The sequence below is a fragment of the Mauremys reevesii genome, unplaced genomic scaffold (genome assembly GCF_016161935.1).
Source record: "Mauremys reevesii isolate NIE-2019 unplaced genomic scaffold, ASM1616193v1 Contig57, whole genome shotgun sequence".
Lineage (NCBI taxonomy): Eukaryota > Metazoa > Chordata > Testudines > Geoemydidae > Mauremys > Mauremys reevesii.
In genome coordinates, this window is record NW_024100870.1 from 240,618 (window position 1) to 312,706 (window position 72,089).

At 45.1% G+C, this 72,089-nt stretch overlaps 3 long non-coding RNA genes across 3 annotated transcripts; 2 read left to right on the top strand and 1 right to left on the bottom strand.

Moving 5' to 3' along the window:
- Positions 1–10,827: 10,827 nt before the first annotated feature.
- LOC120394418 lies at positions 10,828–14,722 on the top strand. Its single transcript, XR_005592282.1, has 3 exons — positions 10,828–10,886; positions 13,538–13,672; positions 14,676–14,722. It is a non-coding gene; the product is annotated as an uncharacterized LOC120394418 (long non-coding RNA).
- A 909-nt stretch (positions 14,723–15,631) lies between these two features.
- Positions 15,632–17,197, top strand: LOC120394416. Its single transcript, XR_005592279.1, has 3 exons — positions 15,632–15,693; positions 16,570–16,608; positions 17,057–17,197. It is a non-coding gene; the product is annotated as an uncharacterized LOC120394416 (long non-coding RNA).
- Positions 17,198–61,649: 44,452 nt separating this feature from the next.
- Positions 61,650–64,769, bottom strand: LOC120394419. Its single transcript, XR_005592283.1, has 3 exons — positions 64,670–64,769; positions 62,222–62,280; positions 61,650–61,785 (listed from the first exon to the last, which is right to left on the bottom strand). It is a non-coding gene; the product is annotated as an uncharacterized LOC120394419 (long non-coding RNA).
- Positions 64,770–72,089: the final 7,320 nt, after the last annotated feature.

Below are 72,089 nucleotides of genomic sequence, written 5' to 3' on the forward strand. Positions count from 1 at the left end.
CCTCGGCCAGACAAAGACACCGCCCCAGGCATGCATTCTTATACACAGATACAAACAAGTTACACATCACACCTGACGTATGAGGTACAACCCCTCCATGTAGCAAGGTACAACCCCTCTACGTATTAAGGTGCTTCCTTTCACCTTGTACATGTTGGTTCGATCAAAACAACTCTATCCATCATATTACCCTTTTGCCCCCGTCCTTGGGATGGGCCAGCCTGTTCTTTGTTATCTGTGTGGAATGTGCAAGTATGTGAATGTTCTGATATCTAGTGTTCAGTACCTTTTAGGTACGTATCTTCTTGCAGCATCAGCCCTTTCCTTGCCAGCTTCTGTGAGCAGGGCCTGCCTCTGGCTCACAGCTTAACTTTGCTTTATGTTAGCAAAGTCTTGACCATTACTTTAGTTTAGGCCTCAGGCCTCATACCAGGCCTCTGATACCAAGGTTTATATCTCAGGGCCTCCTCTTACTACATGGGGAAGAGGGGAACATGACAGATGGCTTTGATTAAGTATTTTTCTTTTTATTTCATTACCTTTATTTAGCATTGAGTGAAGACACTATTGCATGTCTTGTCTCGGCGGCAGAAGAGAGATACTGACGTGGTTAAACCACAAAATTCTGTAACTGCTGCTCACACCCCGAGAAGGGAGTGCACGAGCCACCCAAATAAATATTGCTACTAAAATATTCTGATTACAATGCAGGGACACAGCTCTGTCGACTGCGTTAATTATTATTGTTAATTATTATTTATTATTAGGATAGAAATATAGAAAGCCTGGTCTATTTGGAGCAATTTTCAAATTTGTCAGGATACTATTGATTTTAAAATCCTATTTTATTCTCTAAATTTTTAAGCATTTAAATGAAGTATAAATCAGCTGAATTCATTTTGGGACAATGGTGCAACAGGACTGGGGCTCCCCTACTACATTCTGAAATTGCTAAAAGAGCTAAAATTACTGAGCTGAGATCACTGAGTGCTCTGTTAACTAGTGGAGGAGCCTGAAGATATATTGCTAAGTGGCTGGCAGAGCGGAGCAGTTTGCAGGAGGGTTGGAGCAGCCCACGGAACAGTGAGCAGAGCGGAGCAGTTTGCGAGGACGACTGGAGCTGGAGGAGCGGATCGGCTGGTGGAGCGGAGCCATTCATGGTGAAGGCTGCAGCAGATCTCCATGGAGAGGCGGGGCAGACGGCCTCGGACCACGTAAGGTGCCTCTTAACACCTCGTGTGCCCCACCCTTCCTTTTCACCCAGGCTGGGGGGGTAAAACTCTGCAGATGAACTTTTGAACTCTGGGGCGGCACTGACCAGGGACAAAGACTTTTGGCTTGTTGGACATTGGGGTGATTGGACTTAAGACCCTGAGGGGAAAAGGAATGTAGGTAAAGGAATGTAGGAATGTAGCCGCTGAATGTAGGTAAAAGGGTCATAATGTACGTGAATGTAGGTAAAAGGGTCATAACTGAATGAATGTAGGCTAAAGGTTAGGAAAGTTTTAAACAATGATTGACAGATAATGGCCCACATGGGCTGACAGGCAGCTAGCCAACAGAATGTAAACAAGTAGGATGATATAACAGATAACCAATGAAATGCTGAGTCTAAAAATAGATAGAGTTCCCAGGATAAAATAAATGTTTACTTTTTTTGTGGAAAACAGAGGTAGACCCGCCTGAGAAGCGATATCTGTATAACACATGGCAGATTCCCTAACGGGACAGATAACAGTTTGAGTGTTTTTGTGGAAAACATAATTGTGGTCACGACGAGAACCAAAAAACACAATCCTGTAAGTGAGAGGATAGGAACTAGAGTTATAATCTGCATTCCCGCCATAGTCTCCGAGTTAGCCAGGGAATTTAGCACTCAGGTATTATTATCTGGCTAAGTGTGCAAAATAACATAAAAAAATGTCAGCAAAGAAAGGAAAATTGAATGGTAATAAATTTAGGTTAGGAAAAATGGGGTTAGAGGATTTTGTTTTAAAATATCAGAATGGCCCTTGGAAGCCTGGTGCTTTTATTGGACCTGATGCATATCGCCAATTATATGAGCAATGGGATAAGCCTAATTAAAAAGGGAATCTGTACAGGAGGCCCAAACAAAAAGGAAAATAAAAGGCTGCCCTACAGGGTTAACAAAAATGCTTTAACACATGAAGCCCAGGCTATAGCCACGCAGAAAGAGGCAAGTGAGGCACACATAGACCAGGACAAGATAAGGTAGAGTGACGGAGTGAAAACAAAAAGTGTTAGATGGGCAAGCTGCAGTGAGAGCTGTGCTTACAGATGTCGAGGAGGAAAATAAGCTTAGCCACGAGGCCTGTCAGTGCCAAAATTATGCTCTGAAAAGTGAGTTGCAAGTGAGAAAGGAGCGAGAGTGGCAGCAAAGGGGCCACAAGGAGAAATTGGGATGGTGATTTCCCGGCTTGCACAATAAAGAGGAAGGGACCAATCCTTGGGTTAGGGATTCCTCCAATTTGTACAATGAGGGTGTAGCGCTCCTCTCCACCTGGTTACCTCCTTTAATGCCAATCCGCTTACAGGTTTCGATGAACAGGGCTGGGTTCTTTTGGATCCCGCCACCCATTCAGCAGGGTGTATCTTTTCTCTTTTTTTTTCCCCTATGAAATTATATGGTGGTGCCTCCACCTCCCTCGCTTCTTCCTGGCAGGGTCACCAGGGCAGCTTGGGCAGAAAACTCCACCTACAGAGTAATCTCCACTTACTTGCCAGATAGTTGGAGACTTCCAAGAAATAACACAAACGCATAAGAATATGTTCCACACAATAATTATCTTAAACAGGAGACAAATACAACATAACAGGGTGAAACACTATTTTTAGGGTCACCCGTGCCCACACTGAAAATACCCGTGACTCGATGGAACAAGTGTAAAATTAGTGTCCTGTTGGTACGCGTACTTTGCTGGGGCCCTTGATGACCTATACAATTCTTCTCTGCAGTGGTTAACCAGTGTGGCTGACTGGGTTCAGTACAGTCCAAAATACAAAAGAAAGAGCGGCCATCCCCGAAAAGGAAGATTGAGAAGGTATCAGTTTCCGACAATGGTCCTCAGCAAAGAGGGGGCCAACAAAATAAAGGGAAGGTCAAAGTTCTAATAGGGGAAAATGGAGAGCCCTTGATTCATTCAGGAGTTTGGTTTGGAAGCGACTATTGTGATATGAGAGAAGGGACCAAACTGACAGGTTATCTATCCACTGCCGAGCTGCTCGAAGCTGAGCAGATCAGAAGGGAGCTGAACCCCACCATCAGAGAAGTAGCCTACGGAAGCCAGATGACCCCAAGCTCTCCAGGGTCAACACAAGATCATGCCGATGGCATATTTTCATCAGGATACCTGGGGAGCCCTACAAAAGATGTGAAGCTTACTAATGGAAAATATTACAAGGATTCAATAAAGCAGAGAGTAAAATTCCATTTAAAAATAGTGGAGTGTATAGTTGTTTAAAAAGAATAATCAAATTATCTAGTTATCATTAGAAGTCTTGCAGTTAGACTAGTAAGTAATCCCAATTCTCTGTCTTTACTTAGGATAGAGGAATTACCAGAAGAGAAAAGAATTCAGAGGAATGGACCAGGAGTTCCAGGAGCAGGCAAGGATTGGTACAGTTTACAGATTCTGTTTATTTCAAGAGCACCCCCTCTTTAAAACTATGTCCAGGAATAGTAGCACAGCTCATGGTGGATTAGTGGGGAAGGCCAATGACTCAAGTAGTCATTGAGGAAGGTGTTTATAGCCAGTGGTGCTATCTGAATAGGGAGGCCACTTGCTCTCATCGAAGTGTCCCGGATAATAACCAATGAATGTTTAGAAATGATTCCCCAGTATCCTGGAAGACAATATTTGGGATCAATGGATATAGAAGTTTAGTCCCCTTAAGTTCTTTTATGAGATTCCAGATAGGGACAAAAGATTTACAAGGATGATTTTTGTTAAAGAGCATAGGAAACTATGGTGTTATCGGTATTGATATTAAACAAAACCTCAATGTTACAATTGATTTAGTAAATAAAGGTTCTCTGGAAAGTTACACATTGTTACTAGTTGTGTATATTGTTACAATTGTTCTTTCATTATTTGTTTAAATAACAAACTATATTTAATAAAAGAAAGCTTTGGAAAAGAAGATGCGTAGTGTTGTTTTAAAATGAGGAATGGGATACCAAAAATCCAATGTGTATTGATGAATAAGAGGAATGTAATTTACTTTTTACACTAGGAGGGGATAAAACCTTTGTTTATTTGGAAGACGGAAGTGTGTTTTCATGTTAGAAAACCTAGTGACATAAGAATTAAAACAGAAAATGTCATGTATAGGTACAGGTATGTACCTTGTATACTAACCAAAGCATTCAGAGAATAAAAGCGGGACAACAAGAATAAACCGAGCCCCTATTTTAAAAAAAAAATAACCAAACAAAAAAAACCCAACCAACAAACACAAAGAGCACAACCATTACAGCTCCAGAAGCATCTTGAGAAAAAATATTTGGGATTGTTAAGAGATACTAGTTTAGTTAAGAAATATTACCCCAAATTAACAATCAATTGAAAGTGAAAGATATCCAATTAAAAATGAAAATGTATTCATTAGGCTAGACTAGGTAAAAAGAAAGAAGAAACTAATAAAATAGCCCTGAGAAATGTGATCAATATTAAAAAAGAGAATAAAACTAAAATGGATCTTGCACCCACAAGAGTGACAGATAAAATAAAGCCAGTCCCACTATCTATCTATCGATAGATAGGGGGGCATCAAAATGGTTTCACGTCTCTCAACTAAAGTAATAGGAGGAAGATTCTGAAAAGAATTGCAAATATAACTGTGTACCTAGTTGTTAATCGAATGTTTGGACTCCCGAGAGAAGTGAGAAGATTTTTCTATTATTACTTTTATAGGTAAAAGAAGAACACGTCCGGACCCAGATGATACCAGATAAACCGCTGGGACTAGGTGATCCTAGTGTGCTGTTAAGGGGAAATTCGTATCCTAACTCAAAAAAAATTAAATCGTGATTAATCGCAGTTTTAATCGCACTCGTAACAATAGAATACCAACTGAAATTTATTAAATATTTTGGATGTTTTCTACATTTTCAAATAGATTGATTTTGATTACAGCACGCGTTCTATTATTATTTTTATTACAAATATGTACCCTGTAAAACGATAAGCAAAAGAAATGGCATTTCTCAATTCAACTCATACAAGTATTCTAGTGCAATCTCTGTCATGAAAGTGCACCTTACAGGTGTAGAGGCATGTTCCAAAAAATAACTGCACTCAAAAGTAAAACAATGTAAAACTTTAGAGCCGACACGTCCACACGGTGCTACTTCTTGTTCAGCCAATCCCTAAGACTAAGAAGTATTTTTACATTGAAAGGAGATAATGCTGCCCACTTCTTATTTACAGTGTCACCTGAAAGGGAGAACGGGCATTTGCATGGCACCGTTGTAGCCGGCGTTGCAAGATAGTCACGTGCCAGATGTCCGAAATATTTGTATGCCCCTTCATGTTTCAGCCACCATTCCAGAGGACATGGTTTCATTCTGATGACACTCCTTAAAAAGATGTCTTAATTAAATTCGTGACTGAACTCCTTGGGGGAGAATGGTATGTCTCCTTCTCTGTTTTACCCACATTCTGCCCTATGTTTCATGTTCTAGCAGTCTCGGATGGTGACCTAGCATGTTGTTCGTTGTAAGAACACTTTTACTGCAGATTTGACAAAATGCAAAGAAGGTACCAATGTGAGATTTCTAAAGATAGCTACAGACCTCAAGCCCAAGGTTGAAGAATCTGAAGTGCCTTCCAAAACCTGAGAGGGACAAGGCGTGGAGCATGCTTTCAGAAGTCTTACAAGAGCAACACTCCGATGCAAAAACTACAGAACCCAAACCACCAAAAAAGAAAATCAAACTTCTCCTGGTGGTATCGACTCAGGAGGTGAAAAAGAGCATGCGCCAGTCCTCACTGCTTTGGATCATTATGGAGCAGAACCCGTCATCAGTATGGATGTACGTCCTCTGGAATGGTGATCAAAGCATGAAGGCACATATGAATCTTTAGCACATCTGGCATGTAACTATCTTGCGACGCCAGCTGCAACGGTGCCATTGCACGTTTAACTTTCATGATAAAGAGATTGTACTACAGTACTTGTAGGAGTACTTCTATGAGGTATTGAAAATTACTATTTCTTTTGGGGTTTACCGTGCAAATATTTGTTAGAAAAATATGAAAAATATCAACTGAGCACTGCACACTTTGTATTCTACATTGTAACTGAAATCAATATATTTGAAAATGTAGAAAACATCCAACAATATTTCAATGAATGGTATTCTATTATTGTTCAACACCGCAATTAATCGCAACTAATTTTTAAAATTTCTTGACAGCCCTACTTCCTAAACAAACGAAGGATCCCCAAACTTTTTGGTTTGCATTAGCCCCAAAGGACATAAAAACGTGCTTATTGTAGAGGCTTTGATTATAGAGGCTTTATTATCGAAGCTTTTCATGTGTGTTTCTCTTGGGGCTAATGCAAAACAACATGTCCTAACAATTAAACCCATTTCAGCTCCCAGCCCTACACTCTGGAGTAACAAAAGACAATGCCATTGCCTCTCCTAGCAACCACACCCAAATCATCACCCAAACAGACAAAACTAATTCAACTTCCCCTCCCACCAAAAAAAAAAAATTACTCCTAAAAAAAGCAACTCCTCCAACTCCCCCAAACTCACCCCAATCACAAAAAGGAAATTCACTCTCCCTCTTGTAGCCCATAGAACCAGCTTTAGCATTTATTTTAATTGGCAGTAACAAAAGGAACCTACAGGCTTCTAGCCTACAAGACACTGGCTGCAGCAGTTAGCGTAAGGCTTGAAGCCTTCCAAGTCTGGCTCAGAGAAATGGCTGAACGGTTGCCCTTAAGTTTGGGGGAACTGGGAACAGAGTTTGAAGGGAGAAGTCGGTCCATAACAACACCAGCGACCCACACGAACATGAGCTAACACCAGCTTTTGGATATCTTAGGATAGAACATCTGCAGAAGTCTGACCAAAACAGTGCCATGGCAACGAATTGATGTCTCTTACAAAAAGCTGAGATCGTTAATAAACTAACCTAGAGGAGAAGGGCAACCCAACGTGAGCAGAGCGAGGACATTCAAATAAGGAAGAGGCACGAAACTCCCACTGAATATACATCGGACATAGTGGCATCAGCATAACATATGATCAAAGTTGTTACCCAGCCTGCCTGCAGGAGGAAAGAGAAATGTAGCCCTTGGGAGATACTAGGATGATAGCCACTGGTGATGATAAGGAAGGTGATGGCTAGCATATCAGGTTGTTCTCCAAGGATGGTGTGAGTATATGGATGTTCAGATGTACATTCTGTATCACCTCTATCTACCTTGCTGGGTTAGAGTGTTTGTGAGTTTGCTAAATGTATTAACTACTGTAAATGCGGACGGGTTCCTAAAATGTAAGTGTTGCAACTGTGCACATCAGGGTTCCCAACTAAATAGGAATTTTAATCATACTAGGCCTGATCTTGGGACAAGAACCTGTCAAACTTCAGAGAGAGAACTGGGAATTCTGAAGTAATCAATAGAATTAAGAGAAGATTCATAGATTGGGCCAAACCCCTCTCCCTACTTCTCACCAGTGATCCAAATCAATTGAACTCTGCTCTCAATGCACCCCTAGAGCACAAAATAATTATTTGGCCCTCCCCCAAAGCATCCTAGGAATGAAAAACACACTGCTTTACCTAAAAAGAAGAGTCTAGGTGCTTTTATCCCCATTCCATCCCTGGGGCAGGGTTGTTCAGTAACTTTGGCAAGTCACAGACAACCAGGAGCATAACTACAATGGGAAACCAGCTCTCCTGATTCTCAAGCTCCTCTTCCAAACTCCGCTAGAATTAACTACGGTCCCAGATGTTACTAAATCGGAGGCTGAATGCAGACAGACACAACAGAAGCCAGGTACTTTATGCTCCCTGTGCTAAGCTCTCAGGATCATAAATTCAAAAAAAGGGCGTCGGTCACTTGAACGAAAGAAGCATCACTCTCAGATCTCCTTAACATTTGGGCTTTTATCCTCTTTCTGGGCTAGAGAGGGCAAGATAATCACAAAAACTTGGGCAGACCAAGCAGGGATGCACACATACATAAGACCCAACATATTCCCCTGGTAGGAGTTAGCACCTAGTTGTCATGGCGATTGTGGTACAGCTTTCATTATGGCATCACCGGACTCACACATAGCTACTGGGGCACTAAGCTCAAGTCAGTGCTCAACTTGGCCTCTGGGAGAACTGGTTGGCGCTGAGGGATATTTCAATCAGTGTGAGACTTGGCAGACAGGCCTGTGATAGAAGTAAGTGAATTTTTTCAGATGGCCAATGTAACACAGCAGTGTAAGCTATATACTAACTGAGTTGTGGTTTCACAGGGGTCTCAGACTAGTTAGGGAGTTCTTAAAACATTTCTTCTGTCCTTGTCAAGCTACACTATGCCCATGTAACACACAAGGAATAAATACAAGCTTGTAACTCAGCATGTGAGCAATTTTAGCAGAATGTCCACTGGCATGGTGAGTCCAACTATAGTATAGTCAGTCAGAGTTCTCTGCTCACTGATACATTTGGACAATAAAATCCAAAATCCCATTGACTTTAATCAGATTGTGGCTTTCAGAAAATGTCCACATGGTGGGTCTGTGGGCGGGGGGGTGTGGGGGGGGGCTGTACTACATCTGGAGATTCAGCAGGAATTCTCACTCATTTGGGCTCTGGTGGGTAGATTCGGGATTAAGCAAAACTCCTCACTCACTTCAGGCATTGATTAACATTAATTTTGGCAATCCTCGACCTTTGAGGTGTCTCACTTTATTCATCCTGAAAACAGGGATAATGGTAAGTATTTAAAAAGTTATGAATTAATTATTCTTTGGCATTTTGAGGTCCTTGAAAGCACAATGTTTTGTTATCTAAGGGGCTAATTCCAAACCAATTGCATTCATTCAGTGGTGATCCTATGGACTCCAGTGAACTTTCAATCACACCCTTAGTGTAGAAAATGTTATTAATATCATCTATATTTATTCACAGAAACAGAAAGTGATTTCTTTCATAGCTGATAAATATCCTAATATCATCACTGAGTCTCTGTTTATCCATCTTTAAAACAGAGATAATAGTTACCTACTCCACAGTGTACATTCTGGCTTAATAATTGTTGCCACTTTTAAGAATCTTTGAAGCAAGTTAGTTGCTAGCTGAGTGCAGGCACTTTGACTAGTATCAAAAAAGTCATTCTTGAAAAGTTCGGTCTTTAAGGACATTTATCAGTATTTCCTTAAAGACACCAACCCTTTTGTAAGTTCCTATTGGGCTTTGACTGGACTAGTCTCTAGAGAGGGCACTATGATCACAAAGGCTTGTGTAGGCAGGGCAAGGCTGTATGTCCATTGCCCTTTTATGGAGATCAGACCTGGTTGGCATGGCACACCCCTCATTATGAAGTCCCCTGGCCCAAGACCAGCCATCAGTGCATTCAGCTCAGGTCAGTGCTCAGCTTTGTATCAGGAAGAGCTGATTAGTGGGTTGCTGAATTGTAGCTATTTTAGAAGTTCTGCCCGCTTCCTGGGTTAGGGATTTCAGACATACTCATGAGATACCTAAGGCAGCTCCTAGATGATCTGAGGGCAGCACCCTGTGTATTATCCAGTTCTGTGGTGCATGATGGGTACATCTGGGAAAGGACTGGTCAAAGAGCACATGCTGGAATGCAGCCCCTAGGGCTGCATATGATGACGTTTCTTTACATAAGGGCTCTGGGAGAGTTCAGCGAGGCAGAGGAGTTATTTCACTCTTGGTTGAAAATGCTGGTTTGTCATTTATTTTGTGGGACATTAACTGAATTGAAAAAGCAGCTGGTGTGTGGGGTAAAGAAGCTACATGCCTTTCCAAGGGCTACCAGCCTAATTGTGGACTTCTCCTGAAGGAACTAGCAGAGCAGTCCATTGTCACACTTGCTCACTGGGGGCTTCTGAAGAGAAGGATTTCCATATTTTTGTTGTATGAGAGATATGGAAACAGTTTGACTACCAGGCCCAGCTGCACAAATCACATCATTGCTGGATAAATTCCTGTCCTGTGTCATTTATGAGGCAATAATCACCTGGGGGAAAGTCCTTCGAATGTCGATTCTAATCCCTTCCCTAGCTAGTGATCAAAGGTTTGTATGTATTACCAATCACCAGAGCATCTATGGATTTTGCTCCTGCAGAGTACAGTGATAATAAAACAAGATGACAGTCATGATGAGAAACATACCCTTTCCTGAGTAGCTTCCTTGCTGATCAGGTTTGGGTGGAATTTGTCTGATCATCGACTCTACCCCTCCTACCCCCACCCACATCATTTCAGATTCTCCACTATATGAATCTCCCATCAATTCAACTAACTCCGTTCTTCTTTATCTATTCTCCATGGACCATCAGAAGTAAACACAGCCCTTTCTGATGGTTTGAAGAAATAAACTCAGTACAAAGCAAAGCAGTATCAAGAAAGTACATGAAAGGGAACTCTCTTACAAGATCATCTACAGTGTGGAAAATAGAGAATACACTAATTTAAGTCATTTCTCAAGATCTCCAGTGATGGAACCTCAATTCCTATTCTAGGCAATTTACTCCTTTTGTCAGAGATTGCCGTTTAACTCCCTAGAAAATTTGATTAATGTCTAGTGTGAATGTCTCTTTTTATCCAGTTACAATCGGAGTACCATCAGAGGAGGATGGATTACGTGAAATCAACGCTGGATTCTTGGTAAGAAAAGAGTTTTGCATTACACACATTATATCGTGTGGGCGGTCGGGAAAGATGAGCGTCAAAGTCGCATAGTTAAGCCAACAGTCTCCGAATGGCACAGAGGCTGACAGCTTCCCAGATAACACTGCAGGCAGCTCTTAGTATAGAACGAATCATGTCTCCTTCTTAATCTGTCTCCTTCTGAAGCCTGGTCTACACTAGGCGTTTAAATCGGTTTTAGGAGCGTAAAACCGATTTAACGCCAAAACCGTCCACACTAGGAGGCACCTTATATCGATTTTAATGGCTCTTTAAACCGGTTTCTGTACTCCTCCCTAATAAGAGGAGTAACGCTAGTATCGGTATTAACATATCGGATTAGGGTTAGTGTGGACGCTGATCGATGGTATTGGCCTCCGGGAGCTATCCCACAGTGCACCAGTGACCGCTCTGGACCGCAATCTGAACTCGGATGCAGTGGTCAGGTAAACAGGAAAAGCCCCGCGAACTTTTGAATATTTCCTGTTTGCCCAGCGTGGAGCTCCGATCAGCACGGGTGGTGATGCAGTCCGAAATCAAAATAAAAAAAGAGCTCCCGCATGGACCATGCGGATGTGATCGCTGTAAGGGCAGGCAAATCCGTTCTATCAGCGCTCCATTACAGAAGATGAAATTCAGAATCCTTTTTAAAAAATCTCCAGACAGACGCCATAGCAGGGACTCAGCGCTCTGCAGCGTGACAAGCGTAACGGAAAGCCAAAGAATCAAATGGATGCTCATGGACTGGAGGACTGAAGCTATCCCACACTTCCTGCAGCCTCCGAAAAGTATTTGCATTCTTGGCTGAGCTCCAAATGCTTCTAGGGTCAAACACAGCGTCAGCGGGTCAGGGCATAGCTTGGCAATCTACTCACCCACTCCCCACCCACCCCCAGAAGCGAAAGGTAAAACAATCCTCTGACTCTTTTACATGTCACCCTATCTTTACTGAATGCTGCAGATAGACGCGATAGTGCAGCACTCAACACCAACATCCTTGCTCCCCCCCCGCCATGGGCGGCTGATGGTACAATATGATGGAAATCCATCCTCATCATCAGCCTCAGCTGATGGTACAATAAGCTGGAAATCCATCCTCATCATCAGCCTATTGGCCCTAATTTTTTCTGGTGGATGGATGGTGCAATATGGCTGGTAACCATCCTCATCATAGCAACAGGGGGCTGAGCTCCATCAGCCCCCACCCTTCATGTGTAAAGAAAAGATTCAGTTGCCCCTGGACTAGCAGTGGGATGCTGGGCTTCTCTCCTACACACTGCTTAATGTCCTGTCTGGACTATCATAGCAGCTGGAGGCTGCCTTCCACTCATTTCTCACTAACAAGTCAGTGTATCTTATTCCTGCATTCTTTATTAATTCATCACACAAGTGGGGGGACAATGCTACGGTAGCCAAGAAAGGCTGGGGGAAGAACGGAATCAACAGGTGGGGTTGTTACAGGAGCACCCCCTGTGAATAGCATACAGATCATAATTTCTGCAGGCTCTGACACAGAGCAGCTGTGCTCTCTGGTTCTATGATACGGTGCTTCTCTAGTACACTTGCCTATATTAGGCAGCACTGATTCTATTTTTAGATACCAAAAAGGAGGGATTGACTCAGGGAGTCATTCCCAATTTTTGCTTTTGCGCCCCTGGCTGATCGGCCAGGGGCACTTATGACAGCAGCTAATGGTACAAAATGATGGAAGGTGCAATATGGCTAGTAACCAATCTTGGCTTTTGCGCCCCTGGCTGATCGGCCAGGGGCACTAGCAGCAAATGGTACAAAAGGACTGGTAGCCATGATCATCCTCAGTTCCAATTTATGGAAGGGTTTGGATGGTGCAATATGGCTAGTAACCATCTCTGCTGTCATGCAAAAGCAAAAGCATGCTTCTGTGTAGCGCTGCTGAATCGCCTCTGTGAGCGGCATCTAGTACACATACGGTGAGAGTCACAAACGGCAAAACAAGCTCCATGATTGCCATGCTATGGCATCTGCCAGGGCAATCCAGGGGAAAAAGGCACAAAATGCTTGTCTGCCGTTGCTTTCCCAGACGAAGGAGTGACTGACGACATTTACCCAGAACCACCCGCGACAATGATTTTTGCCCCATCAGGCACTGGGATCTCAACCCGGAAGTTCCAAGGGGCGGGGGAGGCTGCGGGAACTATGGGATAGCTAGGGAATAGCTACCCACAGTGCAACGCTCCAGAAATCGACGCTAGCCACGGACCATGGACGCACACCACCGATTTAATGTGCTTAGTATGGCCGCGCTCCACCCGATTTTATAAATTCTGTTTTACAAAACCGGTTTATGCAAATTCGGAATAATCCCGTAGTGTAGACGTACCCTTAATCTCTTGACTGTTGTGTTGCTGAATGTCTGGGTTCCTCTCAGAGATCCCGTTCCTCAAGATCCTTTTTCTAGGTACCTGAAAGGTGCATTAAGCCACTATTTTCAATGGGGTTTCCCGTTCAATATTAGAGTCAGCAATGATTTAGCTCCTCTACTCTTCACTGTTTTCCTTCTAGCACTGTCCCTAAATTGCTGTGCTTATTGATACTTTATTATTATTATCGGGAACTCACTACCAATATTTTGTTGTTTCCATTTTATTTAGGATGAAGGCGCCATCGAGGGCCAGACCCCATCTCCGCAGTAAATTTGCTGCATCCCTCTGGCCCCTCACTGCCTTCTTTATGCCCAGTGAAGGCTCCTTATATGCCACAAAGGCATATCAAGCCTCATTCAGCAGGTAATTCTGGGATCAGCTTCCTCCTCCCCTGAGTATCCAGCACTTCGGGGAGCCGAACTCCCACCATTCGGAAAGTGTGGATGCAGCAGTCATTGAAAAACACTTCCCACAGGCAGAGATCTCTATCCTGCCTAGACCCCAGTCAAGTCTGGGTTTAAAATACTCTGGGAGGGCTCAGGCCCTCAGCATTGGACTCGCTTTTCAAGTGATGAGGCTCCTCTTCAAAGAGGAGAAAGAAGGGAGTCAGGGACAGAAAATGAAGTACTCGCATCTCTAGGTTGATGACAGTTTCACTGTTTGTGTTTCACTGTAGACTGTAGGGCAGGCTCAAGGTGAGGAAGACAACTACTATGTTGTCAGGGTCTTTATCAAGCCATTTCTACTGTCCAGTCTGGGGAAGGAGCAACAGACAGTTCCTTTAAAGAGCCCAATAATCACTTGTAAGGAGAATATTTCTTAAGATTCAATGCCTCTGAGTAACGTCCTACCTCCTCCCTGATGAGATGGAGTTTTCTCCCTTTGTGACCAAGAGCAACAACAATAGCTCACAGATGTTAAGGTCAGAAGGGATCATCGTGATCTGACCTCATGCACATTGCAGGCCACAGAACCGCAGCAACCCACTCCTGTAATAGGCCCCTAATCTCTGACTGAGTTACTAAGGTGTGATGGAACAAAGCACCTGCTGTGATGGCTGAAGGCCATGGAGGGGTTAGGCAGCCATTGGAGAGGAACACCAGTGAGTCTCTCGCCCAATGACGTGATATGAGACTTTTGAGATACTTAGGAGATGGGTTTCCAAAATAGGCTTTGATATTTCTGCTAGTTAATAAAATACAGCTTTCATTGGAAAACGGAAGGAAATTGGATTAACAGGGATCTTACTGGGAGGTGGGATCATGTGGTGTTGTTAACATGGATCATATCATATGGGGAAGCAGGAGATAGAGAAGGGAATTGCTCCCCTGATGCTAATATTTCCTTGTCGTTCATTTTATTTTAGGATGAGTGCTCCCTCCTGGGCCTCTTTAAGAAATGACCTTCCTTTTCCTGCCCCCGGTCTGTCAGAGGCACAGATCTACAGCCAGTACAGAGCTTTGCTGGAAGAGAGTGGACCCTCTGCCAGAGAGTGAGCATTAGGATTCTTTGTCTGTGTGCACATGGAGAGGGAGGGCAAGTGGGTAGATGTACATATACATACAAGGTTTTGAGTGCAGCCATGGAATACGGTTGCCACCCTTCTAAAAAATGCACTCACAAGACAAATTCTCTGCAGTTGTTTTAGGAAAGATGGGGTTTTGTCTGACCACCAACAGGCCCCAACCATTCTTCCTCCTCTTAACATCTTCTTGCAATGCAAACAGTCCTTTTCCTCCCTCCCAACCTCATCCTGCTACTATCTGTGTAGTGATAGTCCTATTCTCTCCTATCCCTTTCCTTTGCTGAGTGGGAAATGTCTTTTTTTTATTATATCATTTGTGCAATGCTTCGATGGCTCAGTCATTGCTATGGCAAACAAGTTAACTGCCAATGTCTGCAGTTGGATCTGCCCTGTTCCTTACTATCCTGAATAACTAAGAACTGAAAAGGAGAGTTAGGTGGAGGAGTTTGAACAAAAATGGTAGCATCCAAGAAACAACTATGGAATCTTTCAATTAATATCCGCTGGGGAAGATTACAGGATTGTCTGTGAGCTTGTAGCTACAGGCCAGGGAGGGTGGAGGGGAGCTGTGAACACCCTGAATTTGCACAGAGTCAGAGGGTGCCCCTAAAGGGACAATGTGGCAAGTGAGCTCTAGATGACGAGGAGCAGAAATAAAAACATGTCAACTCTTAAATGTGGTGTGGACTTTCCATGACTCACACCCTCTCATGCCTCACTTTAGCCCATTGAATGGTGGGGTTCGGAAAGAAGAATGGAGAGGGCTGGGAACTGGCCAGCAGCACCATGGGAGAATGCAATAACTCTGCGCAGCCAAAGAGCAGCCATATTACTTCCTCTCCTTTCAGAGGGTCAGGAGGTAAGTGATTTCTACAGTTCTCTAGGGGAGGATTGAACTGGATGACTGAATGTGCTGTTTGCTGCACCTTCTTGCATTTTTCAGAGGATGTCTTTTTTTTAGCAGCAGCAGCATTCAGTTTGCTGAACGATTATGAAACATTTAGTGCTTCTTAAAATCTCCTTGTGCCTCTTTGGAGGCCACATCCTGCATTTCCAGCCACAACAAACTAGAACTATATTTCAGAGAAGACAAAGAGGATGAAATGTTGACTGTGTGACCCACTGCCATTATACTATAGGGGGAGGTGGAAGAGAACTTGCAAACATCCAACCCCACAGCTTGACATGCCCTCCACAGCAGTTCTCTATTCCCATGCTAGGCAGCTACCACCAGTGGCCATTTGGAGACAGACAAGGGAGATCTGTCTGCTTGCAGGAGATGCAACATAATTAGTATCAAACCAGCCTCACTTTTCTCAGCATTGTTTCCTTCCTTACACTGCCAGGATTGGTTTTTGCTCTAAAGAGAAGTGATGCTTTACAACCAAATCACTAAGGGTGTTTGGTACACATGAGATGTAAATAGTATAAGAAAGAGCAAACCATCTTTTGCTGAGTTATTATGGGCAGGGATAACTGAGAAATATGTACAGTCATTAATGAAGATGAGAATGAGGAATTCAGCACTTCAGTCACTAAGGTGATTTCTTTTTCTAACACCACTTTAGAATCAAGGTAGCTGCGTGAGCGCCTGTAGGTCTTCTAGGCGGAGAATTATACCAAGTGAATGTGTCAACATTTGAGAAGAAACCCCTCTCCCAAAACACTTGATGTTTAGCAGACTAATATACTTCTAGGCTGTGTGACATTAACTCTGCTTTCCCTTCTCTTTCAGGCTCCTCATGGAAATCCATGGGTCCAGCCCGCCTTTAAAGTAAGTAGCAATGACTGGTGCCCAAGGAGGAGAGAGAGGATGTAAAAGATCAAGCAGGATCCTATTTCTTCCTGGGTCCCACAGCCAAGGGACATTCCAACTCTCTCTCAGATCATCTCTTTCCCAGTTTCCAGCAGGTCATCTTCATGGAATGCTCTCCCAGTTCATTGAAACACAGTAGAGAGGCTTCCATCAGGGTTTTTATTCCTATCCTTTTCTAAATATTGTCTCAGAGGAGGCTGTTGTACCATAGCTGGTTATAGTTCTATGGGTATCTATACACCACACAGTGCTAATACCATGGGGAATGGCCTTTGTACAAAGAAATCCATTTAAAAGAGAAGGAAAAAGCCATTTGTCCCTGATGTCTCATCATAGCAAAGACTCTGAAACTTCCTTCTTTTTAAAGCTATTACTAAGTTCCTGTTTGTTGCTTTTGTCTTCCCAGCAGTCACCAGATGAGAGACTACACACCACCAGGGATGGTCCCCGTGGCCATGCCGTTTCAAATTCCACCACATGATGTCTGGCAGGTAAACTATACTGCAGTTCTGAGCCTTCCTGCAAACTTTATACTATACCAGCACAAAGAAACAGCTGCTATCCGGGATCAAAATCCATCTGCATTCTCTCCGTTCAAAACCAGTGCTACTGGACGGCATCAGTCGTGTTAGTCTGTAGCCGCAAAAAGAACAGGAGTACTTGTGGCACCTTAGAGACTAACACATTTACTTGAGCATAACCTTTTGTGGGTTACAGCCCACTTCATCGGATTCATGAGGTGGAAAATACAGTAGGAAGATAGATATAGATATATATTCAAAGAGAAGAAAAAACTTTTTGTAGTGGTAATCAAAATGGTCTATTTGCAGCAGTGGACAAGAAGTTGTGAAGACCAGTGTTTGTGTGGGTGGTGTGGGGGGGGGGAGAGAATAAACATGGGGAAATTGTTTTACCTTGTGTAATGACCCATCCACTCCCAGTCTTTATTTAAGCCTTATTTAATGATTTGTGTCCATTTCTTCTTTTCCGTAGAGACTGTCCGGTTTGGCCAATGTACATGGCAGAGGGACACTGCTGGCACATGATGGCATATATCATATTGGTAGATGTGCAGGTGAACGAGCCTCTGATAGCGTGGCTGATGTGATTAGGTCCTATGATGTTTCCCCTGAGTAGATATGTGGACAGAGAGTTGGTAAGAGGCTTTGTTGCAAGGATAGGTTCCTGGCTTAGTGGTTTTGTCGTGTGGTCTGCGGTTGCTGGTGAGAATTTGCTTCAGGTTCGGGAGCTGACTGCAAGCAAAGACTGGCCTGTCTCCCAAGATCTGTGAGAGTGATGGATCATCCTTCAGGATAGCTTGTAGATCCTTGATGATGTGCTGGAGAGGTTTTAGTTGAGGGATAATGGGGCGGCTACTGGTGTTCTGTTACTTCCTTTGTTGGGTCTGTCCTGTAGTAGGTGACTTCTGGGTACTCTTCTGGCTCTGTTTATCTGTTTCTTCACTTCAGCAGGTGGGTATTGTAGTTATAAGAACACTTGATAGAGATCTTGTAGGTTTTTGTCTCTGTCTGATGGGTTAGAGCAAATGCGATTGTATCGTAGAGCTTGGCTGTAGACAATGGATCGTGTGGTGTGGTCTGGATAAAAGCTGGAGGCATGTAGGTAAGTAGAGCGCTCCGTAGGTTTCCGGTATAGGGCGGTGTTTATGTGACCATCGCTTATTAACCCTGTAGCGTCCAGGAAGTGGATCTCTTGTGTGGACTGGTACAGGCTGAGATTGATGATGGGGTGGAAATTGCTGAAATCCTGGTGGAATTCCTCAAGGGCTTCTTTTCCATGGGTCCAGATGCTGAAGATGTCATCAACGTAGCGCAAGTAGAGCAGGGGCGTTAGGGGACGAGAGCTGAGGAAGCGTTGTTCTAAGTCAGCCATAAAAATGTTGGCATACTGTGGGGCCATGCGGGTCCCCATAGCAGTGCCGCTGATTGGAAGGTATATGTTGTCCCCAAATGTGAACTAGTTATGGGTGAGGACAAAGTCACAAAGTTCGGCCACCAGGTTTGCCGTGACTTAGAACAAGCGCAAGGAAAGCAGGGGCGTTAGGAGACAAGAGCTGAGGAAGCATTGTTCTAAGTCACGGCAAACATGGGGGCCGAACTTTGTGGCTTTTTCCTCACCCATAACTATTTCACATTTTGGGACAACATATCCCTTCCAATCAGCGGCACTGCTCTGGGGATCTACAACCTCTCCTGAAGGACGATCCATCACTCTCACAGATCTTGGGAGACAGGACAGTCCTGGCTTACAGACAGCCCCTCAACCTGAAGCAAATTCTCACCAGCAACCACAGACCACACAACAAAAACACTAACCCGGGAACCTATCCCTGCAACAAAGCCCTTTGCCATCTCTGTCCACATATCTATTCAGGGGACATCATCATTGGACCTAATCACATCAGCCACACTGTCAGAGGCTCATTCACCTGCACATCTACCAATGTGATAAATGTCATCATGGGCCAGCAACGTCCCTCTGCCATGTACATTGGCCAACCCGGACAGCCTCTACGGAAAAGAAGAAATGAACACATATCAGACGTCAAGCATTATAACATTCAGAAACCAGTCGGAGAACACCTCAGTCTCCCTGGTCACTCGATTACAGACCTAAAAGTCGCAAAATTACAACAATAAAACTTAAAAACAGACTCCAGCCAGAGACTGCTGAATTGGAATTAATTTGCCAAATGGAAACCATTACATTAGGCTTAAATAAAAACGGGGAGTGTATGAGTCATTACATAAAGTTTTGATTACCACTACAAAAAGTTCTTCTCTCTCCTGCTGGTAATAGCTCATCTTAAGTGATCACTCTTATTACAGTGTGTATGGTAACACCCATTGTTTCAGGTTCTCTGTGTTTATATATCTATATCTATCTTCCTACTGTATTTCCACTACATGCATGCGATGAAGTGGACTGTAGTCCACGAAAGCTTATGTTCAAATAAATTTATTAGTCTCTAAGGTACCACCAGTACTCCTGTACTTTTTGCAAATATAGACTAATATGGCTGCTACTCTGAAACCTGTCATTATGCAAGGCACTGAATTCAGCCGTATGGAGTGGAAATTCATCATTTTCATAAAATCTCGCACAGATACAGACAGACATCATCTTTCTTTCCAAATGCAAACGGATGGACATCATATCAAAAGGACTGAGGGTAAAAAATCCATTACAATCGACGTATCACACAGACTATGCTGACAGATTGTGCCACACACTCTCAAAGAAACTGCGGAACCACCTGACCATCATCCTATACAGCAAACAGGGAAAGATTAAGAATGAACTCTCCAAACTGGATACTCTCATCAAAAACCAACCTTCCACACAAACTTCCTCTTGGCTGGACTTTACAAAAACTAGAGAAGCCATTTACAACACACACTTTGCTTCTCTACAGAGGAAAAGGATACTCAACTAGCTAAACTAACTACAAGGGGCCACAACAGTGGATCCTTAACCCACCCAGCAATATTGTTAATCTTTCCAGCTATTCTCTTAGCCCAGCAGAAGAGTCTGTCCTATCTCGGGGCCTCTCCTTCCACGCATTGTTTCATGTTCTCTGTGTATATATAGATAGATAGATAGATAGATAGATAGATAGATAGATAGATAGATTAGATAGATATCTTCCTCCTGTATTTTCCCCTGCATGCATCCCATGAAGTAGCATGTAAAAGCTTATGCTCAAATAAATTTGTTACTCTAAGGTGCCGCAAGTTCTCCTGTTCTTTTTGAGGATAACTAATCAATCTCTGCACTAGGAATGCTGTAAGATGCTTCTCTCTGCTAGGACAGAAAACTCGGCTTTGCTAAAACTGTTCTCAGTAACCACACTGCAGTGAGTAGCCTGTCCTCACGGAGCCAACAGTTCACTTCCTTGAGCACCCCCAACTTAGGTCATAACCACACTGCACATACTCCTCTCCTCCTTCCCCAGCCACCTGTACAGTTTGCCCTCTGTCTATTCCAAGTTCTGGAACGGAAGTAAGTTATCTTGTCAGCAAACCCCCCCCACACCATCTTAACAGGGTGGCATTGTCTGATGCTCAAACTCATGCTGCAGCATTTTCAGTGCAGGGTGTCCTATCTGATCGAGATATCCGCTGTCAGGCTCAGGGTATAAGTACTTCTTGTCAGAAGCCTTCCAATGCTCCCTGAAACAGCAGGTGGCTATGAGGAGGGTTTTCCTCACTCTGTTCTCCTGTTTTAAAATGTGAAGGAAACATTCAAGAACAGCAGTGCTGTTACAAGACTCGCTCTTCCAGAGACACCTCCTCATGACAGGGCCCAGCACTGCAGCAACTTCAGCCCATCTCCTCCTTCACACTCTGGTTGTCTAGGATGGGGACTCGGCCCTCCAGCCAGGTCACATTCAATTCCATCCCCGTTCTGAGGTAACCAAAGTCCAAACCAAATGATATAGCCCACAAATCAAAAGAAATAAGCAAGATCTTCTACCCCACCTGGGCCCATCATTAGTTCCACTAGCCACATTAACAGAACATAAGCTCTACCATTCTTGAGCTCAAGTCTCTACAAACGTTTCACCGCCAGCTACCCTCCCATGTTCCACAGTTTTTCCGCTGGGGCTGGCTGGGGCAGGGGTGGCAGGGGCTGCCTGAGGGTAGCTGTGGGCAGGGGCGGCTGTGGGCAGGGTGTGGGGCAGGGGTGGCTGGGGCTGGCTGGGGCAGGGGCTGGCTGGGGCAGGAGCTGGCTGGGGGCTGGCTGGGGCAGGGGTGGCAGGGGCTGGCTGGGGGTGGCTGGGGGCAGGGGCGGCTGTGGGCAGGGGCTGGCTGGGGGAGCTGGGGCAGGGGTGGGGCAGGTGCTGGCTGGGGCTGGCTTGGGGCAGGGGCTGGCTGCGGGTAGCTGGGGCAGGGGCAGGGGTGGCCGGGGCTGGATGGGGGGAGCTGCGGGCAGGGGCTGGCTGGGGGTAGCTGCGGGCAGGGGCGGCTGGGGCAGGGGTGCGGGCAGGGGCTGGCTGTGGGTAGCTGCGGGTGGCTCGGGGCAGGGGGCTGGCTGGGGGCAGGGGGTGGCAGGGGCTGGCTCAGAGCAGGGGGGTGGCTGTGGCAGGGAAGGCGGGGGAGGGGCGCAGATTCTCACATGGGGGGGGGGCTGGGAGCAGCAGGACGCAGCCGGGGACTCACCAGGCAGCAGCAGGAGTCCCAGGGCCAGAGGTCCAAAGAGCAGGAGCAGCAACAGGGCCAGGAGGCAGCTCACATGGCTCTTGCAGCACAGCGCAGCGCCCCCCGGCGGCCGGGAGGAGGAATTACAGGCTTCCCAGGCAGAGCCCATCAAAGCTTCCCTTGCAGGGAAGCTAGTTAACAAGTGGTTCTAAAACCGCTTCTAAATTTAACAACGGGTTCGCGTGAACCGGTGTGAACCGGCTCCAGCTCACCCCTGCTTGTTGGCCAACTCAGCAGTTCCCAATACTGTTATAAACTAACCTTGTTGGGGCCTTTCCCCAATACCACTCTGCATCTGATCTTGCTGCACAGTCAATAAGTTCAAGTGGCGTGAGCCCAACAGAGACAGACGTCCTCACGGACAGTCCTCCTCCGATACCCCAATAGAGATTTCAAAAGGTCTCATACCTCTCATGTGGCGCCATGGGGTTCGAAGGGGAATGATCCGTAGCAGCCGTCTGTGGGTCCGTGGGTGTTGCCATCCCGGACGAGCCCCCAAATTGTCGGAGAAAAACTCAGTTCTCGCTTTTTTTTTGGGTGCAGCAAAATCAAATACTTTATTATTTCTCCAGTAATTACAATGGAGGGAGAGAGTGCCATAGGACACAGAGTCGCCCCAGTCCCGGACAGGTCTCTCAACTGGTAAACATTTACAGCAAGCCTTTATACTTTTGTTACAGAGAATAACTAGCAATAATACAGACAATAAAGAGCAACAACTTCATTTTGTTTATACATAAGCGATTCTGCTATCTTGTTTTCTCACTCCTAGAAGACACCAGGCTGCATATTTGGTTATCAGTTACAAGGTCGTAATAACTTTTTACACAGTTCTTTCCCTCTGCCTCACACTATCCTTCCTTCTAGAAGTCTCACGTCATTAGGGTTACAGCTGGGCTAACTCTTGCTAACTGACTGACATGCATTAAGATCCCCATCAAATCCTTATTAATTCTTTCCCTGCTTCCACACCCTTTACTGGCAATCCAGCAGGTCCAGGAGTTAGCAAACTCCGTGGGGAAAAAAAGGGAGGGGATCAGGGGGTTCCCTAGCTCGATTTTTGCTGCCATGTCGGATTGCGATTCTTACCACGGCAGGTTCGCTTACTCACCAGATCAGCGGTCGGGGTCACCAGTGTTGTCAGAAGTGTTGTCAGAGTGCTACCAGTGTGGTGCTCTGCTTTCTCCAATGTTGATATCACTCGGCTGTGTGCGTGTGTTCCCTCTGTGTGCTGCCCCAGCTCTGCGCAGATAGCTGACACAGCAGACCCGACGAGAACCCCCAATAACCACAGAGTCCAGTAAGATGTAAAGTCACGTCGACTAGGTTTATTGCAACCTCGGACACAATTGCAGTTCCCTGTAGGTTTCTTAGCCTAACTCAAGGCATACTACGAGAAAGTGCCTCTTGGCAATGGACCCGGCTCAGTCAGTGGCGGGACTTTCCACTGCCCCCTCGGCCAGACAAAGACACCGCCCCAGGGATGCATTCTTATACACAGATACAAACAAGTTACTCATCACACCTGACGTATGAGGTACAATCCTCCACGTAGCAAGGTACAACCTCTACGTATTAAGGTGCTGCCTTTCACCTTGTACATGTTGGTTCGATCAAAACAACTCTATCCATCATATTACCCTTTTGCCCCTGTCCTTGGGATGGGCCTGCCTGTTCTTTGTTATCTGTGTGGAATGTGCAAGTATGTGAATGTTCTGATATCTAGTGTTCAGTACCTTTTAGGTACGTATCTTCTTGCAGCATCAGCCCTTTCCTTGCCAGCTTCTGTGAGCAGGGCCTGCTTCTGGCTCACAGCTTAACTTTGCTTTATGTTAGCAAAGTCTTGACCATTACTTTAGTTTAGGCCTCAGGCCTCATACCAGGCCTCTGATACCAAGGTTTATATCTCAGGGCCTCCCCTTACTACATGGGGAAGAGGGGAACATGACAGATGGCTTTGATTAAGTATTTTTCTTTTTATTTCATTACCTTTATTTAGCATTGAGTGAAGACACTATTGCATGTCTTGTCTCGGCGGCAGAAGAGAGATACTGACGTGGTTAAACCACAAAATTCTGTAACTGCTGCTCACAGCCCGAGTTGGGTGTGCACGTGCCACCCAAATAAATATTGCTACTAAAATGTTCTGATTACAATGCAGGGACACAGCTCTGTCGACTGCGTTAATTATTATTGTTAATTATTATTTATTATTAGGATAGAAATGTAGAAAGCCTGGTCTATTTGGAGCAATTTTCAAATTTGTCAGGATACTATAGATTTTAAAATCCTATTTTATTCTCTAAATTTTTAAGCATTTAAATGAAGTATAAATCAGCTGAATTCATTTTGGGACAATGGTGCAACAGGACTGGGGCTCCCCTACTACATTCTGAAATTGCTAAAAGAGCTAAAATTACTGAGCTGAGATCACTGAGTGCTCTGTTAACTAGTGGAGGAGCCTGAAGATATATTGCTAAGTGGCTGGCAGAGCGGAGCAGTTTGCAGGAGGGTTGGAGCAGCCCACGGAACAGTGAGCAGAGCGGAGCAGTTTGCGGGGACGACTGGAGCTGGAGGAGCGAATCGGCTAGTGGAGCGGAGCCATTCATGGTGAAGGCTGCAGGAGATCTCCATGGAGAGGCGGGGCAGTCGGCCTCGGACCACGTAAGGTGCCTCTTAACACCTCGTGTGCCCCACCCTTCCTTTTCACCCAGGCTGGGGGGGTAAAACTCTGCAGATGAACTTTTGAACTCTGGGGCGGCACTGACCAGGGACAAAGACTTTTGGCTTGTTGGACATTGGGGTCATTGGACTTAAGACCCTGAGGGGAAAAGGAATGTAGGTAAAGGAATGTAGGAATGTAGCCGCTGAATGCAGGTAAAAGGGTCATAATGTATGTGAATGTAGGTAAAAGGGTCATAACTGAATGAATGTAGGCTAAAGGTTAGGAAAGTTTTAAACAATGATTGACAGATAATGGCCCACATGGGCTGACAGGCAGCTAGCCAACAGAATGTAAACAAGTAGGATGATATAACAGATAACCAATGAAATGCTGAGTCTAAAAATAGATAGAGTTCCCAGGATAAAAGAAATGTTTACTTTTTTTGTGGAAAACAGAGGTAGACTCGCCTGAGAAGCGATATCTGTATAACACATGGCAGATTCCCTAACGGGACAGATAACAGTTTGAGTGTTTTTGTGGAAAACATAATTGTGGTCACGACGAGAACCAAAAATCACAGTCGTGTAAGTGAGAGGATAGGAACTAGAGTTATAATCTGCATTCCCGCCATAGTCTCCGAGTTAGCCAGGGAATTTAGCACTCAGGTATTATTATCTGGCTAAGTGTGCAAAATAACATAAAAAAATGTCAGCAAAGAAAGGAAAATTGAATGGTAATAAATTTAGGTTAGGAAAAATGGGGTTAGAGGATTTTGTTTTAAAATATCAGAATGGCCCTTGGAAGCCTGGTGCTTTTATTGGACCTGATACATATCACCAATTATATGAGCAATGGGATAAGCCTAATTAAAAAAGGAATCTGTACAGGAGACCCAAACAAAAAGGAAAATAAAAGGCTGCCCTACAGGGTTAACAAAAATGCTTTAACACATCAAGCCCAGGCTATAGCCACGCAGAAAGAGGCAAGTGAGGCACACATAGACCAGGACAAGATAAGGTAGGAAGTGACGGAGTGAAAACAAAAAGTGTTAGATGGGCAAGCTGCAGTGAGAGCTGTGCTTACAGATGTCGAGGAGGAAAATAAGCTTAGCCACGAGGCTTGTCAGTGCCAAAATTATGCTCTGAAAAGTGAGTTGCAAGTGAGAAAAGGAGCGAGAGTGGCAGCAAAGGGGCCACAAGGGAGAAATTGGGATGGTGATTTCCCCGGCTTGCACAATAAAGAGGAAGGGACCAATCCTTGGGTTAGGGATTCCTCCAATTTGTACAATGAGGGTGTAGCGCTCCTCTCCACCTGGTTACCTCCTTTAATGCCAATCCGCTTACAGGTTTCGATGAACAGGGTGGGTTCTTTTGGATCCCGCCACCCATTCAGCAGGGTGTATCTTTTCTCTTTTTTTTCCCCTATGAAATTATATGGTGGTGCCTCCACCTCCCTCGCTTCTTCCTGGCAGGGTCACCAGGGCAGCTTGGGCAGAAAACTCCACCTACAGAGTAATCTCCACTTACTTGCCAGATAGTTGGAGACTTCCAAGAAATAACACAAACGCATAAGAATATGTTCCACACAATAATTATCTTAAACAGGAGACAAATACAACATAACAGGGTGAAACACTATTTTTAGGGTCACCCGTGCCCACACTGAAAATACCTGTGACTCGATAGAACAAGTGTAAAATTAGTGTCCTGTTGGTGCAGCGTGCTTTGCTGGGGCCCTTGATGACCTATACAATTCTTCTCTGCAGTGGTTAACCAGTGTGGCTGACTGGGTTCAGTACAGTCCAAAATACAAAAGAAAGAGCGGCCATCCCCGAAAAGGAAGATTGAGAAGGTATCAGTTTCCGACAATGGTCCTCAGCAAAGAGGGGGCCAACAAAATAAAGGGAAGGTCAAAGTTCTAATAGGGGAAAATGGAGAGCCCTTGATTCATTCAGGAGTTTGGTTTGGAAGCGACTATTGTGATATGAGAGAAGGGACCAAACTGACAGGTTATCTATCCACTGCCGAACTGCTCGAAGCTGAGCAGATCAGAAGGGAGCTGAACCCCACCATCAGAGAAGTAGCCTACGGAGGCCAGATGCCCCCAAGCTCTCCAGGGTCAACACAAGATCATGCCGATGGCATATTTTCATCAGGATACCTGGGGAGCCCTACAAAAGATGTGAAGCTTACTAATGGAAAATATTACAAGGATTCAATAAAGCAGAGAGTAAAATTCCATTTAAAAATAGTGGAGTGTATAGTTGTTTAAAAAGAATAATCAAATTATCTAGTTATCATTAGAAGTCTTGCAGTTAGACTAGTAAGTAATCCCAATTCTCTGTCTTTACTTAGGATAGAGGAATTACCAGAAAAGAAAAGAATTCAGAGGAATGGACCAGGAGTTCCAGGAGCAGGCAAGGATTGGTACAGTTTACAGATTCTGTTTATTTCAAGAGCACCCCCTCTTTAAAACTATGTCCAGGAATAGTAGCACAGCTCATGGTGGATTAGTGGGGAAGGCCAATGACTCAAGTAGTCATTGAGGAAGGTGTTTCTAGCCAGTGGTGCTATCTGAATAGGGAGGCCACTTGCTCTCATCGAAGTGTCCCAGATAGTAACCAATGAATGTTTAGAAATGATTCCCCAGTATCCTGGAAGACAATATTTGGGATCAATGGATATAGAAGTTTAGTCCCCTTAAGTTCTTTTATGAGATTCCAGATAGGGACAAAAGATTTACAAGGATGATTTTTGTTAGGCTAGACTAGGTAAAAAGAAAGAAGAAACTAATAAAATAGCCCTGAGAAATGTGATCAATATTAAAAAAGAGAATAAATCTAAAATGGATCTTGCACCCACAAGAGTGACAGATAAAATAAAGCCAGTCCCACTATCTATCTATCGATCGATAGATCGATAGATAGATAGATCGATAGATAGATAGAAAAGGGGGGCATCAAAATGGTTTCACGTCTCTCAACTAAAGTAATAGGAGGAAGATTCTGAAAAGAATTGCAAATATAACTGTGTACCTAGTTGTTAATCGAATGTTTGGACTCCCGAGAGAAGTGAGAAGATTTTTCTATTATTTCTTTTATAGGTAAAAGAAGAACACGTCCGGACCCAGATGATACCAGATAAACCGCTTGATTTTGATTACAGCACGTGTTCTATTATTATTTTTATTACAAATATGTACCCTGTAAAACGATAAGCAAAAGAAATGGCATTTCTCAATTCACCTTATACAAGTATTCTAGTGCAATCTCTGTCATGAAAGTGCACCTTACAGGTGTAGAGGCATGTTCCAAAAAATAACTGCACTCAAAAGTAAAACAATGTAAAACTTTAGAGCCGACACGTCCACACGGTGCTACTTCTTGTTCAGCCAATCCCTAAGACTAAGAAGTATTTTTACATTGAAAGGAGATAATGCTGTCCACTTCTTATTTACAATGTCACCTGAAAGGGAGAACGCGCATTTGCATGGCACCGTTGTAGCCGGCGTTGCAAGATAGTCACGTGCCAGATGTCCGAAATATTTGTATGCCCCTTCATGTTTCAGCCACCATTCCAGAGGACATGGTTTCATTCTGATGACACTCCTTAAAAAGATGTCTTAATTAAATTCGTGACTGAACTCCTTGGGGGAGAATGGTATGTCTCCTTCTCTCTTTTACCCACATTCTGCCCTATGTTTCATGTTCTAGCAGTCTCGGATGGTGACCTAGAATGTTGTTCGTTGTAAGAACACTTTTACTGCAGATTTGACAAAATGCAAAGAAGGTACCAATGTGAGATTTCTAAAGATAGCTACAGACCTCAAGCCCAAGGTTGAAGAATCTGAAGTGCCTTCCAAAACCTGAGAGGGACAAGGCGTGGAGCATGCTTTCAGAAGTCTTACAAGAGCAACACTCCGATGCAAAAACTACAGAACCCAAACCACCAAAAAAGAAAATCAAACTTCTCCTGGTGGTATCGACTCAGGAGGTGAAAATGAGCATGCGCCAGTCCTCACTGCTTTGGATCATTATGGAGCAGAACCCGTCATCAGTATGGATGTACGTCCTCTGGAATGGTGATCAAAGCATGAAGGCACATATGAATCTTTAGCACATCTGGCATGTAACTATCTTGCGACGCCAGCTGCAACGGTGCCATTTGCACGTTTAACTTTCATGATAAAGAGATTGTACTACAGTACTTGTAGGAGTACTTCTATGAGGTATTGAAAATTACTATTTCTTTTGGGGTTTACCGTGCAAATATTTGTTAGAAAAATATGAAAAATATCAACTGAGCACTGCACACTTTGTATTCTACATTGTAACTGAAATCAATATATTTGAAAATGTAGAAAACATCCAACAATATTTCAATGAATGGTATTCTATTATTGTTCAACACCGCAATTAATCGCAACTAATTTTTAAAATTTCTTGACAGCCCTACTTCCTAAACAAACGAAGGATCCCCAAACTTTTTGGTTTGCATTAGCCCCATAGGACATAAAAACGTGCTTATTGTAGAGGCTTTGATTATAGAGGCTTTATTATCAAAGCTTTTCATGTGTGTTTCTCTTGGGGCTAATGCAAGCCAAACATGTCCTAGCAATTAAACCCATTTCAGCTCCCAGCCCTACACTCTGGAGTAACAAAAGACAATACCATTGCGTCTCCTAGCAACCACACCCAAATCATCACCCAAACAGACAAAACTAATTCAACTTCCCCTCCCACCAAAAAAAAAAAAAATTACTCCTAAAAAAAGCAACACCTCCAACTCCCCCAAACTCACCCCAATCACAAAAAGGAAATTCACTCTCCCTCTTGTAGCCCATAGAACCAGCTTTAGCATTTATTTTAATTGGCAGTAACAAAAGGAACCTACAGGCTTCTAGCCTACAAGACACTGGCTGCAGCAGTTAGCATAAGGCTTGAAGCCTTCCAAGTCTGGCTCAGATAAATGGCTGAACGGTTGCCCTTAAGTTTGGGGGAACTGGGAACAGAGTTTGAAGGGAGAAGTCGGTCCATAACAACACCAGCGACCCACACGAACATGAGCTAACACCAGCTTTTGGATATCTTAGGATAGAACATCTGCATAAGTCTGACCAAAACAGTGCCATGGCAACGAATAAATGTCTCTTACAAAAAGCTGAGATCGTTAATAAACTAACCTAGAGGAGAAGGGCAACCCAACGTGAGCAGAGCGAGGACATTCAAATAAGGAAGAGGCACGAAACTCCCACTGAATATACTTCGGACATAGTGGCATCAGCATAACATAGGATCAAAGTTGTTACCCAGCCTGCCTGCAGGAGGAAAGAGAAATGTAGCCCTTGGGAGATACTAGGATGATAGCCACTGGTGATGATAAGGAAGGTGATGGCTAGCATATCAGGTTGTTCTCCAAGGATGGTGTGAGTATATGGATGTTCAGATGTACATTCTGTATCACCTCTATCTACCTTGCTGGGTTAGAGTGTTTGTGACTTTGCTAAATGTATTAACTACTGTAAATGCGGAAGGGTTCCTAAAATATAAGTGTTGCAACTGTGCACATCAGGGTTCCCAACTAAATAGGAATTTTAATCACACTAGGCCTGATCTTGGGACAAGAACCTGTCAAACCTCAGAGAGAGAACTGGGAATTCTGAAGTAATCAATAGAATTAAGAGAAGATTCATAGATTGGGCCAAACCCCTCTCCCTACTTCTCACCAGTGATCCAAATCAATTGAACTCTGCTCTCAATGAACCCCTAGAGCACAAAATAATTATTTGGCCCTCCCCCAAAGCATCCTAGGAATGAAAAACACACTGCTTTACCTAAAAAGAAGAGTCTAGGTGCTTTTATCCCCATTCTATACCTGGGGCAGGGTTGTTCAGTAACTTTGGCAAGTCACAGACAACCAGGAGCATAACTACAATGGGAAACCAGCTCTCCTGATTCTCAAGCTCCTCTTCCAAACTCCGCTAGAATTAACTACGGTCCCAGATGTTACTAAATTGGAGGCTGAATGCAGACAGACACAACAGAAGCCAGGTACTTTATGCTCCCTGTGCTAAGCTCTCAGGATCATAAATTCAAAAAAAGGGCCTCGGTCACTTGAACGAAAGAAGCATCACTCTCAGATCTCCTTAACATTTGGGCTTTTATCCTCTTTCTGGGCTAGAGAGGGCAAGATAATCACAAAAACTTGGGCAGACCAAGCAGGGATGCACACATACTGTGGCAAAGTACCTGCTTCTCCCCAGCTGGCTCAGTCCCTTTTTGCCTTGGGGACACAGGCTTGGGCAAAGTAAAAGCCTTCCCAGTCGCGCAGGGTCTGGCTGATCCTCCTCTCAGTCAGCCCCTTGCTGTTTTTCTCCCCTTCTGGGGACAGAGTGCAGTCTTCCTTGCAGGAAGAGGGCAGAGCCTTGCTGCACCTATTTGCTGGCTGCTTCTCTGCTTCTCCCACTCCCCCCCTGTTTCCCTGCCAGGGAGGGTTTAAAAAGGTCACCAGCAATTGGGGCCAGCTGAACCACATTAGTTCCCTGGTAACCCTTGTTCCAGCTGAACCTAATTTCTCACAGCTGCCTCCCCTCAATGGATAAGGAGAAGCCTTTTAACCCCCCTGGGACTAATTGCTACCCCCCCCCCTTTGTAGCCATTTGGCCTGGGTTTGCCACATATCCCCCCCCCCTGCTCAACACTACGGGGTTGGGCTACTTGGGTCGGAAAGCAGTGCACCCTTGACAGGCCATCTGCATTGCCATGTTGGGTCCCCGACCTATGTCGTACTTTGAAGTGAAAGGGTTGAAGCGACAGAAACCATCTTGTTACCCTCGCATTTTTGTCCTTGTTTTGGTGCATCCACTGCAAAGGGGCATGGTCCGTCACCAGGGTAAACCGCCGCCCAAGTAGATAGTAGCGGAGGCTTTCTATGGCCCACTTTACTGCCAGGCATTCCTTCTCCACTATGGCGTATTTCCGTTCCCTAGGTAGGAGCTTCCTACTGAGGAAGAGGATGGGGTGTTCGTCATCTCCAACCATTTGTGAGAGCACCGCCCCCAGCCCTACTTCCGAGGCATCCGTTTGTAGGATAAACTCCTTCCCCCAGTCCGGAGCTATTAGTACGGGGTCTGTGCAAAGGGCCGTCCTCAGATCGGCAAAAGCGGCTTCTGCTGCAGCAGACCATTTTACTATGTCTGGGCCCCGAGCTTTGGTTAGGTCTGTTAACGGGCATGCCCTGGTGGCGAAGTGGGGAATGAACCGTCTATAGTACCCCACTAGTCCCAGGAACGCTCTGACCTGTTTTTTCCGGAGTGGTCGGGGCCACTTCTGTATAGCTTCCAACTTGTTGAGTTGGGGCTTCACCACGCCCCTCCCCACTATATACCCAAGGTACTTAGCCTCCGCTAACCCGATTGAACATTTGGACGGATTTGCAGTCAGTCCTGCCTTCCTCAGGGTGTCCAGGACTGCTTCCACCTTCTCCATGTGCGTCTCCCAGTCGGGGCTATAAATAATGACGTCGTCGAGATAGGCTGCCGCGTACTTTCCGTGGGGTCGTAACAGTTTGTCCATTAGCCGTTGGAAGGTAGCGGGAGCCCCATGCAACCCAAAGGGGAGAACAGTGTACTGATATAGTCCTTCTGGAGTTGCAAAGGCCGTCTTCTCCTTGTCGGCCTTGGCCAGGGGGATCTGCCAATAGCCCTTGGTAAGGTCAAGGGTAGACATAAACCGTGCCTTTCCCAATCGGTCAATCAGCTCGTCTATCCTGGGTATAGGGTATGCGTCGAATCGGGACACCTCATTCAGCTTGCGGAAGTCATTGCAGAATCTCGTACTGCCGTCCGGCTTAGGCACTAAAACCACGGGACTGGACCATTGACTATGAGATTCTTCGATGACTCCTAAGGCCAGCATCTTCCTGACCTCTCTCCTAATCTCTTCTCTCTTGGCCTCCGGGATCCGGTATGGCTTGATGTTCACCTTCACTCCGGGCTCTGTGAAGATGTGATGGTGAACCTCAGTCGTCCTGCCTGGTTTTTCCGAGAACACATCCTGGTTGCGTTCTATCAGGCTGATCACTTCTGACCGTTGGTCCGGAGTCAACTCCGAAGATATTCCCACCGGGTTGGGCTGGTTGTTTGTTGGGGATGGTGCCCCCATCGCAACCACCGGAGTTTCTCTATCCTGCCACGGTTTCAACAGATTTATATGGTAGATCTGCTCCAGCTTCCGGCGACCTGGCTGTCGGACCTTATAGTCGACTTCTCCTATAGCCTCTACTACCTCATATGGCCCCTGCCACCTGGCCAGGAGCTTGCTCTCCGCTGTGGGTATGAGCACCATCACCCTGTCCCCTACTTGGAACTTCCGGGTCCTCGCTTGACGATTGTAGTACGTCCGTTGTGCCCCTTGGGCCTTCTCCATGTGTTCGTGCACAAGAGGAGCGACTCGGGCTATTCTGTCTTTCATCTCCAGCACATGTTCCACAACATTTCTCCCCAGGTTCGGCTGTTCTTCCCAGTCTTCTTTAGCCAGATCCAGTATGCCCCTGGGGTGGCGACCATATAACAGCTCGAAGGGGGAGAATCCAGTGGAAGCCTGAGGAACCTCCCGTACAGCAAACAGGACATAAGGCAGGAGGGCATCCCAGTCTTTCCCGTCACGACTAATCACTTTCCGTAACATGTTTTTCAATGTCCTATTAAAACGTTCAACAAGGCCGTCGGTCTGGGGATGGTAGACCGACGTTCTAAGGGTCCGTATATGGAGCATGGTACATAGGTCCTTCATCAGTTTAGACACAAAGGGGGTCCCTTGGTCTGTCAGGATCTCCTTAGGTATTCCTACTCTGGAAAAAATTTGGACCAATTCTTTGGCTATAGTCTTGGACATGGTATTCCGTAGGGGTACGGCCTCGGGGTACCGGGTGGCATAATCTAGCACTACCAGAATGTACTGATGGCCCCGGGCTGACTTCTCCAATGGCCCTACAATGTCCATAGCTATTCGCTCAAATGGAACCTCGATAATTGGCAGAGGTACCAAAGGGGCCCTTAAGTATGGTCGGGGCCCATGTATTTGGCATTCCGGACAGGAGGTACAATACCGCGGACGGCCGCATAAATGCCAGGCCAAAAAAACCTCTGTAGGATCCGATCAAGGGTCTTATCTACCCCTAGATGGGCCCCGAACAGATGACCGTGGGCCAGATCCATTACCGCCCTCTGATGCTTTCGGGGGACCAAGAGTTGTTCTATAACTTGGTCTTGGACCCGGACTACTCTATATAGCAGATCTCCCTTAATCATGTAATATGGCCCTGGACCCTTAACTCTCCCCTCCACTGGGACCCCATTTACCTCGACTACCTCCTTGTGAATATTGTGGTATATGGGATCATTGGCCTGATCCTGACCAAAATTCCCACGTGCGGTCCCCATTTGACCAAACTCTGGGGGGTCTACCTCCGTCTCCTCCTCGGGGACAGCCCCTGGGGAACCAGGCCCAACGATAGGGTTGTGGATGGCCGACCCAGTCCCGCTGTCAGCCGAGCCCCTTCTTTCCCCTGCCAGCGTAGACTTCTGGCACTGGGTCAGGATCCTTGTCCCCCTCCTTTTATCCGCCCTCCGTTCCCTCCGAGTCTTCCTGGGCTTCCCAGGCGGGGAGAACAAATCCTGGCTAAACTCATGGAAGGCTGGGGAAGGGTCACCTATCTGGACCATGCCTTGGGTCCCAGGGTCATTATTTTCTTCTACCTCGTCCCCGGGGAGTAGGCCATCAAACCCCGGGAAATCTCGTCCGATAAGGACAGGTGCAGGAGTTTCGGAACTACTCCCACTGTCAACTTAGTGGGGTTTCCGAGAACTTCTATGCTTACGGGGATGGTTGGATAATAGTTGACATCCCCATGCACACAGGATATTCCCGAGCGTTTGGCCCGGGATAGTTGGTCCTGCCTGACCAGCTTCCCCGAGACTAATGTGACTGCACTTCCCGAGTCAATTAATGCCGTGGTCTCTATACCGTTCATCTTAACAGGCCTAGTGTATCTATGCGGGACCATCGCAACCCCAACCAGACTTATTAGATCACATAGTCCCCCTATATCTCCCAGTTCACACTGCATAGGCTCTCCTAGATTTGGGCATTGGGCAGCAATATGCCCCAATTCGCCACAGGCATAGCATCGGGTCCCCGCTTGGGGCAGCCCCCTATTTTTCGGGCTGCTGGGATTTATCCCCCGAGTCTTTCTCCCCCAGTCCTCCAGCCTCTCCGGGACTGCCGGCTGCTCTCCCGCCTCCTTCCTCCTCTCCATTGTCCGGCCTGGCGTTAGGGCAAACCGGGGCCTCGGCGCAGAGACTGGTCTCCGATTCTGGCGCCTCCCTTCCTCGGTGGTCCGAGAAAGTTCTTGGGCTGCCAAGTGTCTCTCTACGAGAGCAACTAGTTCATCACAAGAGGAGGGATCATTTTGGCAGACCCACCCTCGTATGTCTGGCGGCAACCCCCTCATGTACCTGTCCAATACCAGGATTTCCACTACCTTCTCTGGCCCATGGGTCTCAGGGCGGAGCCACTTCCGGGCGAGGTGTATCAGGTCAAATAGCTGGGACCTTGGTGCTTTGTCATCCCGGTATTTCCACTCATGGAAGCGCTGGGCCCTCATGGCTGGCGTCACGCCTGTCCTTGCCAGGATTTCCGCCTTCAGCTGGGGGTAATCCATAGCTGCGTCTGCGGTCAAGTCAAAGTAGGCCTTCTGGGCCTCCCCACACAGGAATGGGGCCAGGAGGCCTGCCCACTGGTCTTGGGGCCAGGCCTCCCGCAGTGCCGTCCTCTCGAATGCGAGGAGATATGCCTCTATATCGTCATCTGTAGTCATCTTCTGTAAATAGTTGCTAGCCCGTAGCAGCCGGGTCCCCTGGGCCCCATGCGTCAGCGTGGCCAGGGCTTTCAGCTGGTTCACTACTTCATTCAGGGTGGCTCGATCTTGGGCCGCCTGGTTCATCAGCAGCTGGTTGGTCTCCTGTTGGACACGCACTGCCTCTTGCTGGGCCGCCGCCTGTACCCTGGTAGCCTCTTGCTGGGCTGCAGTGGCCTGTAACAGCGCCTTCACAACATCCTCCATTTTTTTAAATTAATTAAATTTTTTTTTTTTTTTACCTTGCCCTGAGGTGGCTTGCCACAGAGCCACACTCACTATCACACATCCCACTCCTGACACCACGTGTGGCAAAGTACCTGCTTCTCCCCAGCTGGCTCAGTCCCTTTTTGCCTTGGGGACACAGGCTTGGGCAAAGTAAAAGCCTTCCCAGTCGCGCAGGGTCTGGCTGATCCTCCTCTCAGTCAGCCCCTTGCTGTTTTTCTCCCCTTCTGGGGACAGAGTGCAGTCTTCCTTGCAGGAAGAGGGCAGAGCCTTGCTGCACCTATTTGCTGGCTGCTTCTCTGCTTCTCCCACTCCCCCCCTGTTTCCCTGCCAGGGAGGGTTTAAAAAGGTCACCAGCAATTGGGGCCAGCTGAACCACATTAGTTCCCTGGTAACCCTTGTTCCAGCTGAACCTAATTTCTCACAGCTGCCTCCCCTCAATGGATAAGGAGAAGCCTTTTAACCCCCCTGGGACTAATTGCTACCCCCCCCCCCCTTTGTAGCCATTTGGCCTGGGTTTGCCACAATACATAAGACCCAACATATTCCCCTGGTAGGAGTTAGCACCTAGTTGTCATGGCAATTGTGGTACAGCTTTCATTATGGCATCACTGGGCTCACACATAGCTACTGGGGCACTGAGCTCAAGTCAGTGCTCAACTTGGCCTCTGGGAGAACTGGTTGGCGCTGAGGGATATTTCAATCAGTGTGAGACTTGGCAGACAGGCCTGTGATAGAAGTAAGTGAATTTTTTCAGATGGCCAATGTAACACAGAAGTGTAAGCTATATACTAATTGAGTTGTGGTTTCACGGGGGTCTCAGACTAGTTAGGGAGTTCTTAAAACATTTCTTCTGTCCTTGTCAAGCTACACTATGCCCATGTAACACACAAGGAATAAATACAAGCTTGTAACTCAGCATGTGAGCAATTTTAGCAGAATGTCCACTGGCATGGTGAGTCCAACTATAGTATAGTCAGTCAGAGTTCTCTGCTCAATGATACATTTGGACAATAAAATCCAAAATCCCATTGACTTTAATCAGATTGTGGCTTTCAGAAAATGTCCACATGGTGGGTCTGTGGGGGGGGGGCTGTACTACATCTGGAGATTCAGCAGGAATTCTTACTCATTTGGGCTCTGGTGGGTAGATTCGGGATTAAGCAAAACTCCTCACTCACTTCAGGCATTGATTAACATTAATTTTGGCAATCCTCGACCTTTGAGGTGTCTCACTTTATTCATCCTGAAAACGGGGATAATGGTAAGTATTAAAAAAGTTATGAATTAATTATTCTTTGGCATTTTGAGGTCCTTGAAAGCACAATGTTTTGTTATCTAAGGGGCTAATTCCAAACCAATTGCATTCATTCAATGGTGATCCTATGGACTCCAGGGAACTTTCAATCACACCCTTAGTGTAGAAAATGTTATTAATATCATCTATATTTATTCACAGAAACAGAAAGTGATTTCTTTCATAGCTGATAAATATCCTAATATCATCACTGAGTCTCTGTTTATCCATCTTTAAAACAGAGATAATAGTTACCTACTCCACAGTGTACATTCTGGCTTAATAATTGTTGCCACTTTTAAGAATCTTGGAAGCAAGTTAGTTGCTAGCTGAGTGCAGGCACTTTGACTAGTATCAAAAAAGTCCTTCTTGAAAAGTTCGGTCTTTAAGGACATTTATCAATATTTCCTTAAAGACACCAACCCTTTTGTAAGTTCCTATTGGGCTTTGACTGGACTAGTCTCTAGAGAGGGCACTATGATCACAACGGCTTGTGTAGGCAGGGCAAGGCTGTATGTCCGTTGCCCTTTTATGGAGATCAGACCTGGTTGGCATGGCACACCCCTCACTATGAAATCCCCTGGCCCAAGACCAGCCATCAGTGCATTCAGCTCAGGTCAGTGCTCAGCTTTGTATCAGGAAGAGCTGATTAGTGGGTTGCTGAATTGTAGCTATTTTAGAAGTTCTGCCCGCTTCCTGGGTTAGGGATTTCAGACATACTCATGAGATACCTAAGGCAGCTCCTAGATGATGTGAGGGCAGCACCCTGTGTATTATCCAGTTCTGTGGTGCATGATGGGTACATCTGGGAAAGGACTGGTCAAAGAGCACATGCTGGAATGCAGCCCCTAGGGCTGCATATGATGACGTTTCTTTACATAAGGGCTCTGGGAGAGTTAACGGCCACAGCGAGGCAGAGGAGTTATTTCACTCTTGGTTGAAAATGCTGGTTTGTCATTTATTTTGTGGGACATTAACTGAATTGAAAAAGCAGCTGGTGTGTGGGGTAAAGAAGCTACATGCCTTTCCAAGGGCTACCAGCCTAATTGTGGACTTCTCCTGAAGGAACTAGCAGAGCAGTCCATTGTCACACTTGCTCACTGGGGCTTCTGAAGAGAAGGATTTCCATATTTCTGTTGTATGAGAGATATGGAAACAGTTTGACTACCAGGCCCAGCTGCACAAATCACATCATTGCTGGATAAATTCCTGTCCTGTGTCATTTATGAGGCGATAATCACCTGGGGGAAAGTCCTTCGAATGTCGATTCTAATCCCTTCCGTAGCTAGTGATCAAAGGTTTGTATGTATTACCAATCACCAGAGCATCTATGGATTTTGCTCCTGCAGAGTACAGTGATAATAAAACAAGATGACAGTCATGATGAGAAACATACCCTTTCCTGAGTAGCTTCCTTGCTGATCAGGTTTGGGTGGAATTTGGCTGATCATCGACTCTACCCCTCCTACCCCCACCCACATCATTTCAGATTCTCCACTATATGAATCTCCCATCAATTCAACTAACTCCGTTCTTCTTTATCTATTCTCCATGGACCATCAGAAGTAAACACAGCCCTTTCTGATGGTTTGAAGAAATAAACTCAGTACAAAGCAAAGCAGTATCAAAAAAGTACATGAAAGGGAACTCTCTTACAAGATCATCTACAGTGTGGAAAATAGAGAATACACTAATTTAAATGATTTCTCAAGATCTCCAGTGATGGAACCTCAATTCCTATTCTAGGCAATTTACTCCTTTTGTCAGAGATTGCCGTTTAACTCCCTAGAAAATTTGATTAATGTCTAGTGTGAATGTCTCTTTTTATCCAGTTACAATCGGAGTACCATCAGAGGAGGATGGATTACGTGAAATCAACGCTGGATTCTTGGTAAGAAAAGAGTTTTGCATTACACACATTATATCGTGTGGGCGGTCGGGAAAGATGAGCGTTAAAGTCGCATAGTTAAGCCAACAGTCTCCGAATGGCACAGAGGCTGACAGCTTCACAGATAACCCTGCAGACAGCTCTTAGTATAGAACGAATCATGTCTCCTTCTTAATCTGTCTCCTTCTTAATCTCTTGACTGTTGTGTTGCTGAATGTCTGGGTTCCTCTCAGAGATCCCGTTCCTCAATATCCTTTTCTAGGTACCTGAAAGGTGCATTAAGCCACTATTTTCAATGGGGTTTCCCGTTCAATATTAGAGTCAGCAATGATTTAGCTCCTCTACTCTTCACTGTTTTCCTTCTAGCACTGTCCCTAAATTGCTGTGCTTATTGATACTTTATTATTATTATCGGGAACTCACTACTAATATTTTGTTGTTTCCATTTTATTTAGGATGAAGGCGCCATCGAGGGCCAGACCCCATCTCCGCAGTAAATTTGCTGCATCCCTCTGGCCCCTCACTGCTTTCTTTATGCCCAGTGAAGGCTCCTTATATGCCACAAAGGCATATCAACCCTCATTCAGCAGGTAATTCTGGGATCAGCTTCCTCCTCCCCTGAGTATCCAGCACTTCGGGGAGCCGAACTCCCACCATTCGGAAAGTGTGGATGCAGCAGTCATTGAAAAACACTTCCCACAGGCACAGATCTCTATCCTGCCTAGACCCCAGTCAATTCTGGGTTTAAAATACTCTGGGAGGGCTCAGGCCCTCAGCATTGGACTCGCTTTTCAAGTGATCAGGCTTCTCTTCAAAGAGGAGAAAGAAGGGAGTCAGGGACAGAAAATGAAGTACTTGCATCTCTAGGTTGATGACAGTTTCACTGTTTGTGTTTCACTGTAGACTGTAGGGCAGGCTCAAGGTGAGGAAGACAACTACTATGTTGTCAGGGTCTTTATCAAGCCATTTCTACTGTCCACTCTGGGGAAGGAGCAACAGACAGTTCCTTTAAAGAGCCCAATAATCACTTGTAAGGAGAATATTCCTTAAGATTCAATGCCTCTGAGTAACATCCTACCTCCTCCCTGATGAGATGGAGTTTTCTCCCTTTGTGACCAAGAGCAACAACAATAGCTCACAGATGTTAAGGTCAGAAGGGATCATCGTGATCTGACCTCATGCACATTGCAGGCCACAGAACCGCAGCAACCCACTCCTGTAATAGGCCCCTAATCTCTGACTGAGTTACTAAGGTGTGATGGAACAAAGCACCTGCTGTGATGGCTGAAGGCCATGGAGGGGTTAGGCAGCCATTGGAGAGGAACACCAGTGAGTCTCTCGCCCAATGACGTGATATGAGACTTTTGAGATACTTAGGAGATGGGTTTCCAAAATAGGCTTTGATATTTCTGCTAGTTAATAAAATACAGCTTTCATTGGAAAACGGAAGGAAATTGGATTAACAGGGATCTTACTGGGAGGTGGGATCATGTGGTGTTGTTAACATGGATCATATCATATGGGGAAGCAGGAGATAGAGAAGGGAATTGCTCCCCTGATGCTAATATTTCCTTGTCGTTCATTTTATTTTAGGATGAGTGCTCCCTCCTGGGCCTCTTTAAGAAATGACCTTCCTTTTCCTGCCCCCGGTCTGTCAGAGGCACAGATCTACAGCCAGTACATAGCTTTGCTGGAAGAGAGTGGACCCTCTGCCAGAGAGTGAGCATTAGGATTCTTTGTCTGTGTGCACATGGAGAGGGAGGGCAAGTGGGTAGATGTACATATACATACAAGGTTTTGAGTGCAGCCATGGAATACGGTTGCCACCCTTCTAAAAAATGCACTCACAAGACAAATTCTCTGCAGTTGTTTTAGGAAAGATGGGGTTTTGTCTGACCACCAACAGGCCCCAAACATTCTTCCTCCTCTTAACATCTTCTTGCAATGCAAACAGTCCTTTTCCTCCCTCCCAACCTCATCCTGCTACTATCTGTGTAGTGATAGTCCTATTCTCTCCTATCCCTTTCCTTTGCTGAGTGGGAAATGTCTTTTTTTTATTATATCATTTGTGCAATGCTTTGATGGCTCAGTCATTGCTATGGCAAACAAGTTAACTGCCAATGTCTGCAGTTGGATCTGCCCTGTTCCTTACTATCCTGAATAACTAAGAACTGAAAAGGAGAGTTAGGTGGAGGAGTTTGAACAAAAATGGTAGCATCCAAGAAACAACTATGGAATCTTTCAATTAATATCCACTGGGGAAGATTACAGGATTGTCTGTGAGCTTGTAGCTACAGGCCAGGGAGGGTGGAGGAGCTGTGAACACCCTGAATTTGCACAGAGTCAGAGGGTGCCCCTAAAGGGACAATGTGGCAAGTGAGCTCTAGATGACGAGGAGCAGAAATAAAAACATGTCAACTCTTAAATGTGGTGTGGACTTTCCATGACTCACACCCTCTCATGCCTCACTTTAGCCCATTGAATGGTGGGGTTCGGAAAGAAGAATGGAGAGGGCTGGGAACTGGCCAGCAGCACCATGGGAGAATGCAATAATTGCCGTTAATTTTACAGACACCCCAGCTTGGTCCACTCTTAATGTCAAGTCCTCTGAAGGACAAGCTATTGAGCTCAAACCATGTCCCCGATCTCCTCAATTCGGTAGCAGCTGTCTTCCCATCTAATGAATGCCTTCTCTCTTTTTCAGCAACTCTGCGCAGCCAAAGAGCAGCCATATTACTTCCTCTCCTTTCAGAGGGTCAGGAGGTAAGTGATTTCTACAGTTCTCTAGGGAGGATTGAACTGGATGACTGAATGTGCTGTTTGCTGCACCTTCTTGCATTTTTCAGAGGATGTCTTTTATTAGCAGCAGCAGCAGCATTCAGTTTGCTGAACGATTATGAAACATTTAGTGCTTCTTAAAATCTCCTTGTGCCTCTTTGGAGGCCACATCCTGCATTTCCAGCCACAACAAACTAGAACTATATTTCAGAGAAGACAAAGAGGATGAAATGTTGACTGTGTGACCCACTGCCATTATACTATAGGGGGAGGTGGAAGAGAACTTGCAAACATCCAACCCCACAGCTTGACATGCCCTCCACAGCAGTTCTCTATTCCCATGCTAGGCAGCTACCACCAGTGGCCATTTGGAGACAGACAAGGGAGATCTGTCTGCTTGCAGGAGATGCAACATAAATAGTATCAAACCAGCCTCACTTTTCTCAGCATTGTTTCCTTCCTTACACTGCCAGGATTGGTTTTTGCTCTAAAGAGAAGTGATGCTTTACAACCAAATCACTAAGGGTGTTTGGTACACATGAGATGTAAATAGTATAAGAAAGAGCAAACCATCTTTTGCTGAGTTATTATGGGCAGGGATAACTGAGAAATATGTACAGTCATTAATGAAGATGAGAATGAGGAATTCAGCACTTCAGTCACTAAGGTGATTTCTTTTTCTAACACCACTTTAGAATCAAGGGAGCTGCGTGAGCGCCTGTAGGTCTTCTAGGCGGAGAGTTATATCAAGTGAATGTGTCAACATTTGAGAAGGAACCCCTCTCCCAAAACACTTGATGTTTAGCAGACTAATATACTTCTAGGTTGTGTGACATTAACTCTGCTTTCCCTTCTCTTTCAGGCTCCTCGTGGAAATCCATGAGTCCAGCCCGCCTTTAAAGTAAGTAGCAATGACTGGTGCCCAAGGGGAGGGAGAGAGGATGTAAAAGATCAAGCAGGATCCTATTTCTTCCTGGGTCCCACAGCCAAGGGACATTCCAACTCTCTCTCAGATCATCTCTTTTCCCAGTTTCCAGCAGGTCATCTTCATGGAATGCTCTCCCCAGTTCATTGAAACACAGTAGAGAGGCTTCCATCAGGGTTTTTATTCCTATCCTTTTCTAAATATTGTCTCAGAGGAGGCTGTTGTACCATAGCTGGTTATAGTTCTATGGGTATCTATACACCACACAGTGCTAATACCATGGGGAATGGCCTTTGTACAAAGAAATCCATTTAAAAGAGAAGGAAAAAGCCATTTGTCCCTGATGTCTCATCATAGCAAAGACTCTGAAACTTCCTTCTTTTTAAAGCTATTACTAAGTTCCTGTTTGTTGCTTTTTGTCTTCCCAGCAGTCACCAGATGAGAGACTACACACCACCAGGGATGGTCCCTGTGGCCATGCCGTTTCAAATTCCACCACATGATGTCTGGCAGGTAAACTATACTGCAGTTCTGAGCCTTCCCTGCAAACTCTATACTATACCAGCACAAAGAAACAGCTGCTATCGGGGATCAAAATCCATCTGCATTCTCTCAGTTCAAAACCAGTGCTACTGGACGGCATCAGTCGTCTTAGTCTGTAGCCGCAAAAAGAACAGGAGTACTTGTGGCACCTTAGAGACTAACACATTTACTTGAGCATAACCTTTTGTGGGTTACAGCCCACTTCATCGGATTCATGAGGTGGAAAATACAGTAGGAAGATAGATATAGATATATATTCAAAGAGAAGAAAAAACTTTGTGGAGTGGTAATCAAAATGGTCTATTTGCAGCAGTTGACAAGAAGTTGTGAAGACCAGTGTTTGTGTGTGTGGGGTGGGGGAGAGCAGAAACATGGGGAAAGTGTTTTACCTTGTGTAATGACCCATCCACTCCCAGTCTTTATTTAAGCCTTATTTAATGATTTGTGTCCATTTCTTCTTTTCCGTAGAGACTGTCCGGTTTGGCCAATGTACATGGCAGAGGGACACTACTGGCACATGATGGCATATATCATATTGGTAGATGTGCAGGTGAACGAGCCTCTGATAGTGTGGCTGATGTGATTAGGTCCTATGATGTTTCCCTGAGTAGATATGTGGACAGAGAGTTGGCAAGGGGCTTTGTTGCAAGGATAGGTTCCTGGCTTAGTGTTTTTGTCGTGTGGTCTGCGGTTGCTGGTGAGAATTTGCTTCAGGTTCGGGAGCTGACTGCAAGCAAGGACTGGCCTGTCTCCCAAGATCTGTGAGAGTGATGGATCATCCTTCAGGATAGCTTGTAGATCCTTGATGATGTGCTGGAGAGGTTTTAGTTGAGGGATAATGGGGCGGCTACTGGTGTTCTGTTACTTCCTTTGTTGGGTCTGTCCTGTAGTAGGTGACTTCTGGGTACTCTTCTGGCTCTGTTTATCTGTTTCTTCACTTCAGCAGGTGGGTATTGTAGTTATAAGAACACTTGATAGAGATCTTGTAGGTTTTTGTCTCTGTCTGATGGGTTGGAGCAAATGCTATTGTATCATAGAGCTTGGCTGTAGACAATGGATCGTGTGGTGTGGTCTGGATAAAAGCTGGAGGCATGTAGGTAAGTAGAGTGCTCCGTAGGTTTCCGGTATAGGGCGGTGTTTATGTGACCATCGCTTATTAACCCTGTAGCGTCCAGGAAGTGGATCTCTTGTGTGGACTGGTACGGGCTGAGATTGATGGTGGGGTGGAAATTGTTGAAATCCTGGTGGAATTCCTCAAGGGCTTCTTTTCCATGGGTCCAGATGCTGAAGATGTCATCAACGTAGCGCAAGAAGAGCAGGGGCGTTAGGGGACGAGAGCTGAGGAAGCGTTGTTCTAAGTCAGCCATAAAAATGTTGGCATACTGTGGGGCCATGCAGGTCCCCATAGCAGTGCCGCTGATTGGAAGGTATATGTTGTCCCCAAATGTGAACTAGTTATGGGTGAGGACAAAGTCACAAAGTTCGGCCACCAGGTTTGCCGTGACTTAGAACAAGAGCAAGGAAAGCAGGGGCGTTAGGAGACGAGAGCTGAGGAAGCGTTGTTCTAAGTCACGGCAAACATGGGGGCCGAACTTTGTGGCTTTTTCCTCACCCATAACTATTTCACATTTGGGGACAACATATCCCTTCCAATCAGCGGCACTGCTCTGGGGATCTACAACCTCTCCTGAAGGATGATCCATCACTCTCACAGATCTTGGGAGACAGGACAGTCCTGGCTTACAGACAGCCCCTCAACCTGAAGCAAATTCTCACCAGCAACCACAGACCACACAACAAAAACACTAACCCGGGAACCTATCCCTGCAACAAAGCCCTTTGCCATCTCTGTCCACATATCTATTCAGGGGACATCATCATTGGACCTAATCACATCAGCCACACTGCCAGAGGCTCATTCACCTGCACATCTGCCAATGTGATAAATGTCATCATGGGCCAGCAATGTCCCTCTGCCATGTACATTGGCCAAGCCGGACAGCCTCTACGGAAAAGAAGAAATGGACATTAATCAGACGTCAAGCATTATAACATTCAGAAACCAGTCGGAGAACACCTCAGTCTCCCTGGTCACTCGATTACAGACCTAAAAGTCACACAATTACAACAATAAAACTTAAAAACAGACTCCAGCCAGAGACTGCTGAATTGGAATTAATTTGCCAAATGGACACCATTACATTAGGCTTAAATAAAAACGGGGAGTGTATGAGTCATTACATAAAGTTTTGATTACCACTACAAAAAGTTCTTCTCTCCCCTGCTGGTAATAGCTCATCTTAAGTGATCACTCTCATTACAGTGTGTATGGTAACACCCATTGTTTCAGGTTCTCTGTGTTTATATATCTATATCTATCTTCCTACTGTATTTCCACTACATGCATGCGATGAAGTGGACTGTAGTCCACGAAAGCTTATGTTCAAATAAATTTGTTAGTCTCTAAGGTACCACCAGTACTCCTGTACTTTTTGCAAATATAGACTAATATGGCTGCTACTCTGAAACCTGTCATTATGCAAGGCACTGAATTCAGCCGTATGGAGTGCAAATTCATTAATTTCATAAAATCTCGCACAGATACAGACAGACATCATCTTTCTTTCCAAATGCAAATGGATGGACATCATATGAAAAGGACTGAGGGTAAAAAATCCATTACAATCGACGTATCACACAGACTATGCTGACAGATTGTGCCACACACTCTCAAAGAAACTGCGGAACCACCTGACCATCATCCTATACAGCAAACAGGGAAAGATTAAGAATGAACTCTCCAAACTGGATACTCTCATCAAAAACCAACCTTCCACACAAACTTCCTCGTGGCTGGACTTTACAAAAACTAGAGAAGCCATTTACAACACACACTTTGCTTCTCTACAGAGGAAAAGGATACTCAACTAGCTAAACTAACTACATACCACAAGGGGCCACAACAGTGGATCCTTAACCCACCCAGCAAGATTGTTAATCTTTCCAGCTATTCTCTTAGCCCAGCAGAAGAGTCTGTCCTATCTCGGGGCCTCTCCTTCTGACCCTCCACGCATTGTTTCATGTTCTCTGTGTATAGATAGATAGATAGATAGATAGATAGATAGATAGATATCTTCCTCCTGTATTTTCCCCTGCATGCATCCCATGAAGTAGCATGTAAAAGCTTATGCTCAAATAAATTTGTTACTCTAAGGTGCCGCAAGTTCTCCTGTTCTTTTTGAGGATAACTGCAGTGAATCAATCTCTGCACTAGGAATGCTGTAAGATGCTTCTCTCTGCTAGGACAGAAAACTCGGCTTTGCTAAAACTGTTCTCAGTAACCACACTGCAGTGAGTAGCCTGTCCTCACGGAGCCAACAGTTCACTTCCTTGAGCACCCCCAACTTAGGTCATAACCACACTGCACATACTCCTCTCCTCCTTCCCCAGCCACCTGTACAGTTTGCCCTCTGTCTATTCCAAGTTCTGGAACGGAAGTAAGTTTTCTTGTCAGCAAACACCGCCCCCCCCACCATCTTAACAGGGTGGCATTGTCTGATGCTCAAACTCATGCTGCAGCATTTTCAGTGCAGGGTGTCCTATCTGATCGAGATATCCGCTGTCAGGCTCAGGGTATAAGTACTTCTTGTCAGAAGCCTTCCAATGCTCCCTGAAACAGCAGGTGGCTATGAGGAGGGTTTTCCTCACTCTGTTCTCCTGTTTTAAAATGTGAAGGAAACATTCAAGAACAGCAGTGCTGTTACAAGACTCGCTCTTCCAGAGACACCTCCTCATAACAGGGCCCAGCACTGCCGCAACTTCAGCCCATCTCCTCCTTCGCACTCTGGTTGTCTAGGATGGGGACTCGGCCCTCCAGCCAGGTCACATTCAATTCCATCCCCTTTCTGAGGTAACCAAAGTCCAAACCAAATGATATAGCCCACAAATCAAAAGCAATAAGCAAGATCTTCTACCCCACCTGGGCCCGTCATTAGTTCCACTAGCCACATTAACAGAACATAAGCTCTACCATTCTTGAGCTCAAGTCTCTACAAACGTTTCACCGCCAGCTACCCATCCCATGTTCCACAGTTTTTCCCGCTCTTTTCATAGACTGCTGAATCATCAGAGGCCCAGCTCCCCCTGAGTCACTGACCCTCAGGACCTCTTCCCTGGAGTCCTTCCCCTTTTGTCTGCCTTTTCTTGGGCTAGCACCTGCTCCCCCATCTGTCTGGATGTGGTCTGGCCTTTTACAGGAACGCCTCACTTAAAGTCATCCTGGTTAACGTTGTTTCAATGTTAAGTTGCTGATCAATTAGGGAACATGCTCGTTTAAAGTTGGGAAATGCTCCCTTCTAATGGCGTTCGGCAGCCGCCTGTTTTGTCCCCTGCTTGCAGAAAGAGCAGCCCGTTGCAGCTAGCTGGTGGGGGCTTGGAACCAGAATGGACCAACAACCCGCCTATCAGCTCCCCACTCCCTTAATTTCCCTGTGCTGAAGCTGCCCAGGAGGCTATCAATTACAGGCTATCAATTGCAAGCAGTTCAGCTGTCCCTCCCGCCACTGCCACGTGCTGCTCCTGCCCTCTGCCTTGGAGCTGCTCCCAGAGAGTCCTGCTTGCTGTATGGGGCGAGGGGGTTAAAGAGAGGCAAATGTCAGGGTGTCTCCCCCTCCTCCCTGCTCCTGCACCCCACTTACCCCACCTTCCATAGAGCAGGGGGGACACATGGCTCTCTCTGCCCTCCCTCCTTTCCCGCTGCCTTGTAGAGTGTTGTGAGAGTTAACCCTTGAGGGCTCAGCCAATTGCTAATTCATCATTTAGCAGGGAGGGAAATATCCAACCCTCTGACTCCTCCACCTCAACCAAGCTTCACAATCATCATCACTGTGTACCAGTAGTAAATTGTTTGTTTAAAACTTATACTGCGGGTGTGCGTCTGTGCGTGTGTGTATATAATGTCTTTTGTCTGGTGAAAAAAACATTTCCCTGGAATTTAACCCCTTCCGTTACATCAATTCTTATGGGGAAATTGCATTTGCTTAAGATCGTTTCATATAAAGTCCTGTTTTCCAGGTTTGGCAACAGTAAAAAAGTTTAATGATTCAGACGCCATGATGAATAAAACTGTATCTAAAATACAGAGGCAAGGGTGGCCACCCTCAAGCAAAAAACTTGAGAAGGTATCCATAGAAACCTTCTCTGACAGTGGTTCTCAGGCAAAAGGTGACCAGCAAGGGAGATAAAGGAAAACAGGGGACAACACTGATGCCTTCATCAAACTAGACAGCAAAAAGCCTTGGCCCTATTGTGGAGTTTAGCTTGGAAGAGACCATTGCAGTATTAGGTTGCCGAATTCCTCCAAGAGCTAGCCGACTGAGAGGAAGCTGAATTTACAGCTTCTTTACCCTTTAAGGAAGAGGTCCCCAAACTGGGGGCCATGCCTCCATAGGGGGCACGGTGGAATGTTTGGGGGGACACAATGGGGCCCAGGCCAGCCACCACAGGGCGCTGGGAGGGAACGTCACTCAGCTCCAGCCTGACCCCAGCCACGACCCCAGCTCCTGGCCCCACACCCGGCCTCTCCCCCAGTACTCACCCCCAAACGCAGCCTGGGTGTGGCTCCGCACTCAACCCCAATCCTGGCCCCAGACCCTTCCCCAGCTGCAGCCACAGTTTCAGCCTCCTTAACTTTGTCCGCCTCCCTCTTCCCCCGGCCCCCCTCCTCCCCAGGAGTCGTGGCCATGCTCCCAGCCCCAGGGCGGTTGTGGCCAGGGGTAAAGGAGGGCACGTAAGGAGATAGCATAAGATAACACACTTAATCTCTGCAGGAGAACTCAAGCCTTAAAACAAATTATTATTTTTTATTATAAATGGAACCCTTCTGCCCCTCTGAGTTGGTAGCAACAAGGCCGGGTTCAGTATCCAGGGGTTCCATTTCAATAATGCAGTGAAAATGGGCTTGAGCCCCCACCCAGTGATCTGGGACAATTAGATACCACCCCTACCCGAGTGCCTCTAGGAGGCAATACTTCCCCTCTCGCAAGCACAGAGTCTGAGTGTAGCAAAATCCTTTTAATAAGGAGGGAAACTATGTGGCATCATGTTGGGGAAACACTACAACAGGATTCATAACACAAACCATGAGGAAAAGACCCACCTCCAAGTAAGTTTTGGCAGTGTCCTTTTCCCCTCAGGGTCTTTGTCCCTGGTCAGTGCCACCCCAGAGTTCAAAAGGGTGGGGCACACGAGGTGTTAAGAGGCACCTTATGTGGTCCGAGGCCGACTGCCCCGCCTCTCCATGGAGATCTGCTGCAGCCTTCACCATGAATGGCTCCGCTCCACCAGCCGGTCCGCTCCTCCAGCCGTCACGTGAGACACTCCAGTCGTCCCCGCAAACTGCTCCGCTCTGCTCACTGGTCCGTGGGCTGCTCCAACCCTCCTGCAAACTGCTCCACTCTGCCAGCCACTTAGCAATATATCTTCAGGCTCCTCCACTAGTTAACAGAGCACTCAGTGATCTCAGCTCAGTAATTTTAGCTCTTTTAGAAATTTCAGAATGTAGTAGGGGAGCCCCAGTCCTGTTGCATCATTGTCCCAAAGTGAATTCAGCTGATTTATACTTCATTTAAATGCTTAAAAATTTAGAGAATAAAATAGGATTTTAAAATCAATAGTATCCTGACAAATTTGAAAATTTCTATCCTAATAATAAATAATAATTAACAATAATAATTAACGCAGTCGATAGAGCTGTGTCCCTGCATTGTAATCAGAACATTTTAGTATCAATATTTATTTGGGTGGCACGTGCACACCCATCTCGGGCTGTGAGCAGCAGTTACAGAATTTTGTGGTTTAACCACGTCAGTATCTCTCTTCTGCCACCGAGACAAGACATGCAATAGTGTCTTCACTCAATGCTAAATAAAGGTAATGAAATAAAAAGAAAAATACTTAATCAAAGCCATCTGTCATGTTCCCCTCTTCCCCATGTAGTAAGAGGAGGCCCTGAGATATAAACCTTGGTATCAGAGGCCTGGTATGAGGCCTGAGGCCTAAACTAAAGTAATGGTCAAGACTTTGCTAACATAAAGCAAAGTTAAGCTGTGAGCCAGAGGCAGGCCCTGCTCACAGAAGCTGGCAAGGAAAGGGCTGATGCTGCAAGAAGATACGTACCTAAAAGGTACTGAACACTAGATATCAGAACATTCACATACTTGCACATTCCACACAGATAACAAAGAACAGGCTGGCCCATCCCAAGGACGGGGGCAAAAGGGTAATGTGATGGATAGAGTTGTTTTGATCGAACCAACATGTACAAGGTGAAAGGCAGCACCTTAATACGTAGAGGGGTTGTACCTTGCTACGTGGAGGGGTTGTACCTCATATGTCAGGTGTGATGAGTAACTTGTTTGTATCTGTGTATAAGAATGCATCCCTGGGGCGGTGTCTTTGTCCGGCCGAGGGGGCAGTGGAAAGTCCCGCCACTGACTGAGCCGTGTCCATTGCCAAGAGGCACTTTCTCGTAATATGCCCTGAGTTAGGCTAAGAAACCTACAGGGAACTGCAATTGTGTCCGAGGTCGCAATAAACCTAGTCGACGTGACTTTACATCTTACTGGACTCTGTGGTTATTGGAGGTTCTCGTCGGGTCTGCTGTGTCAGCTATCTGCGCAGAGCTGGGGCAGCACACAGAGGGAACACACGCACACAGCCGAGTGATATCAACATTGGAGAAAGCAGAGCACCACACTGGTAGCACTCTGACAACACTTCTGACAACACTGGTGACCCCGACTGCTGATCTGGTGAGTAAGAGAAGCTGCCGTGGTAAGAATCGCAATCCAACATGGCAGCAAACCTCGAGCTAGGGAACCCCCTGATCCCCTCCCTTTTTTTCCCCACGGAGTTTGCTAACTCCTGGACCATCTGGATTGCCAGTAAAAGGGGTCCATATGAATTTAAAAAAGAGAGTGGGGAAATATGGACTGGCATATGTAGAGCAATGGTAGAAACCGAGGCTCTGAGAAATAGTAATAAAAGTAAAAAAGCAACAATTTTGCAACTTATGTCTATGGCAGTGAGATGGCTTAAACAGCATGCTGGCATGCTGGCCAAACAAGTAACAGAAAAAACAGGAGAAGTAGAAGAGGTAACCCGGGCAGTCGAGCACTGGAAAGCCCAAGCTCTTTCAGCAGGGCAACAGGCAGTCCAGACTCATGATATGCTCGAGCAAGTAAAGCAGGAAAATAAAAAATTGGAGACAGCTGTAGAAAACCTGCAGAAGCAAAAAGTGCCGTCCCCTAGTGTTCAACGTACTTCAAGTACTGTTACGGTGCCTGAAGAATGGGGACAGAAGTGGAAAAAGGTGGCCCTAGAAAAATTAAAAGATGAAATGGGGTCCACTGCATTGCAACCATCACCTTATGATAAAAACCAGGTTCCAGTTAAACTTAAACTGGAACCTAGACTGGTGCCTGTCAGAATGAGACAAGTAAGTGCACCTAAGGAAAGAGTAGCAAACAATACTCTCACTGAATTGGTAAATCAAATGAAGGAAAAAATGGAACAATTCACAGAGCACATTAAGAGACAAGAGCTGCGACTCGATTTCAGGGGAGTGAATAAAAAAGAATTTCAAAGTAAAAAAGTGAAATTAAGCGGGTTGACACCTAGAATTGATGCATTAACACATGGAGTTGCCCAAAACCAGTTAACTGCAGCAAAAAAGGGCACTCCCACTATCCATTTGGCATGCACACAAAAGCAAAAAACACTTCAACCTCCCTGGCCACACAATAGCAGATCGTAAGGTGGCCATCGTGCAGCAAAAAAACTTCAGGACCAGACTTCAAAGAGAAACCGCTGAGCTTCAGTTCATCTGCAAATTTGACACCATCAGCTCAGGATTAAACAAAGACTGTGAATGGCTTGCCAACTACAGAACCAGTTTCTCCTCCCTTGGTTTTCACACCTCAACTGCTAGAACAGGGTCTCATCCTCCCTGATTGAACTAACCTCGTTATCTCTAGCTTGCTTCTTGCTTGCATATATATACCTGCCCCTGGAAATGTGGCTGCAGCTGGGGAAGGGTCTGGGGCCAGGATTGGGGTTGAGTGCGGAGCCACACCCAGGCTGCGTTTGGGGGCGAGTGCTGGGGGAGAGGCCGGGTGTGGGGCCAGGAGCTGGGGTCGTGGCTGGGGTCAGGCTGGAGCTGAGTGACGTTCCCTCCCAGCGCCCTGTGGTGGCTGGTCTGGGCCCCATTGTGTCCCCCCAAACATTCCACCGTGCCCCCTATGGAGGCATGGCCCCCAGTTTGGGGACCTCTTCCTTAAAGGGTAAAGAAGCTGTAAATTCAGCTTCCTCTCAGTCAGCTAGCTCTTGGAGGAATTCGGCAACCTAATAGTGCAATGGTCTCTTCCAAGCTAATCTCCACAATAGGGCTAAGGCTTTTTGCTGTCTAGTTTGATGAAGGCATCAGTGTTGTCCCCTATTTTCCTTTATCTCCCTTGCTGGTCACCTTTTGCCTGAGAACCGCTGTCAGAGAAGGTTTCTATGGATACCTTCTCAAGTTTTTTGCTTGAGGGTGGCCACCCTTGCCTCTGTATTTTAGATACAGTTTTATTCATCATGGCATCTGAATCATTAAACTTTTTTACTGTTGCCAAACCTGGAAAACAGGACTTTATGTGAAACGAACTTAAGCAAATGCAATTTCCCCATAAGAATTGATGTAACGGAAGGGGTTAAATTCCAGGGAAATGTTTTTTTCACCAGACAAAAGACATTATATACACACACGCACAGACGCACACCCGCAGTATAAGTTTTAAACAAACAATTTACTACTGGTACACAGTGATGATGATTGTGAAGCTTGGTTGAGGTGGAGGAGTCAGAGGGTTGGATATTTCCCTCCCTGCTAAATGATGAATTAGCAATTGGCTGAGCCCTCAAGGGTTAACTCTCACAACACTCTACAAGGCAGCGGGAAAGGAGGGAGGGCAGAGAGAGCCATGTGTCCCCCCTGCTCTATGGAAGGTGGGGTAAGTGGGGTGCAGGAGCAGGGGGAGACACCCTGACATTTGCCTCTCTTTAACCCCCTCGCCCCATACAGCAAGCAGGAGTCTCTGGGAGCAGCTCCAAGGCAGAGGGCAGGAGCAGCACATGGCAGTGGCGGGAGGGACAGCTGAACTGCTTGCAATTGATAGCCTGTAATTGATAGCCTCCTGGGCAGCTTCAGCACAGGGAAATTAAGGGAGTGGGGAGCTGATAGGCGGGTTGTTGGTCCATTCTGGTTCCAAGCCCCCACCAGCTAGCTGCAACGGGCTGCTCTTTCTGCAAGCAGGGGACAAAACAGGCGGCTGCCGAACGCCATTAGAAGGGAGCATTTCCCAACTTTAAACGAACATGTTCCCTAATTGATCAGCAACTTAACATTGAAACAACGTTAACCAGGATGACTTTAAGTGAGGAGTTCCTGTAAAAGGCCAGACCACAGCCAGACAGATGGGGGAGCAGGTGCTAGCCCAAGAAAAGGCAGACAAAAGGGGAAGGACTCCAGGGAAGAGGTCCTGAGGGTCAGTGACTCAGGGGGAGCTGGGCCTCTGATGATTCAGCAGTCTATGAAAAGAGCGGGAAAAACTGTGGAACATGGGATGGGTAGCTGGCGGTGAAACGTTTGTAGAGACTTGAGCTCAAGAATGGTAGAGCTTATGTTCTGTTAATGTGGCTAGTGGAACTAATGACGGGCCCAGGTGGGGTAGAAGATCTTGCTTATTGCTTTTGATTTGTGGGCTATATCATTTGGTTTGGACTTTGGTTACCTCAGAAAGGGGATGGAATTGAATGTGACCTGGCTGGAGGGCCGAGTCCCCATCCTAGACAACCAGAGTGTGAAGGAGGAGATGGGCTGAAGTTGCTGCAGTGCTGGGCCCTGTCATGAGGAGGTGTCTCTGGAAGAGCGAGTCTTGTAACAGCACTGCTGTTCTTGAATGTTTCCTTCACATTTTAAAACAGGAGAACAGAGTGAGGAAAACCCTCCTCATAGCCACCTGCTGTTTCAGGGAGCATTGGAAGGCTTCTGACAAGAAGTACTTATACCCTGAGCCTGACAGCGGATATCTCGATCAGATAGGACACCCTGCACTGAAAATGCTGCAGCATGAGTTTGAGCATCAGACAATGCCACCCTGTTAAGATGGTGGGGGGGGGTGTTTGCTGACAAGATAACTTACTTCCGTTCCAGAACTTGGAATAGACAGAGGGCAAACTGTACAGGTGGCTGGGGAAGGAGGAGAGGAGTATGTGCAGTGTGGTTATGACCTAAGTTGGGGGTGCTCAAGGAAGTGAACTGTTGGCTCCGTGAGGACAGGCTACTCACTGCAGTGTGGTTACTGAGAACAGTTTTAGCAAAGCCGAGTTTTCTGTCCTAGCAGAGAGAAGCATCTTACAGCATTCCTAGTGCAGAGATTGATTCACTGCAGTTATCCTCAAAAAGAACAGGAGAACTTATGCACCTTAGAGTAACAAATTTATTTGAGCATAAGCTTTTACATGCTACTTCATGGGATGAATGCAGGGGAAAATACAGGAGGAAGATATCTATCTAATCTATCTATCTATCTATCTATATATACACAGAGAACATGAAACAATGCGTGGAGGGTCAGAAGGAGAGGCCCCGAGATAGGACAGACTCTTCTGCTGGGCTAAGAGAATAGCTGGACAGATTAACAATATTGTTGGTGGGTTAAGGATCCACTGTTGTGGCCCCTTGTGGTATGTAGTTAGTTTAGCTAGTTGAGTATCCTTTTCCTCTGTAGAGAAGCAAAGTGTGTGTTGTAAATGGCTTCTCTAGTTTTTGTAAAGTCCAGCCACGAGGAAGTTTGTGTGGAAGGTTGGTTTTTGATGAGAGTATCCAGTTTGGAGAGTTCATTCTTAATCTTTCCCTGTTTGCTGTATAGGATGATGGTCAGGTGGTTCCGCAGTTTCTTTGAGAGTGTGTGGCACAATCTGTCAGCATAGTCTGTGTGATACGTCGATTGTAATGGATTTTTTACCCTCAGTCCTTTTGATATGATGTCCATCCATTTGCATTTGGAAAGAAAGATGATGTCTGTCTGTATCTGTGCGAGATTTTATGAAATTGATGAATTTCCACTCCATACGGCTGAATTCAGTGCCTTGCATAATGACAGGTTTCAGAGTAGCAGCCATATTAGTCTATATTTGCAAAAGTACAGGAGTACTGGTGGTACCTTAGAGACTAACAAATTTATTTGAACATAAGCTGTGGACTACAGTCCACTTCATCGCATGCATGTAGTGGAAATACAGTAGGAAGATAGATATAGATATATAAACACAGAGAACCTGAAACAATGGGTGTTACCATACACACTGTAATGAGAGTGATCACTTAAGATGAGCTATTACCAGCAGGAGAGAGAAGAACTTTTTGTAGTGGTAATCAAAACTTTATGTAATGACTCATACACTCCCCGTTTTTATTTAAGCCTAATGTAATGGTGTCCATTTGGCAAATTAATTCCAATTCAGCAGTCTCTGGCTGGAGTCTGTTTTTAAGTTTTATTGTTGTAATTGTGTGACTTTTAGGTCTGTAATCGAGTGACCAGGGAGACTGAGGTGTTCTCCGACTGGTTTCTGAATGTTATAATGCTTGACGTCTGATTAATGTCCATTTCTTCTTTTCCGTAGAGGCTGTCCGGGTTGGCCAATGTACATGGCAGAGGGACATTGCTGGCCCATGATGACATTTATCACATTGGTAGATGTGCAGGTGAATGAGCCTCTGACAGTGTGGCTGATGTGATTAGGTCCAATGATGATGTCCCCTGAATAGATATGTGGACAGAGATGGCAAAGGGCTTTGTTGCAGGGATAGGTTCCCGGGTTAGTGTTTTTGTTGTGTGGTCTGTGGTTGCTGGTGAGAATTTGCTTCAGGTTGAGGGGCTGTCTGTAAGCCAGGACTGTCCTGTCTCCCAAGATCTGTGAGAGTGATGGATCATCCTTCAGGAGAGGTTGTAGATCCCCAGAGCAGTGCCGCTGATTGGAAGGGATATGTTGTCCCCAAATGTGAAATAGTTATGGGTGAGGAAAAAGCCACAAAGTTCGGCCCCCATGTTTGCCGTGACTTAGAACAACGCTTCCTCAGCTCTCGTCTCCTAACGCCCCTGCTTTCCTTGCGCTTGTTCTAAGTCACGGCAAACCTGGTGGCCGAACTTTGTGACTTTGTCCTCACCCATAACTAGTTCACATTTGGGGACAACATATACCTTCCAATCAGCGGCACTGCTATGGGGACCCGCATGGCCCCACAGTATGCCAACATTTTTATGGCTGACTTAGAACAACGCTTCCTCAGCTCTCGTCCCCTAACGCCCCTGCTCTACTTGCGCTACGTTGATGACATCTTCAGCATCTGGACCCATGGAAAAGAAGCCCTTGAGCAATTCCACCAGGATTTCAACAATTTCCACCCCACCATCAATCTCAGCCTGTACCAGTCCACACAAGAGATCCACTTCCTGGACGCTACAGGTTTAATAAGCGATGGTCACATAAACACCGCCCTATAGCGGAAACCTACGGAGCGCTCTACTTACCTACATGCCTCCAGCTTTTATCCAGACCACACCACACGATCCATTGTCTACAGCCAAGCTCTACGATACAATCGCATTTGCTCCAACCCATCAGACAGAGACAAAAACCTACAAGATCTCTATCAAGTGTTCTTATAACTACAATACCCACCTGCTGAAGTGAAGAAACAGATAAACAGAGCCAGAAGAGTACCCAGAAGTCACCTACTACAGGACAGACCCAACAAAGGAAGTAACAGAACACCAGTAGCCACCCCATTATCCCTCAACTAAAACCTCTCCAGCACATCATCAAGGATCTACAAGCTATCCTGAAGGATGATCCATCACTCTCACAGATCTTGGGAGACAGGCCAGTCCTTGCTTGCAGTCAGCTCCCGAACCTGAAGCAAATTCTCACCAGCAACCGCAGACCACACGACAAAAACACTAAGCCAGGAACCTATCCTTGCAACAAAGCCCCTTGCCAACTCTCTGTCCACATATCTACTCAGGGGAAACATCATAGGACCTAATCACATCAGCCACACTATCAGAGGCTCGTTCACCTGCACATCTACCAATATGATATATGCCATCATGTGCCAGCAGTGTCCCTCTGCCATGTACATTGGCCAAACCGGACAGTCTCTACGGAAAAGAAGAAATGGACACAAATCATTAAATAAGGCTTAAATAAAGACTGGGAGTGGATGGGTCATTACACAAGGTAAAACAATTTCCCCATGTTTATTCTCTTCCCCCCCCACACACCCCACACACACAAACACTGGTCTTCACAACTTCTTGTCAACTGCTGCAAATAGACCATTTTGATTACCACTACAAAAAGTTTTTTCTTCTCTTTGAATATATATCTATATCTATCTTCCTACTGTATTTTCCACCTCATGAATCCGATGAAGTGGGCTGTAACCCACAAAAGGTTATGCTCAAGTAAATGTGTTAGTCTCTAAGGTGCCACAAGTACTCCTGTTCTTTTTGCGGCTACAGACTAACACGACTGATGCCGTCCAGTAGCACTGGTTTTGAACGGAGAGAATGCAGATGGATTTTGATCCCCGATAGCAGCTGTTTCTTTGTGCTGGTATAGTATAGAGTTTGCAGGGAAGGCTCAGAACTGCAGTATAGTTTACCTGCCAGACATCATGTGGTGGAATTTGAAACGGCATGGCCACAGGGACCATCCCTGGTGGTGTGTAGTCTCTCATCTGGTGACTGCTGGGAAGACAAAAAGCAACAAACAGGAACTTAGTAATAGCTTGAAAAAGAAGGAAGTTTCAGAGTCTTTGCTATGATGAGACATCAGAGACAAATGGCTTTTTCCTTCTATTTTAAATGGATTTCTTTGTACAAAGGCCATTCCCCATGGTATTAGCATTGTGTGGTGTATAGATACCCATAGAACTATAACCAGCTATGGTACAACAGCCTCCTCTGAGACAATATTTAGAAAAGGATAGGAATAAAAACCCTGATGGAAGCCTCTCTACTGTGTTTCAATGAACTGGGGAGAGCATTCCATGAAGATGACCTGCTGGAAACTGGGAAAAGAGATGATCTGAGAGAGAGTTGGAATGTCCCTTGGCTGTGGGACCCAGGAAGAAATAGGATCCTGCTTGATCTTTTACATCCTCTCTCCCTCCCCTTGGGCACCAGTCATTGCTACTTACTTTAAAGGTGGGCTGGACCCATGGATTTCCATGATTCACTTGGTATCATTCTCCACCTAGAAGACCTGCAGGTCCCAGGAAGAAATAGGATCCTGCTTGATCTTTTACATCCTCTCTCCCTCCCCTTGGGCACCAGTCATTGCTACTTACTTTAAAGGTGGGCTGGACCCATGGATTTCCATGAGGAGCCTGAAAGAGAAGGGAAAGCAGAGTTAATGTCACACAACCTAGAAGTATATTAGTCTGCTAAACATCAAGTGTTTTGGGAGAGGGGTTCCTTCTCAAATGTTGACACATTCACTTGGTATAATTCTCCGCCTAGAAGACCTACAGGCGCTCACGCAGCTCCCTTGATTCTAAAGTGGTGTTAGAAAAGAAATCACCTTAGTGACTGAAGTGCTGAATTCCTCATTCTCATCTTCATTAATGACTGTACATATTTCTCAGTTATCCCTGCCCATAATAACTCAGCAAAAGATGGTTTGCTCTTTCTTATACTATTTACATCTCATGTGTACCAAACACCCTTAGTGATTTGGTTGTAAAGCATCACTTCTCTTTAGAGCAAAACCAATCCTGGCAGTGTAAGGAAGGAAACAATGCTGAGAAAAGTGAGGCTGGTTTGATACTAATTATGTTGCATCTCCTGCAAGCAGACAGATTTGTCTGTCTCCAAATGGCCACTGGTGGTAGCTGCCTAGCATGGGAATAGAGAACTGCTGTGGAGGGCATGTCAAGCTGTGGGGTTGGATGTTTGCAAGTTCTCTTCCACCTCCCCCTATAGTATAATGGCAGTGGGTCACACAGTCAACATTTCATCCTCTTTGTCTTCTCTGAAATATAGTTCTAGTTTGTTGTGGCTGGAAATGCAGGATGTGGCCTCCAAAGAGGCACAAGGAGATTTTAAGAAGCACTAAATGTTTCATAATCGTTCAGCAAACTGAATGCTGCTGCTGCTAAAAAAAAAGACATCCTCTGAAAAATGCAAGAAGGTGCAGCAAACAGCACATTCAGTCATCCAGTTCAATCCTCCCCTAGAGAACTGTAGAAATCACTTACCTCCTGACCCTCTGAAAGGAGAGGAAGTAATATGGCTGCTCTTTGGCTGCGCAGAGTTGCTGAAAAAAGAGAGAAGGCATTCATTAGATGGGGAAGACAGCTGCTACCGAATTGAGGAGATCGGGGGACATGGTTTGAGCTCAATAGCTTGTCCTTCAGAGGGACTTGACATTAAGAGTGGACCAAGCTGGGGTGTCTGTAAAATTAACGGCAATTATTGCATTCTCCCATGGTGCTGCTGGCCAGTTCCCAGCCCTCTCCATTCTTCTTTCCGAACCCCACCATTCAATGGGCTAAAGTGAGGCATGAGAGGGTGTGAGTCATGGAAAGGCCACACCACATTTAAGAGTTGACATGTTTTTATTTCTGCTCCTCGTCATCTAGAGCTCACTTGCCACATTGTCCCTTTAGGGGCACCCTCTGACTCTGTGCAAATTCAGGGTGTTCACAGCTCCCCTCCACCCTCCCTGGCCTGTAGCTACAAGCTCACAGACAATCCTGTAATCTTCCCCAGCGGATATTAATTGAAAGATTCCATAGTTGTTTCTTGGATGCTACCATTTTTGTTCAAACTCCTCCACCTAACTCTCCTTTTCAGTTCTTAGTTATTCAGGATAGTAAGGAACAGGGCAGATCCAACTGCAGACATTGGCAGTCAACTTGTTTGCCATAGCAATGACTGAGCCATCGAAGCATTGCACAAATGATATAATAAAAAAAAGACATTTCCCACTCAGCAAAGGAAAGGGATAGGAGAGAATAGGACTATCACTACACAGATAGTAGCAGGATGAGGTTGGGAGGGAGGAAAAGGACTGTTTGCATTGCAAGAAGATGTTAAGAGGAGGAAGAATGGTTGGGGCCTGTTGGTGGTCAGACAAAACCCCATCTTTCCTAAAACAACTGCAGAGAATTTGTCTTGTGAGTGCATTTTTTAGAATGGTGGCAACCGTATTCCATGGCTGCACTCAAAACCTTGTATGTATATGTACATCTACCCACTTGCCCTCCCTCTCCATGTGCACACAGACAAAGAATCCTAATGCTCACTCTCTGGCAGAGGGTCCACTCTCTTCCAGCAAAGCTATGTACTGGCTGTAGATCTGTGCCTCTGACAGACCGGGGGCAGGAAAAGGAAGGTCATTTCTTAAAGAGGCCCAGGAGGGAGCACTCATCCTAAAATAAAATGAACGACAAGGAAATATTAGCATCAGGGGAGCAATTCCCTTCTCTATCTCCTGCTTCCCCATATGATATGATCCATGTTAACAACACCACATGATCCCACCTCCCAGTAAGATCCCTGTTAATCCAATTTCCTTCCGTTTTCCAATGAAAGCTGTATTTTATTAACTAGCAGAAATATCAAAGCCTATTTTGGAAACCCATCTCCTAAGTATCTCCAAAGTCTCATATCACGTCATTGGGCGAGAGACTCACTGGTGTTCCTCTCCAATGGCTGCCTAACCCCTCCATGGCCTTCAGCCATCACAGCAGGTGCTTTGTTCCATCACACCTTAGTAACTCAGTCAGAGATTAGGGGCCTATTACAGGAGTGGGTTGCTGCGGTTCTGTGGCCTGCAATGTGCATGAGGTCAGATCACGATGATCCCTTCTGACCTTAACATCTGTGAGCTATTGTTGTTGCTCTTGGTCACAGAGGGAGAAAACTCCATCTCATCAGGGAGGAGGTAGGATGTTACTCAGAGGCATTGAATCTTAAGGAATATTCTCCTTACAAGTGATTATTGGGCTCTTTAAAGGAACTGTCTGTTGCTCCTTCCCAGACTGGACAGTAGAAATGGCTTGATAAAGACCCTGACAACATAGTAGTTGTCTTCCTCACCTTGAGCCTGCCCTACAGTCTACAGTGAAACACAAACAGTGAAACTGTCATCAACCTAGAGATGCGAGTACTTCATTTTCTGTCCCTGACTCCCTTCTTTCTCCTCTTTGAAGAGGAGCCTCATCACTTGAAAAGCGAGTCCAATGCTGAGGGCCTGAGCCCTCCCAGAGTATTTTAAACCCAGACTTGACTGGGGTCTAGGCAGGATAGAGATCTCTGCCTGTGGGAAGTGTTTTTCAATGACTGCTGCATCCACACTTTCCGAATGGTGGGAGTTCGGCTCCCCGAAGTGCTGGATACTCAGGGGAGGAGGAAGCTGATCCCAGAATTACCTGCTTAATGAGGCTTGATATGCCTTTGTGGCATATAAGGAGCCTTCACTGGGCATAAAGAAGGCAGTGAGGGGCCAGAGGGATGCAGCAAATTTACTGCGGAGATGGGGTCTGGCCCTCGATGGCCCCTTCATCCTAAATAAAATGGAAACAACAAAATATTAGTAGTGAGTTCCCGATAATAATAATAAAGTATCAATAAGCACAGCAATTTAGGGACAGTGCTAGAAGGAAAACAGTGAAGAGTAGAGGAGCTAAATCATTGCTGACTCTAATATTGAACGGGAAACCCCATTGAAAATGGTGGCTTAATGCACCTTTCAGGTACCTAGAAAAAGGATATTGAGGAACGGGATCTCTGAGAGGAACCCAGACATTCAGCAACACAACAGTCAAGAGATTAAGAAGGAGACATGATTCGTTCTATACTAAGAGCTGCCTGCAGGGTTATCTGGGAAGCTGTCAGCCTCTGTGCCATTCGGAGACTGTTGGCTTAACTATGCGACTTTAACGCTCATCTTTCCCGACCGCCACACGATATAATGTGTGTAATGCAAAACTCTTTTCTTACCAAGAATCCAGCGTTGATTTCACGTAATCCATCCTCCTCTGATGGTACTCCGATTGTAACTGGATAAAAGAGACATTCACACTAGACATTAATCAAATTTTCTAGGAGTTAAACGGCAATCTCTGACAAAAGGAGTAAATTGCCTAGAATAGGAATTGAGGTTCCATCACTGGAGATCTTGAGAAATGACTTAAATTAGTGTATTCTCTATTTTCCACACTGTAGATGATCTTGTAAGAGAGTTCCTTTCCTGTACTTTTTTGATACTGCTTTGCTTTGTACTGAGTTTATTTCTTCAAACCATCAGAAAGGGCTGTGTTTACTTCTGATGGTCCATGGAGAATAGATAAAGAAGAACGGAGTTAGTTGAATTGATGGGAGATTCATATAGTGGAGAATCTGAAATGATGTGGGTGGGGGTAGGAGGGGTAGAGTCGATGATCAGCCAAATTCCACCCAAACCTGATCAGCAAGGAAGCTACTCAGGAAAGGGTATGTTTCTCATCATGACTGTCATCTTGTTTTATTATCACTGTACTCTGCAGGAGCAAAATCCATAGATGCTCTGGTGATTGGTAATACATACAAACCTTTGATCACTAGCTAGGGAAGGGATTAGAATCGACATTCGAAGGACTTTCCCCCAGGTGATTATCGCCTCATAAATGACACAGGACAGGAATTTATCCAGCAATGATGTGATTTGTGCAGCTGGGCCTGGTAGTCAAACTGTTTCCATATCTCTCATACAACAGAAATATGGAAATCCTTCTCTTCAGAAGCCCCCAGTGAGCAAGTGTGACAATGGACTGCTCTGCTAGTTCCTTCAGGAGAAGTCCAAAATTAGGCTGGTAGCCCTTGGAAAGGCATGTAGCTTCTTTACCCCACACACCAGCTGCTTTTTCAATTCAGTTAATGTCCCACAAAATAAATGACAAACCAGCATTTTCAACCAAGAGTGAAATAACTCCTCTGCCTCGCTGTGGCCGTTAACTCTCCCAGAGCCCTTATGTAAAGAAACGTCATCATATGCAGCCCTAGGGGCTGCATTCCAGCATGTGCTCTTTGACCAGTCCTTTCCCAGATGTACCCATCATGCACCACAGAACTGGATAATACACAGGGTGCTGCCCTCAGATCATCTAGGAGCTGCCTTAGGTATCTCATGAGTATGTCTGAAATCCCTAACCCAGGAAGCGGGCAGAACTTCTAAAATAGCTACAATTCAGCAACCCACTAATCAGCTCTTCCTGATACAAAGCTGAGCACTGACCTGAGCTGAATGCACTGATGGCTGGTCTTGGGCCAGGGACTTCATAATGAGGGTGTGCCATGCCAACCAGGTCTGATGTCCATAAAAGGGCAACGGACATACAGCCTTGCCCTGCCTACACAAGCCTTTGTGATCATAGTGCCCTCTCTAGAGACTAGTCCAGTCAAAGCCCAATAGGAACTTACAAAAGGGTTGGTGTCTTTAAGGAAATACTGATAAATGTCCTTAAAGACCGAACTTTTCAAGAAGGACTTTTTTGATACTAGTCAAAGTGCCTGCACTCAGCTAGCAACTAACTTGCTTCCAAGATTCTTAAAAGTGGCAACAATTATTAAGCCAGAATGTACACTGTGGAGTAGGTAACTATTATCTCTGTTTTAAAGATGGATAAACAGAGACTCAGTGATGATATTAGGATATTTATCAGCTATGAAAGAAATCACTTTCTGTTTCTGTGAATAAATATAGATGATATTAATAACATTTTCTACACTAAGGGTGTGATTGAAAGTTCACTGGAGTCCATAGGATCACCATTGAATGAATGCAATTGGTTTGGAATTAGCCCCTTAGATAACAAAACATTGTGCTTTCAAGGACCTCAAAATGCCAAAGAATAATTAATTCATAACTTTTTTAATACTTACCATTATCCCCGTTTTCAGGATGAATAAAGTGAGACACCTCAAAGGTCGAGGATTGCCAAAATTAATGTTAATCAATGCCTGAAGTGAGTGAGGAGTTTTGCTTAATCCCGAATCTACTCACCAGAGCCCAAATGAGTGAGAATTCCTGCCGAATCTCCAGATTTTTTACAGCGCCCCCCCCCCCCCCCCAGACCCACCATGTGGACATTTTCTGAAAGCCACAATCTGATTAAAGTCAATGGGATTTTGGATTTTATTGTCCAAATGTATCAGTGAGCAGAGAACTCTGACTGACTATACTATAGTTGGACTCACCATGCCAGTGGACATTCTGCTAAAATTGCTCACATGCTGAGTTACAAGCTTGTATTTATTCCTTGTGTGTTACATGGGCATAGTGTAGCTTGACAAGGACAGAAGAAATGTTTTAAGAACTCCTAACTAGTCTGAGACCCTGTGAAACCACAACTCAATTAGTATATAGCTTACACTGCTGTGTTACATTGGCCATCTGAAAAATTCACTTACTTCTATCACAGGCCTGTCTGCCAAGTCTCACACTGATTGAAATATCCTCAGCGCCAGCCAGTTCTCCCAGAGGCCAAGTTGAGCACTGACTTGAGCTCAGTGCCCCAGTAGCTATGTGTGAGCCCGGTGATGCCATAATGAAAGCTGTACCACAATCGCCATGACAACTAGGTGCTAACTCCTACCAGGGAATATGTTGGGTCTTATGTATGTGTGCATCCCTGCTTGGTCTGCCCAAGTTTTTGTGATTATCTTGCCCTCTCTAGCCCAGAAAGAGGATAAAAGCCCAAATGTTAAGGAGATCTGAGAGTGATGCTTCTTTCGTTCAAGTGACCGAGGCCCTTTTTTGAATTTATGATCCTGAGAGCTTAGCACAGGAGCATAAAGTACCTGGCTTCTGTTGTGTCTGTCTGCATTCAGCCTCCGATTTAGTAACATCTGGGACCGTAGTTAATTCTAGCGGAGTTTGGAAGAGGAGCTTGAGAATCAGGAGAGCTGGTTTCCCATTGTAGTTATGCTCCTGGTTGTCTGTGACTTGCCAAAGTTACTGAACAACCCTGCCCCAGGGATAGAATGGGGATAAAAGCACCTAGACTCTTCTTTTTAGGTAAAGCAGTGTGTTTTTCATTCCTAGGATGCTTTGGGGGAGGGCCAAATAATTATTTTGTGCTCTAGGGGTGCATTGAGAGCAGAGTTCAATTGATTTGGATCACTGGTGAGAAGTAGGGAGAGGGGTTTGGCCCAATCTATGAATCTTCTCTTAATTCTATTGATTACTTCAGAATTCCCAGTTCTCTCTCTGAGGTTTGACAGGTTCTTGTCCCAAGATCAGGCCTAGTATGATTAAAATTCCTATTTAGTTGGGAACCCTGATGTGCACAGTTGCAACACTTACATTTTAGGAACCCTTCCGCATTTACAGTAGTTAATACATTTAGCAAAGTCACAAACACTCTAACCCAGCAAGGTAGATAGAGGTGATACATCTGAACATCCATATACTCACACCATCCTTGGAGAACAACCTGATATGCTAGCCATCACCTTCCTTATCATCACCAGTGGCTATCATCCTAGTATCTCCCAAGGGCTACATTTCTCTTCCTCCTGCAGGCAGGCTGGGTAACAACTTTGATCCTATGTTATGCTGATGCCACTATGTCCGATGTATATTCAGTGGGAGTTTCGTGCCTCTTCCTTATTTGAATGTCCTCGCTCTGCTCACGTTGGGTTGCCCTTCTCCTCTAGGTTAGTTTATTAACGATCTCAGCTTTTTGTAAGAGACATCAATTCGTTGCCATGGCACTGTTTTGGTCAGACTTCTGCAGATGTTCTATCCTAAGATATCCAAAAGCTGGTGTTAGCTCATGTTCGTGTGGGTCGCTGGTGTTGTTATGGACCGACTTCTCCCTTCAAACTCTGTTCCCAGTTCCCCCAAACTTAAGGGCAACCGTTCAGCCATTTCTCTGAGCCAGACTTGGAAGGCTTCAAGCCTTATGCTAACTGCTGCAGCCAGTGTCTTGTAGGCTAGAAGCCTGTAGGTTCCTTTGTTACTGCCAATTAAAATAAATGCTAAAGCTGGTTCTATGGGCTACAAGAGGAGAGTGAATTTCCTTTTTGTGATTGGGGTGAGTTTGTTGGGAGTTGGAGGTTTTTAGGAGTAATTTTTTTTTTTTGGTGGGAGGGGAAGTTGAATTAGTTTTGTCTGTTTGGGTGATGATTTGGGTGTGGTTGCTAGGAGAGGCAATGGCATTGTCTTTTGTTACTCCAGAGTGTAGGGCTGGGAGCTGAAATGGGTTTAATTGCTAGGACATGTTTGGCTTGCATTAGCCCCAAGAGAAACACACATGAAAAGCTTCGATAATAAAGCCTCTATAATCAAAGCCTCTACAATAAGCACATTTTTATGTCCTTTGGGGCTAATGCAAACCAAACAGTTTGGGGATCCTTCGTTTGTTTAGGAAGTAGGGCTGTCAAGAAATTTTAAAAATTAGTTGCGATTAATTGCGGTGTTGAACAATAATAGAATACCATTCATTGAAATATTGTTGGATGTTTTCTACATTTTCAAATATATTGATTTCAGTTACAATGTAGAATACAAAGTGTGCAGTGCTCAGTTGATATTTTTCATATTTTTCTAACAAATATTTGCACGGTAAACCCCAAAAGAAATAGTAATTTTCAATACCTCATACAAGTACTCCTACAAGTACTGTAGTACAATCTCTTTATCATGAAAGTTAAACGTGCAAATGGCACCGTTGCAGCTGGTGTAGCAAGATAGTTACATGCCAGATGTGCTAAAGATTCATATGTGCCTTCATGCTTTGATCACCATTCCAGAGGACGTACATCCATACTGATGACGGGTTCTGCTCCATAATGATCCAAAGCAGCGAGGACTGGCGCATGCTCTTTTTCACCTCCTGAGTCGATACCACCAGGAGAAGTTTGATTTTCTTTTTTGGTGGTTTGGGTTCTGTAGTTTTTGCATCGGAGTGTTGCTCTTGTAAGACTTCTGAAAGCATGCTCCACGCCTTGTCCCTCTCAGGTTTTGGAAGGCACTTCAGATTCTTCAACCTTGGGCTTGAGGTCTGTAGTTATCTTTAGAAATCTCACATTGGTACCTTCTTTGCATTTTGCCAAATCTGCAGTAAAAGTGTTCTTACAACGAACAACATGCTAGGTCACCATCCGAGACTGCTAGAACATGAAACATAGGGCAGAATGTGGGTAAAAGAGAGAAGGAGACATACCATTCTCCCCCAAGGAGTTCAGTCACGAATTTAATTAAGACATCTTTTTAAGGAGTGTCATCAGAATGAAACCATGTCCTCTGGAATGGTGGCTGAAACATGAAGGGGCATACAAATATTTTGGACATCTGGCACGTGACTATCTTGCAATGCCGGCTACAACGGTGCCATGCAAATGCCCGTTCTCCCTTTCAGGTGACATTGTAAATAAGAAGTGGGCAGCATTATCTCCTTTCAATGTCAAAATACTTCTTAGTCTTAGGGATTGGCTGAACAAGAAGTAGCACCGTGTGGACGTGTCGGCTCTAAAGTTTTACATTGTTTTATTTTTGAGTGCAGTTATTTTTTGGAACATGCCTCTTCAACTGTAAGGTGCACTTTCATGACAGAGATTGCACTAATATACTTGTATGAGGTGAATTGAGAAATGCCATTTCTTTTGCTTATCGTTTTACAGGGTACATATTTGTAATAAAAATAATAATAGAACGCGTGCTGTAATCAAAATCAATCTATTTGAAAATGTAGAAAACATCCAAAATATTTAATAAATTTCAGTTGGTATTCTATTGTTACGAGTGCGATTAAAACTGCGATTAATCACGATTTAATTTGTTTGAGTTAGGATACGAATTTCCCCTTAACAGCACACTAGGATCACCTAGTCCCAGCGGTTTATCTGGTATCATCTGGGTCCGGACGTGTTCTTCTTTTACCTATAAAAGAAATAATAGAAAAATCTTCTCACTTCTCTCGGGAGTCCAAACATTCGATTAACAACTAGATACACAGTTATATTTGCAATTCTTTTCAGAATCTTCCTCCTATTACTTTAGTTGAGAGACGTGAAACCATTTTGATGCCCCCCTTTTCTATCTATCTATCTATCTATCTATCTATCTATCTATCTATCTATCTATCTATCGATCGATCGATCGATAGATAGATAGTGGGACTGGCTTTATTTTATCTGTCACTCTTGTGGGTGCAAGATCCATTTTAGTTTTATTCTCTTTTTTAATATTGATCACATTTCTCAGGGCTATTTTATTAGTTTCTTCTTTCTTTTTACCTAGTCTAGCCTAATGAATACATTTTCATTTTTAATTGGATATCTTTCACTTTCAATTGATTGTTAATTTGGGGTAATATTTCTTAACTAAACTAGTATCTCTTAACAATCCCAAATATTTTTTCTCAAGATGCTTCTGGAGCTGTAATGGTTGTGCTCTTTGTGTTTGTTGGTTGGGTTTTTTCTGTTTGGTTATTTTTTTTTTAAATAGGGGCACGGTATATTCTTGTTGTCCTTTTATTCTCTGAATAATGAAAGTATACAATACCTGTACCTATACATATATCTCTTAACAATTCTTATTTCACTAGGTTTTCTAACATGAAAACACACTTCCGTCTTCCAAATAAACAAAGGTTTTATCCTCCTAGTGTAAAAAGTAAATTACATTCCTCTTATTCATCAATACACATTGGATTTTGGTATCCCATTCCTCATTTAAAAAACAACACCATTTTTGTTTCCAAAGCTTTCTTTTATTAAATATAGTTTGTTATTTAAACAAATAATGAAAGAACAATTGTAACAATATACACAACTAGTAAAAATGTGTAACTTTCCAGAGAACCTTTATTTACTAAATCAGTTGTAACATTGAGGTTTTGTTTAATATCAATACCGATACCACCATAGTTTCCTATGCTCTTTAACAAAAATCATCCTTGTAAATCTTTTGTCCCTATCTGGAATCTCATAAAAGAACTTAAGGGGACTAAACTTCTATATCCATTGATCCCAAATATTGTCTTCCAGGATACTGGGGAATCATTTCTAAACATTCATTGGTTACTATCTGGGACACTTCGATGAGAGCAAGTGGCCTCCCTATTCAGATAGCACCACTGGCTATAAACACCTTCCTCAATGACTACTTGAGTCATTGGCCTTCCCCACTAATCCACCATGAGCTGTGCTACTATTCCTGGACATAGTTTTAAAGAGGGGGTGCTCTTGAAATAAACAGAATCTGTAAACTGTACCAATCCTTTCCTGCTCCTGGAACTCCTGGTCCATTCCTCTGAATTCTTTTCTTTACTGGTAATTCCTCTATCCTAAGTAAAGACAGAGAATTGAGATTACTTACTAGTCTAACTGCAAGACTTCTAATGATAACTAGATAATTTGATTATTCTTTTTAAACAACTATACACTCCACTATTTTTAAATGGAATTTTACTCTCTGCTTTATTAAATCCTTGTAATATTTTCCATTAGTAAGCTTCACATCTTTTGTAGGGCTCCCCAGGTATCCTGATGAAAATATGCCATCGGCATGATCTTGTGTTGACCCTGGAGAGCTTGGGGGCATCTGGCCTCCGTAGGCTACTTCTCTGATGGTGGGGTTCAGCTCCCTTCTGATCTGCTCAGCTTCGAGCAGTTCGGCAGTGGATAGATAACCTGTCAGTTTGGTCCCTTCTCTCATATCACAATAGTCGCTTCCAAACCAAACTCCTGAATGAATCAAGGGCTCTCCATTTTCCCCTATTAGAACTTTGACCTTCCCTTTATTTTGTTGGCCCCCTCTTTGCTGAGGACCATTGTCGGAAACTGATACCTACTCAATCTTCCTTTTCGGGGATGGCCGCTCTTTCTTTTGTATTTTGGACTGTACTGAACCCAGTCAGCCACACTGGTTAACCACTGCAGAGAAGAATTGTATAGGTCATCAAGGGCCCCAGCAAAGTACGCGTACCAACAGGACACTAATTTTACACTTGTTCCATCGAGTCACAGGATTACTCTGTAGGTGGAGTTTTCTGCCCAAGCTGCCCTGGTGACCCTGCCAGGAAGAAGCGAGGGAGGTGGAGGCCCCACCATATAATTTCATAGGGGAAAAAAAAAAGAGAAAAGATACACCCTGCTGAATGGGTGGCGGGATCCAAAAGAACCCAGCCCTGTTCATCGAAACCTGTAAGCGGATTGGCATTAAAGGAGGTAACCAGGTGGAGAGGAGCGCTACACCCTCATTGTACAAATTGGAGGAATCCCTAACCCAAGGATTGGTCCCTTCCTCTTTATTGTGCAAGCCGGGGAAATCACCATCCCAATTTCTCCCTTGTGGCCCCTTTGCTGCCACTCTCGCTTCTTTTCTCACTTGCAATTCACTTTTCAGAGCATAATTTTGGCACTGACAGGCCTCGTGGCTAAGCTTATTTTCCTCCTTGACATCTGTAAGCACGGCTCTCACTGCAGCTTGCCCATCTAACACTTTTTGTTTTCACTCCGCCACTTCCTACCTTATCTTGTCCTGGTCTATGTGTGCCTCACTTGCCTCTTTCTGCGTGGCTGTAGCCTGGGCTTCATGTGTTAAAGCATTTTTGTTAACCCTGTAGGGCAGCCTTTTATTTTCCTTTTTGTTTGGGCCTCCTGTACAGATTCCCTTTTTAATTAGGCTTATCCCATTGCTCATATAATTAGCGATATGCATCAGGTCCAATAAAAGCACCAGGCTTCCAAGGGCCATTCTGATATTTTAAAACAAAATCCTCTAACCCCATTTTTCCTAACCTAAATTTATTACCATTCAATTTTCCTTTCTTTGCTGACATTTTTTTATGTTATTTTGCACACTTAGCCAGATAATAATACCTGAGTGCTAAATTCCCCGGCTAACTCGGAGACTATGGCGGGAATGCAGATTATAACTCTGGTTCCTATCCTCTCACTTACAGGATTGTGTTTTTTGGTTCTCGTCGTGACCACAATTATGTTTTCCACAAAAACACTCAAACTCTTATCTGTCCCGTTAGGGAATCTGCCATGTGTTATACAGATATCGCTTCTCAGGCGGGTCTACCTCTGTTTTCCACAAAAAAAGTAAACATTTCTTTTATCCTGGGAATGCTATCTATTTTTAGACTCAGCATTTCATTGGTTATCTGTTATATCATCCTACTTGTTTACATTCGGTTGGCTAGCTGCCTGTCAGCCCATGTGGGCCATTATCTGTCAATCATTGTTTAAAAGTTTCCTAACCTTTAGCCTACATTCATTCAGTTAAGACCCTTTTTCCTACATTCACATACATTATGACCCTCTTACCTACATTCAGCGGCTACATTCCTACATTCCTTTACCTACATTCCTTTTCCCCTCAGGGTCTTAAGTCCAATCACCCCAATGTCCAACAAGCCAAAAGTCTTTGTCCCTGGTCAGTGCCGCCCCAGAGTTCAAAAGATCATCTGCAGAGTTTTACCCCCCCCAGCCTGGGTGAAAAGGAAGGGTGGGGCACACGAGGTGTTAAGAGGCACCTTACGTGGTCCGAGGCCGACTGCCCCGCCTCTCCATGGAGATCTGCTGCAGCCTTCACCATGAATGGCTCCGCTCCACTAGCCGATTCGCTCCTCCAGCTCCAGTCGTCCCCGCAAACTGCTCCGCTCTGCTCACTGTTCCGTGGGCTGCTCCAACCCTCCTGCAAACTGCTCCGCTCTGCCAGCCACTTAGCAATATATCTTCAGGCTCCTCCACTAGTTAACAGAGCACTCAGTGATCTCAGCTCAGTAATTTTAGCTCTTTTAGCAATTTCAGAATGTAGTAGGGGAGCCCCAGTCCTGTTGCATCATTGTCCCAAAGTGAATTCAGCTGATTT